The sequence below is a fragment of the Stegostoma tigrinum genome, chromosome 39 (assembly GCF_030684315.1).
Source record: "Stegostoma tigrinum isolate sSteTig4 chromosome 39, sSteTig4.hap1, whole genome shotgun sequence".
NCBI lineage: Eukaryota > Metazoa > Chordata > Chondrichthyes > Orectolobiformes > Stegostomatidae > Stegostoma > Stegostoma tigrinum.
This window is the reverse complement of record NC_081392.1, coordinates 18,927,599-18,989,215: the sequence shown is the minus strand read 5'-3', so window position 1 is coordinate 18,989,215 and position 61,617 is coordinate 18,927,599. Positions and strand designations below refer to the sequence as shown.

The 61,617-nt window shown below is 41.2% G+C and overlaps 2 protein-coding genes across 2 annotated transcripts; one reads left to right on the top strand and one right to left on the bottom strand.

Moving 5' to 3' along the window:
- The first annotated feature begins 1,064 nt into the window (after nucleotides 1–1,064).
- On the top strand, nucleotides 1,065–6,535 carry erh (ERH mRNA splicing and mitosis factor). The gene is made up of 3 exons (XM_048522340.2): nucleotides 1,065–1,074; nucleotides 3,522–3,642; nucleotides 5,824–6,535. The coding sequence occupies exons 1-3, from the start codon at nucleotides 1,065–1,067 to the stop codon at nucleotides 5,924–5,926; spliced, it is 234 nt and encodes a 77-aa protein (XP_048378297.2). The 3' UTR covers nucleotides 5,927–6,535.
- Nucleotides 6,536–6,866: 331 nt separating this feature from the next.
- Nucleotides 6,867–45,021, bottom strand: LOC125447712 (zinc finger protein 541-like). The gene is made up of 16 exons (XM_048522335.2): nucleotides 44,853–45,021; nucleotides 42,590–42,714; nucleotides 42,169–42,296; nucleotides 38,365–40,261; nucleotides 36,149–36,213; nucleotides 35,339–35,513; nucleotides 33,687–33,956; nucleotides 32,898–33,243; nucleotides 30,968–31,031; nucleotides 26,226–26,368; nucleotides 24,930–25,033; nucleotides 21,914–21,989; nucleotides 17,895–17,983; nucleotides 15,405–15,557; nucleotides 13,822–14,006; nucleotides 6,867–10,750 (listed from the first exon to the last, which is right to left on the bottom strand). Exons 1-16 carry the CDS (start codon nucleotides 45,013–45,015, stop codon nucleotides 10,567–10,569), a joined length of 4,167 nt encoding a protein of 1,388 aa, XP_048378292.2. The 5' UTR covers nucleotides 45,016–45,021; the 3' UTR covers nucleotides 6,867–10,566.
- Between the last annotated feature and the right edge of the window lie 16,596 nt (nucleotides 45,022–61,617).

The window sequence follows — 61,617 nt, the reverse complement described above, 5'->3', positions numbered from 1 at the left end:
CCTAGCCCCAACTCTCCTCTATCTCCCTCCAGGATAACTAACCCCTAGGATATTCAATTCATCCTTCATCCATCCCAAATCAAAATGAAAGCTATGAAAATTGCCCACTTATCCGTCAAAATCAATGCCAATTCCCAACACCATTTAAAAAAACACAAGCTTTGGGAGTGCTTTCCAGAAGTCCCAAAAAGACTCAATCTCCACACACTCATCTCCCCACCCCACCTCCAAACTGTTACAATTGACCAGTTTGCTGTCTTCAGTCTGTTAAAGCCTCAAAACTTTAAACATGTCATTCTTGTTTTAAATCCCTTTATGGTTTCAGCCTTCCATTTCTCTATCCTGGACCTGAAACATTTAATTGTTTTTTTTGGGTCTTTCTAGATGCTGCCAGACCTTCTGAGTTTCACTGGCAATTTGTTTTTGTTCTCAATTTTAGTTGTTCTGCCATTAGGCCAGAGCCCTAAGTTCAGGAATTCTGTCCGTGTCTGTCATGTCACAGTTTCTGGCTCTCTCGCTCCCTCCTCCTATATGCTCCTTAAAAAATTACCTCATGTTACCCGGTTTTTGGTCACCTGATTTAACAGCCTTTTGTGTGTCTGTTTAATAATTGCACACATGAAGCATTCTGTTAGTACTTTAAATTAAATTTCATGTAAATGCAGTTGTTGCAATTTAGCTAATGTGAGGTGGATTCTCTGAGCTCATCAGTGAAGTAGCATACCCAGACTAATAATGACTGTTTAACTTAAGTGACATGTAATCAGTTTTAAAAACCTATTGTGAAAGTGTATTACTCAAATTGTCTCAACAATGTGAAAAACATTGTCAAAGGAGGGTATCTGAAACGTTTGGGAAATTTGTGTTTCAGAGGAATGCAGAAAAGGATGGTGCATTTTGTCTGCCGATGATTGAGCATCTGTCACAGAACTTTGTGCTTTTCCTACAGCTTTTAGCTCATGTCACTTTCCTATTTACTCTGTTCTAGTCGCACACAATTCTCCTGGTACAACCTACTAAACGGCCAGAGGGAAGGACCTACGCAGATTATGAATCTGTCAATGATGTATGGAGGTATGACTCTTGGATCAGTCTTAATATAGTGCACAAGTGTTAAGACATTGAGATTAAACATTACAAACAGATGAGTAGATTTCTCCCATTTTCTAATTATAATAAAGCCATGGAGTTAGTAGGAACTGCCAATGCTGGAGAATCTGAGATAACACGGTGTGAAGCTGGAAGAACACAGCAGGCCAAGCAGCATCAGAGGAACAGGAAGGCTGACACTTCGGGTTGGGACCCTTCTTCAGAAGGATCCTGACCCGAAACGTCAGCTTTCCTGCTCCTCTGATGCTGCTTGGCTGCTGTGTTCATCCAGCTTCACACCGTGTTATCTCTATAATAAGGCCATGGCTTGGGTTTTTGCTGTCTTGCAAAAATAGTTTAGCCACCTTGCCTCCTCCGACACTTCCTCCATCTACAATATGACCCCACCACCCAAGACATTTTTCATCCCCACCCTTGTCTGCCTTCCGGAGAGACCACTCTCTCCGTGACCCCCTTATTTGCTCCACACTCCCTCCAACCCCACCACACCCGGCTCCTTCCCTGCAACCGCAGGAAATGCTACACTTGCCCCCACACCTCCTCCCTCACCCCTATCCCAGGCCCCAAGATGACTTTCCACATTAAGCAGAGGTTCACCTGCACATCTGCCAATGTGGTATACTGTATCCATTGTACCCAGTGTGGCTGCCTCTACATTGGGGAAACCAAGCGGAGGCTTGGGGACCGCTTTGCAGAACACCTCCGCTCGGTTCGCAATAAACAACTGCACCTCCCAGTCGCAAACCGTTTCACTCCCCCTCCCATTCTTTAGATGACATGTCCATCATGGGCCTCCTGCAGTGCCACAATGATGCCACCAGAAGGTTGCAGGAACAGCAACTCATATTCCGCCTGGGAACCCTGCAGCCCAATGTGTCAATGTGGACTTCACAAGCTTCAAAATCTCCCTCCCCCCACTGCATCCAAAACCAGCCCAGCTCATTGCCCCCCACCCACTGCATCCCAAAACCAGTCCCACCCTGTCTCTGCCTCCCTAACCTGTTCTTCCTCTCACCCATCCCTTCCTCCCACCTCAAGCTGCACCTCCTCCATTTCCTACCTACTAACTCATTCCCACCTCCTTGACCTGTCCGTCTTCCCTGGACTGACCTATCCCTCCCTACCTCCCACCTATACTCTCCTCTCCACCTATCTTCTTTTCTCCATCTTCGGTCCGCCTCCCCCTCTCTCCCTATTTATCCCAGAACCCTCTCCCCATCACCCTCTCTGATGAAGGGTCTAGGCCCGAAACGTCAGCTTTTGTGCTCCTGAGATGCTGCTGGGCCTGCTGTGTTCATCCAGCTCCACATTTCGTTACCTTAGCCACCTTGGATTTTGCTTTACTGCAGAGTGCTGTGCATTTGCAGTTTATTATCCAGCTTTCCTCTCTGGGCAGCTCTTGCTGTGGTTTACGTTTTCAATGGGCGCCATTCTTAATTTGAGTCAGCACATTTGAGCACAGACTGACCTACAGTCGAATCGCCTTTGCCCAGGCCCTTGTCCATAAATATTCCAATGGGACAGTTCTTTATTGAGAACCATAGGAACCTGGCTAAGGACATTAAAATTAAGAGCAGGAGGAGGCCCTTCAGCACCTTGAGTCTGCTCTGCTATCTGATATAATTGTGGCTGATTTCATCTCAGTCTCAACTCCACTTTCCTGCCTACTCCTAGTAACCCTTTAATCCATTACTAATTAAAAATCTGCCCATCTCCTCAAATTCATTGTCTTCAGGGGCATTCACCACACTCCTAGGGGAGTGAATTCCATAGGTTCACATCCCTTGAGAGAAATAATTCTCCACATCTCTGCCTAAAACTGAGCTTTTGTGCTATATAGCCCCCTTGAGAAAACATCTGCTGTACAGCCTGTTTCTTGTTTGTTTTCTTCCTGTCCCAGGGTTGCTGAGGCATTTCAATCCTTTGAATGTAATCAGTTTATATTGCAGTTGGAAACTGAGCAACTGATTTGACTGTGATACTCCTTAAAACCTACCCGTGACCAACACTTCGCTCACCTCCTGACAGTATGCTGTCAAATAATGCTCCTATGTTCCACCTTGGATTGTTTTACAATGTTAATTGCAAATTGATGTTGGTTTATCCAAATTTGATTCTTTCTTGTGCAGCAATTACCAACCACACTCATTTATTTTCTTGTGGCCTCCTTTCAGACTCCCCAATCACTTGCCTTTTCAGAAAGTTAGCAAATGCATTGTGGTAGTTCTGCTAATTCTGACGCACTGTGAAGTTCTGGGAGCAACGAGGAGGGTGGGAAAAGGCATGAATGCAGAGTACCCTGTCTTTTCCTTTTGAATATGTTGAGTTCATCAATGCCCAATACACAAGGTTTCAGACTAAAGTTAACATATTTTGAGGCTTAGACTGAGCTCTTGTTTGTTTCTTCTCAGGTGTCTGCAAAATGTTTGAAGAACATTTAAAGAGAATGAACCCAAACAGTCCGTCTATCACATATGACATAAGCCAACTCTTTGACTTCATCGATGACCTTGCTGACCTCAGCTGCCTTGTGTAAGTGCAATTGTTTTTACTTCACCTGACCTTGATAGCTTAACCTAAATCTATCAGTCTCCCATTTGGAACTTTTACAATGCCTGCCTCAACCTGAGCAGATTTTTTGACGGAGGATCCCAGATTTCCATTATTGTTTGTGTGAAGTTATTCCTGACATCATCTCTGATCATTCTAGTTCTAATTTGTGCACGTCGGCCAGTGTTCACAGCTCCCTGGCTGTTTGCCAGCATTGACACTAGCCGAGGAATTCTGTTCTAACTTGTTTTATGAACCTTAGAATGCAGGAGGAGACCACTTCGATTGTTGTGCTGGGTCAGCACTTTGAATGAGCTGTGCAATTAATAAGCACCCAAAGCACAATGGCATTATCATTACAAAAAATATTTTTATTTTAATTTAAAACAACAAATTATTTTCTCATAAACCAGCATTTTAATTGTGTGTGACATGGTGATCCAGTGTTTAGCACTGCTGCATCACAGTGCCAGGGATCTGTGTTTGATTCTACCCTTGGGTGACTGAATGTGTGGAGTTTGCTCATTCACCCTGTTTTCTCTGGGTGCTTCAGTTTCCAACCACAGTCCGAAGATGTGAGGGTTAGGGTGGATTGGCCAGAGAAAATATAGCGTTCAAGAAACAGGATAGAGTGGTGGGTCTGGGTGGGATGGTCTTTGCAGGCTCAGTGTAGACTCGATGTGTTGAAAGGCCTGCTTCAGTACTGTGGGGATTCTGTGGATTGTAAATTCAGATATACTTGAATCTGACTACCTTAGATGTCAGACCAGTTTTAAATATAAACCTGGTTCACATTTTTCAGTGTAATAATGAAGTGACACTGCAGTGGTCATGTCACTTGACAAGTTATCTACACTGCCTCTAAATATTTTCTCTACAGTCAAGATTTTAAAGATCTGTGCTGAGCTGCAGCTTCACAAGTAGAAGCCAGTGTGCTGGCCAATGTTGAGTGGCTGCACAGCTAGAGGGAATTCTGCTAGTAATGCAAAAGCCCTTGGGCGTGGGTTTAAAAACTCACCACAAGTTTATGGAATTTGAAATCAATTAATATATCTGGAATATAAAGCTAGTCTCAATACCTTCAGTTGTTGCAAAAACTCATCTGGTTTACTAGTGTACTTTAGCAAAGGGATTTTTATTCTCTTGTGGGATTGGGCATTGCTGTTGGCCCAGCATTTATTGCCCATCCTTAGTTTCCCATTGAGAAGATGGGGGTGAGCTTCTGCCTTGAACTGCAGCAGTACAATGTGCTCTAGGTTGACCCACAATGCCCTTAGGGAGGTAATTCCAAGATTTTGACCCAGTGACAGTGAAGGAACTGCGATGTATTTCCAGGTCGGATAGTCAGTGGCTTGGAGGCAAACTTGTAGATGGTGGTGTTCCTATGTATCTGCTGCCTTTATCCTTCTGGATGTAAGTGGTTGTGTGTTTGGAAGATGCCAAGGATCTTTGGTGAATTTCTGCATTCAGCTTTTAAGTAGCATACAGGTCACTACCATCCTTACCTGGTCTGGCCTACAATGTGTGACACTCAATCTAGTTGACTCTTCACTACCTTCTGAAATGGCTGAGCAAGTCACACTGCTCAAGGGCACCTAGAGATGGACAACAATAGCTTTACCAGTGATGTCCAAAACTCTAAGGAGTAAAGGAAAAATATCCTTTGCATAAACAAGGAGCAAAAATGCTTTTTTTAAAAAATTCATTCAGGATGTACGTGTCACTGGCTAGTCCAGCATTTTTATTGCCTAGAGGGCAGTTCAGTCAACCACATTGCTGTGGATCTGGAGTCAAGCTGTAAAGCTAGAATAGGAAATGATGGCAATTTTCCTTCCCTAAAGGGCATTCATGAGTCATATGGGTTTTTCCAGCAATTGACAATGGATTCATGGTCATCAATAGATTCTTAATTCCAGACGTTTTAACCGAATTCAAATTCATCCATCTGAATTCGAACCTGGGTCCCCAGAACTTAGCTGAGTTTCTGGGTTAATAGGTTTAGCGATAATACTGCTGGACCATCACCAGTGTTTGCAAAATGGGTGCTGCTGACTGTGGAGAAGATTGTAACATGCGTATCAAAACACTGGAGCCATTTGGTTGAAGTCTGTTTGATATTGAATGATCAAGTGATTAGACAATCCTGTTATTCTGTTTCTCCAGATACCGAGCAGACACACAGACTTACCAACCTTATAACAAGGATTGGCTCAAGGAGAAGATCTACATCCTGCTTCGCCGACAAGCCCAGCAGGCAGGAAAGTAACTGCTGTCCTGGATCAGCAGATCAGTGCTCTACAAGGAGAATGATTGATTGCACCAGTTTTTTTTTTAGCTCACAGATGTTCCTCTTCAGATCTTTGGAGCACTTGAGTGTGCTGCTTGTAGATCTCAGTATTTTTGTAGAAATAATTGATTCCCACCCCACCTCACCCCAAGCCCATTAGAAAGCTTGCTCCTTTTTATTAAATCATGCTTGGTGTTTTAAAACAGAAGCCACATTGAATGGAATGTAAGGACCAACCTTGCCCTTACACCCATCTTGCATTCAGACACTGATCGGGAACAAACCTGACTGCTTTTGTTATGCATAATACTGTCACTAGGCTCCTGTTCAAACCTAACATTGTCTTAGAAGAGTGGTTTTGTCAACACTCTTTGCAACCTGTACATTTTATAGAGCAGTGAGGACCGAACAGACTCTCTCAGAAGAAAAGCTTTTTTGGGTTAAACGCTTTTCTAGAAAGTTAATCTTCTTGTCTGATGTGTTGTTTCTACAGAGCTGTTTCTGTAGGACCAAAGTTCTGGTTACCCATAGGTTTTTTTTGCTTCAGGTTATGGTTTTGCAGATTAAATTTTTGTTTTAATATGAAAACTGTTTTGTTTATATATTCATTTACATATTTGCTGTTTGACTTTGCCTGTATCAATTGGCTGCTTTGTCAGAGCCAAAATAATCGACTTTGTTTTACAGGTTGGAAAAAATTGTACTTTCAGGTGTGCCTTCTGCACGCTTAAGGCAATCAACCTGTTAAATGTACTTGGTGATCCCTGGAGACAAAATCTGGTTGAGAAGTCAATTTTAGGGTGAAAAGAATGCTTTGCATTAGAAATGATACTCACTGGAGTAGGAGAATTAAGGAAGTTAATGAGTGATAGAGCATTATCATGTGTAAATCTGGCTGCTTTTTGGGAGCAGACTGTGACTGAAATTCAAGAAAATCTTGAGTACCACATTTGAGAATGTTCTGGATTGAGACTTCAACCTGCATCACAGCTATAAATGTGCTTAGGTATCAGCTAAGGGGAGGATCAAGTTCCTTTTTTCATTCACCTGCTTGCAGTCACTGCCAGGAGTCATAATTGAGTAAACTGCATGCTCTAAACTCTCCCAGAAAATATGAAATGGTCTTCAACTTTGTTACCTCCAAAACAACAGTAGGCAGTTAGTTATTACTTTGTCCTGCTCAAGTTAGCGATGTTACTGTTTTGGAGGTGTACCATTGTGGCAGCAAATTCAAGGGAATATAGAACTTTAATCAATAGCTTCAAACAACAAAGCTGTTCAAACCTCTCAGTCAATACATAACAGCCTGTTACTTCCTTTCACCTGCAATCTCAATACTGTCCTGTATAATATACCCTCTGACTATATATTCATGTTTTCTGGTTTTAGACATGGCTAATAAGGTTTGCATAGGTCAAGAAATTTGTGTTCCTTAGGGGTATTTAAAAAAGAGCAAGGTGCATACTTTCGTATCCCCTAAATGTTTATACATGCTGCTTATGCCCAAAGCCAAAACAGAACTCTCAACAGTCAACATTGCATTTATTGAAACAATCCTGCATATTTGTAAAGCAAGTTAACGCCACAGGACCTTGTGTTTACAGCATTGGTGGGTTTTCACTTAATTGTTTAACAGATTTCTATCCTGCACACACAGTCCCCAGTCAATGAAACTGAAATACTTCGTGCTGCTGAATTACAGGGGCAGCACACTGTTCTGAGGAGGATTTGAGGTAATTGGATCAAAGAGAATATCTCCATTCTGTTCCTCCTCCTACCAGCTTCTCCATCAGAAATGCATTAACACTTGCATATGCAGTGTTTGCAAAAATATCATATACAAATGAAACTGCATTTCAGGCAAAAGTAAAAATACATCCATTCCTACTAATCTATAAACTCCCTTTTGGATTTATATCATAAGGAAAATATACAGCAATGTACAATGAAAAACATAACTCATTTGTAAAGAAAAACCTATTCCATTTTATATCTTCCAGGTTATGATAAAGTGTGAAACAAAGTCTAAGTTTAGGCTTTTAATCCCCAAAAAAAGTTTGGAAAAATTTGTGAGGGATTACCACATTGCTCATCAAAAGTCAAACTAAAATAACGTTCTGAATCATTTTGGAGCCTGAGTCTATTTATTTCACGTTTGTTTTAAAAGACCGTCCACGTTATTATAAACTGAAAAAAGTGAAACAGAACAACTGAGGTAGTTGCTCTGCTGTTCAATGCATTTCTCTTCTCAATGTCCATTCAACAAGTAAAATCCACATATTAGTCTGGTGTAGACTAATGGGATACAAATCTATTGTGGCTGTAGGCATGTAACGTACATCTTGCCAAGATACAGAATGTTGTCAGGCCCTACAGTTGTACACACCAGTATTCAATTTGTCCCTTGGTATGAAGGCCATTATCTGCTGAATAGTTATGAAACACTGGTTCTATGTCAGCTTTTGTGTCTGGCATTCTAACTTTTTTTTTTGAATTGAATGGATTTTGGGACTGTTGAATTCTTAGGTTGCCAGGCTATGGCATAGAGCAATCTGAAAGATTCTGTAGCCTCACAGGTGACATGAACAGGGCTGAGGAAACACTAAGACAATTGCAGTAGCAGGCACTTGGAAGCTCAAACATGTATGTTACTTTCAATCTGAAGTACATGCTCCCTCCCATAAATTGAAAAAGAAATTCTCCTTGGAGAAAATTCTGTACCCACCTTGTTAAAATATTTCTTACAGTAATATGATTCCAAAGAAATTTATAATTTTGTTAACTGCAATCTTGCCCAAATGAAAATTAATGACACAGTGGTTTTCAGCAGGCTGAATGATGAGTCTTTCCTGCAGGTATACCCAATGCTAGCATATAAAGTTTGATGCCTTTCACGTCCAGCCACCTTAAAAAAAATAGTCCTTGTAAATACTACCTAGTTATTTGACAAAGACATCTGTGATTGTCCTCATTTTAAAAATCACTTGCTGTTCCTGCTTGAAGTGACTCATGCTGACCAGAATTTTGGGGCTAAGAGGGCATAGGCTCTCACTGGCCCAGCATTTCTGCTTAAAACAGCTAAAACATACTGCAAAAATCTTTCTTAATACAGTACAAAATATAAGACTGCAGCAATTATACTCACATTGCTACAGGCAGTGAAAAAAAATCGCCATTGTTAAAATGCAAAGCAGAGGATTAAAAGCATTAACCATTTCAGGGCAAGGCAACAACGGAAATTCTGTCCTTACCCTCGGCACCTCAGAGTGAGAGAATTAACAGTTTTGGCTGTTATGCATGCTCACTATTTAGTCATTCCTACTGGAACATATACTCTGAACACCTGACAGTGTTACAGCAATTAGATGAGTGTCTTTGAAGTAACATGATACAGCTTTCTTGTCCCGCACTGCTGAGAAGGTACCTGCCAAATGAAGCCCAGACTCTTTTCTCAAAAGGGAGACTTGCTCCTGAACAAACTTGTGTATCTCCTGGTGGCACTGGACACAGAGTTTAAGGTAGTTTCCACAGCCCTTCCTCTTGTGGTTGCCTTTATTGCACGTGTGCTGATGGAGACCAGAGAGGAGAAGCAAAGGGAACTTATCCTCAATTAAAAGGAGGGGAAAACAAGCTTCCTTGAGAGGCATGGTGCTTGAATGGAAGATCAGGTCCTTTTCCTCTAGCAGGGGCAAGGAGCTTAGGACAAAAAGAAAGGTCCCAGGCTGAGTCACTTGTTTTCTCTTTCAGCTGGTTACAAACACTGATCAAAACTTACCAGTAACTCAGCTACTCACCTTCTCTGTGCAGATCTCAACTCAAGGAAGACAGAGATAAGCCTTTTTATATCACATGGTTACAGCTTTGACACTGCACTGGGTATCAGTTAACATGCAGTTTACCTACTCTCCAAACTGATTTCCCTACTTGTCTTTCAGTTCCAATGGAATTTGAAGATGCAGATTGATTAAAATTACCTGTTTATCTGGAGTTAGTTTCTGCTGTAATGCACTATGTTAACATCACTTTAATCATTTTCCATTTCATTTTAGGAGAAGGAATTTCTTTCCTTTAACCTCCACTTTTGCCTGTTTTGATGTGCTCCAGGCCTCTACTGTTTTGCTGATTCTATTTCAGTGAATTTTACATTAGAATCCAACACATCCCCAGTTTCTAACTATCCATCAATTGGTTCATAGGGCAACACAGAACATCCTTTATCTTGACAAGGTTATAAATGAGATGTGGTTAACTGCAATTATTATAAGTACGATGGCATAGATCTGACACCACCCTATCTGCAAATCATATAGATTACCCTAAGAAATAAGTCAGGACCTGTTTTCGTTTTGAAGACTGCAGTCCAATGTAAAAATTTTAAAACAAAATCATCATCCTCATCTGCAGACTCCAGCATGTCTCTGTGCATCAGGCAGTTTAGACTAACAAGCTGTCCCACCTTTGGACAAACCAAATCAAAATACCTAGTATCAGATATTTACAGCATGAGTGTATGTGGCTCACTGTTGTGCCAGCTGTTCTGAACAATTGGAAACTCGGCCACTGTTCTCCCCCTATTCCCTTCTACTATTATTGCTAGTTGCTAGATGCTGGTAATGTCTTTATGATGTGGTAAAGTTTGAAATATTGTTGGAGGTGACGACCAGGACTGTCTCCTCTGGTTCCTGCTTTGGCTCAGCTTTCAAACGTATCCTGGACCGTTTCATCTCTGCCTGTCTCTCCTGCTCCTCCTGCTGCCTGTGACATTTCATGTGAGCATTTCGACTTTTCACTTTATCAAACACTCTGAAATATACATGTGCATGATACCGATCAATATCTGTGATACGATGGGCTAATTAGTTTGTACACTGCTTATTATGGTTACTTGTCACCATAAATGATAAAAGCTCTGCCATTCAGGTGTACCCCATAAATTTGTGGGAAGCTAAGGAAGTGATGCTGGGCCTCTCACAGATATAAATATCATCGACAACCACAGGTGAAGTGCCAGAAGTTGACTGACATGGTACCACTATTTAAGAAAGGTGGTAGGAAAAACCAGGGAACAACTGGCTGGTGAGCCTGACATCAGTGATGGGCAAGTTGTCAAGAGAGATTCTGAGAAACAGGATTTACATGTATTTGAAAAGGCAAAGACTGATTAGGAATAGTCAGTGTGGCTCTGTGCGTGGGAAATCGTGTCTCACTAATTTGAATGAGTTTTTTGAGGAAGTGACAAAGACGATTGATGAAGGTAGAGCAGTGGGCATAATCTGTATGGACTTCATAAGGCGATCGGCAAGGTCCTACATGATAGACTGGTTAGCAAGGTTAGATCACATAGAATTCAGGGAGAATTAGCCATTTGGATACAGAACTGCCTTGAAAGTAGGAAACAGAGGGTGGTCGTAGACAGTTGCTTTTCGGACTGGAGACCTGTGACCAGCGGTGTGCCACAAGGATCAGTGCTGGGCCCCACTGCTTTTTGTCATTCATATCGCTAATTTAGATGTGAATATAGGAGGTATGGTTAGTAAGTTTGCAGACGTCACCAAAATTGGTGGTATAGGGGACAGCCAAGAAGGTTACCTCAGAGTATAACGGGCCCTTGATCAGATGGGCCGAGGAGTGGCAGATGGAATTTAATTTAGATAAATGTGAGGTGCTGTATATTGGTAAGGCAAATCAGAGCAAATTATTTACACTTAATGGTAAGGGCCTGGGGAGTGCTGCCAAACCAAGAGACCTTGGAGTGCAGGTTCATAGTTCCTTGAAAGTGTAATCACAGGTAGACAGGATCGTGAACACAGTGATTGGTACACCAGTACAATTACAACATTTAAACGGCATCTCGACGGGTACATGAATAGGAAAAGTTTAGGGGGATATGGTCCAAATGCTGGCAAAAGGGACTAGATTAATTTAGGATATCTGGTCAGGATCAACAAGTCAACCAAAGGGTCTGTTTTCATACTGCACATCTCTGTGACTGATAAAAAGGGAAGCCGAAGTGGCATGACGCTACAAGATCCCATCACAGCCAGATGCTGATCACATAGCAATCTTCAAGAACATTCTTTCATAGACAGAAGTTATACCCAGTTCTAAAAAGAAATGCCTGCAGAAGAGTCAGTCATAGCTGAAAGCTGCAGTAGTTCTTCACTCTGTAAAACTTGTTGACTAAACATCTTCACAAAAGTCCCTCTGAACATCAACTCATAGCATGCAGAACCTAAAATCCTCTTGCTTTATTTCAAAGAGTAAGGTTACCAGAGTGGATATCCACAACCTCAAACAAGGTCATGTTCTCTCACTGTAGGAGACAGTGAATTGATGGCCATGTTGCCAAGAACACCCAAATCTTTCCTTAATTAGCCAAGGGTTTTTCATCTGTTTTATCCTTTTAGGAGAGTATGACTGTTGTTGGAGGGAAATGTGGGAGTCATGATTAGTTACATCATGACTAATTTTTTTTTGTCCAATCACTCTTACTGTGAAGACCCTGGGAAGGTTTTACTGCGTTAGAGGCACTCTTCAAGTCCAAGTTGTTGTTTCTGTCTTGAAAATATTCAAGCAATCAAGTTGGTGTCTTCCTGTCCAAGTTTTTGGACTTACTGTTTCACCACAAAAGGAGCAGAAAAGTGAGAAATGCACTTGAAGATTTACAGGCCAGGAAGGAGAGGGGCTGATTGGAAAAGTGGAGTCATATAAACTTCCTGAGAACATTCTAAACAGAAGGCTACCTACGGTTTTGGAGTCAAAAGGTGAACTCAAAACTCCTTGGTACTCATCTAAGAATGTAGAGGAACATTATATGGCTCAGATCTTCCAGCAGGACAACAGTCATTGCAGCAGTGCAGGTAGGAGTTGTACATTGGGACCTATTGGAAACTGAAACCTCTGATGCGCATCTGGAACTCTCACAAAAAAAATCTCCCTCCCAAGAGTCAGAGACTTCAGATGGTTTCAACATACCTAGCTTAATAGTGACCCAAGAAAGTTAGAGAGATTGAAATCTACTCTAACTGATCCCTGGAGCCCTTCCCAACACCCTCTGATCCAAATGTGGCCAGTCCTAAAAACTCCCTCCCCCACCAAAAGTTAACTCTCATCACCTAAATCTCTGACTCCTCCTGAAATTGATTCCTCTTTTCACTCCTCAGTTTTCATCCACATATCCACTGTTTTACCACAACCTGCCACCTGCATCTCACCCACACTTATTCTAATAGTTAATGTTATTGAATGATTTCTAAAATAAAGAATTGACTACATTCTGAATGATTAAATAAAAGATAGTAAATCTTTTGACACATATGGAAAATTCATTACACTTACAATTAATTTATATAAATAGCATTAATTGTTTAAAAGAAATAGAAAATATTGAAATCTACATAATTCCTACAAAGTTCCAATACACTTACCTTACAATGTTTACTGCTGTCCTTAAGCGTGTTCCCAGAAACTCTGCAACAAGGCGACCATTGCTTTACTGCCCTTGTGCTGTGTCAAGGTTTTAACAGCAAGCTATGATCGAATCATCTGAGAACTGAAGATAATAAGGGGGCATCTTTTGCTGTGATTACTGCCAGATGGGTGGATCTGTTCTGACAGTAATTGGAAAATTCCTGTTAAGTATCTCATTACTTTTGTGGGAATTTGCTGCACAGAGATCAGTTGCCCTACATCGCAGCAGTCACTCTAATTCGAAAGCAATAGTGAAGTGTTTTGTGTCAGCGACGTGGAAGCAGGCTTTATATAAACAGAAGTTACTTCTTGTGCAGCTCAATAGTGTTTAACCAGAAAAATCATAACATTGCAAAAGGAGACTGAAATTTCTCCCAAACCCCACCATTCACAATTCAACCTACTTTGTGCATTCTCTACATGGAAAATTTCCCACGGTAAACTTTTTCTCATTCTTGTCTTGGGCTCCTGTCTGACAGTGAACTGACGGAGAGGGGCTAGGCTTAGACCGTACGATTTTCTTCTTTAATTTTTCTCTGTTCATGCTTGTCTGGGAAGGAATGCTCATACTCTGAGAGGCTAAGAATGACTGAGGGGTAGAAAGGAAAAAGCAGAATTGAAAATATTTACCCACAGCTGTCTCTGAAAATATTACAACCAAAGATTATATTTGTAGCTGCTGTTACTAAATGACCAAGCTGCATAGAAAATGAGTACAAGGATGCTGCAGTCCACCTAGTCAGTCTTAGAAACAAATTCCTTTCACCTGCCTAATACCTAAAGTAACTTTCAGATTCTCTCAGTATTCTCACTTTACTTGCCCACTGTGTTTCTTGTGTTAGTGGTCCCTATCACTTTTTCATCATGCTCTGCCTAAAGTAGATTCATCAACTGTTTGGTCACATTCCCTCTCCTAACATACTCTTGAACAGATTGCAAACACCCTGCGTGCGGCATATTATTCAAGGGACGGGGAGATCTAACAATGGCAGATGCCATCAGTATAGACAGAAGTCTCCACCTTTTGTTCATAAACTCCAACTCTGATGCAAAGCTTGAAAATCTATAGACGAGTGGCTAGGCTGGGATGTAGAAACACTCAAATAATTCACCATCTTTCTGTTAACTCTACTGTCTTTCTTTTTGCTTGTTTCCCAACTATTAACTATATTGCCCCTGTAGATTACAAAGAACAAAGAAACCTACAGCACAGGAACAGGCCCTTCGGCCCTCCAAGCCTGCGCCGATCAAGATCCTCTGTCTAACCTGTCATCTATTTTTTAACGGTCTGTGTGCATTTGCTCCCTGCCCATCCATGTTCTATTACAGTTCTATTGACCATCCTATTTATCCTTTCCAGTAGGATGATGGTTTCGGCCCAGTTCCTGTATAGCCTGCCCAAAGAATACAACCGTTCATTCTGCTAGTACTTCATGAAACGGAGCTCCTCTTTGCAACTCCACTACTTTAGCCATTCATCTTCCTATTTATCTCAATACCAAATTATACATCGCTAGGGCAAAGCTAAGATACGCTAGATGAAGGTTCCTTTCTCTGCTTTAGCTCCTGGCTACTGTTGGAGTTCCTAGCTCTTACCTAGGTACTCATATGAGACCCTTGCTTACACAACCCTATGTAGTTATGCCACTATTTCTCCCTCTCCTTTTCCAGCCACAATGATGTGTCCTCAACCTTGGCACTGGGCAGGCAACACAACCTTCAGAACACCTGGTCACAACAAACGGAAAAAGTACCTCTTCCCCCAACTGGACTGTCTCCTCATACAACCTCATTCCTTTTCACTGCTCCCACTTCGATGGCCTCATGTACCATAGTTCTATGGTAAGCTTGTCATCCACTCTGCAAACTGCCTCAACCACACAGGAAGCAAAGGCCAAGTCACCTGTAGTACTGCTGTTGGGTTCTATCTTACCTGTCTGTATCTTGTCCCCTCACTAGCCTGAGCATAAATAGCAGCATTTCTAACCAGCTTTTTTATTTCTTTTCCATCACCGGAACTGTCTGCCTCATGTTTTATCTTCTCTTCGTCAAGCAAGTGTGTTCGCTTCCACTCAAACTTTAGCTGTTTCTTCCAGGTGTAGTAATATTCGACACACTGTGCCACGGTCTTGTGTTTTATCTGTAAAACAGCAGGTCCCATGAACGCAATAATCCTGTTCTGTCAGGGTTGATTTTCTGAGTGTGTACTAATAGTAGGGAGTCTCATTTGGAGCAATAAACATACACACATTTTGTATCCAGAGCTCTAGAATTTCTTTCAAGTACACAGTGAGGTGTCATTTGTAAAATCTGCCCTGTAACCTTTAGCAAGGGTGCATCCTATTACTCAGTGTTTAAATTATCCCTCTAAAAGGGGATCCCTCAGCAGGTTGAGTAGTCTTACACTTGAATGAACATGAACACCTGTAGGGTTTTAAACTGACCTGGTGGTTTTTTAATACGGAACAGTTGTAACAATGTCACAATGCATTGTCTGTCCTACACTGACCAGCTTATCTGTCTCAACATTCACCGATGCTCCCAAATAGCAACATCTAATAGTTCAATTGATATGAATGGGGAGGCAATGGTCAAGTGGTAATATTACTAGATTATTAATCCAGAGACTGAGCTAATGTTCGGGGACCTACGCTTAAGTCAAAGGAGATGGTGGAATTTGAATTAAAAGTCTAATGATGACCATTGTTGAGTGTCAGAAAATAAACCATCTGGTTCACTAATGTCCTTCAGGGAAGGCAACAGCAGTCATTAGCCCGTCTGGCCTACGTGTGACTCAAGACCCATGGCAATGACTGACTTGCAAATTAGGGACAGGATATAAATACTGCCCTGGCCAGTGATGTCCACATCTCATGAATGAAAAACACTAATCACTCCTTGCAGTGGCCTCTTTGTGAAATGTCTGCTGTGATATCAGAGGTGGTCACAGTCTCCTTCCTAACTCATTTCATTCAAGTTCCTTCAGGATAGTAAGCCAGAAAAGACTGATTTATGAAAAAGTTACAGCTTGGAATGGGAATATGGAAAGATGAGCTGGAAGGACTTTTGAGTCCAAATCTTTTTTTTTGAATACAGACTTTCATTCTCTGCGAAGGACTCAAATCCAAGTTGCACAAATATAGAGCAACTCTTTGGATCGCATTGGCCAACTATCATTTTGAAACTTCACTTAAAATCCTAAAAGCTGCAGTCTTTTTCTCTTATCACTAGGTGGTAGCAGCAAACTGCAGAATATAGCAGGGAATTCTATCTGGAATCGACAATCTAAAATTACAGTGGAACTTAATAATGCAATATTATTAATAATTCACAGAACTGTAATTGATTAAATAATTGTGTATGTTTTATCAAGGGTTCCTGAGATGCCTGACTACAAAAACATTCCTACGCGGAGTTATAATATTTTTTACATTGCAGCCACTACATGCTGCTAACCAAAATATACAGTTTTGGCTGCATCATCTACCAATAAACTCCTGTAAATTCCACAGTGATGTTATAAATAGATCAAACACTAGTAATATACTGTCAGCGCTGGCTGATTAAATGCTTTCAAGTACTGGATAATGCAATGCAGTCAAAGTAGGATTTGCTGCAAGTCCTGGAGTGTCTACCCGTCCAGGTCAACAGGATGAAAACTTCCTCAGGGTAGGCATTCTTAGAAGAGGCTTTGCAGTGGGGTTAAAATTGTATCAGAGATAATAGGAACTGCAGATGCTGCAGAATTCGAGATAACAAGGTGTAGAGCTGGATGAACACAGCAGGCAAAGCAGCATCTTAGGAAAGCTGACATTTTGGGCCTAGACCCTTCATCAGAAATGGGGGATGGGAACAGGGTTCTGAAATAAATAGGGAGAGAGGAGAAGATAGGTGGAGAGGAGACAGACAAGTCAAAGAGACTTCAGGATGTGGTCGAGCAGTTTCAAGGCCAAAGAGATTATGAGAGAATTGCAGTGGGAGAGAGATCCCCTGAGGTTTGTCCAGAGGGAGGAGGGTATCTTCTTCAGGGTAGGCATCCTTAGAAGAGGCTTCACAGTGGGGTTAAAATTGTATCAGAGATAATAGGAACTGCAGATGCCAGAGAATCCGAGATAACAAGGTGTAGGGCTGGATGAACACAGCAGGCCAAGCAGCATCTTAGGAGCAAGAAAGCTGACCCAACTTCATCTGTATATCAACTTCCCAGATCAAGACTACTTTGGACAGCACCCCAGTATTCTGTACTAATGAGGTCAAGATGGAAGCGTAATCTAGAAAACAAACAGGCGGATGGCATAGGCAATGTAAAACAAGCAGCATCCAGAACAGGGAGGCACCCTGCTCCATCAATTTACTGCCCAAAGTGAAGGTACAAATTGCTCACCACAAATTAAATATACTATATTTCGCACAGATTGAAGAATGGTACATCTTAATTGACTTCACATACTGGTTTTGTCATTTAATTATCTCTTACCAACTTCTGCATGAGAAAGAAATCCTTGTTGTAAAGGCAAATAGCTTTGTTGAATAACTTTTTATCTGCAGTAGTCCACTTCTCAGTACCTAAATTCAAAAGAACACACTGAAGAATTAACAACGTATTAGATGAAACGAAAAACAGCAAGTGTCAGAAGTCTGAAAAAAGTACAGAATGTGCTGGAATTACATCCCAGGCCATTCGGCACATGAAAGAGAAAACTCATTAAATTTCAGTAAAATATTCCATCAAGAAATGTTTACATGGAACAGTCTCTTTCAAATACTGACTGACCTGTTCTTTGCATCATTTTCTGGTCTCACCACATATCTCTTAAAGTCACTTTCATTTTTAGCTGTTTATTTCTGAAACATTCAAGATATATCTATTTCATCTTTGTAATAGCTTGGCTATTATTAATGACATTAGTGCTGAACTATGTCACTTGGCGGGATGGAAGAACATCTCAACAAATGCAAGTAGAAAGCTCTCCCACTCACTCTGTCAGTCAAAAGAGGTGTATGGTTTCTAGATAACATGGTATAGAGGTGGGTGAACACAGCAGGCCAAGCAGGATCAGAGGAGCAGGAAGGCTGACATTTCAGGCCTAGACCCTTCTTCAGAAGAAGGGTCTTTTCTGAAGAAGAGTCTAGACCTGAAACGTCAGCCTTCCTGCTCCTCTGATGCTGCTTCGCCTGCTGTGTTCATCCAGCTCTACACTGTGCTATCTCAGATTGTCTAGCATCTGCAGTTCCTACTATCTCTGTATGTTTCTGGGTTCATTTATTTATTGATGATTGCCATAAGTTGCCACACTGCTATGGAGTAACAGGATAACAGAGTTCTAAAACAAGGTGCTGAAGAGTGGTCATAAAACACCTGTCCAGAGTGACAAGTCGTGGTAAAATAACTTGCATTTCTATGGCTCCTTTCGGGACTGCAGGATGTCCCAAAGCATATTACAGCCAATGAAGTACTTCTAGTTTTCAAGTGAAGTCACTGTTGAAATGCAAACAACGAAGCAGCAAACATGCATCAAACAAGTCCCCACTATTCCCAATTCCTCCGCCTCCGCCGCATCTGCTCCCACGATAAGACATTCCACTCCCGCACATCCCAGATGTCCAAGTTCTTTAAGGACCGCAACTTCCCCCCCACGGTGATTGAGAACGCCCTTGACCGCGTCTCCCGCATTTCCCGCGACACATCCCTCACACCCCGCCCCCGCCACAACCGCCCCAAGAGGATCCCCCTCGTTCTCACACACCACCCTACCAACCTCCGGATACAACGCATTATCCTCCGACACTTCCGCCATTTACAATCCGACCCCACCACCCAAGACATTTTTCCATCCCCACCCCTGTCTGCTTTCCGGAGAGACCACTCTCTCCGTGACTCCCTTGTTCGCTCCACACTGCCCTCCAACCCCACCACACCCGGCACCTTCCCCTGCAACCGCAGGAAATGCTACACTTGTCCCCACACCTCCTCCCTCACCCCCATCCCAGGCCCCAAGATGACATTCCACATTAAGCAGAGGTTCACCTGCACATCTGCCAATGTGGTATACTGCATCCACTGTACCCGGTGCGGCTTTCTCTACATTGGGGAAACCAAGCGGAGGCTTGGGGACCGCTTTGCAGAACACCTCCGCTCAGTTCGCAACAAACAACTGCACCTCCCAGTCGCAAACCATTTCCACTCCCCCTCCCATTCTCTTGATGACATGTCCATCATGGGCCTCCTGCACTGCCACAATGATGCCACCCGAAGGTTGCAGGAACAGCAACTCATATTCCGCCTGGGAACCCTGCAGCCATATGGTATCAATGTGGACTTCACCAGTTTCAAAATCTCCCCTTCCCCCACTGCATCCCTAAACCAGCCCAGTTCATCCCCTCCCCCCACTGCACCACACAACCAGCCCAGCTCTTCCCCCCCCACCCACTGCATCCCAAAACCAGTCCAACCTGTCTCTGCCTCCCTAACCGGTTCTTCCTCTCACCCATCCCTTCCTCCCACCCCCAGCCGCACCCCCAGCTACCTACTAACCTCATCCCACCTCCTTGACCTGTCCGTCTTCCCTGGACTGACCTATCCCCTCCCTACCTCCCCACCTACACCCTCTCCACCTATCTTCTTTGCTCTCCATCTTCGGTCCGCCTCCCCCTCTCTCCCTATTTATTCCAGTTCCCTCCCCCCATCCCCCTCTCTGATGAAGGGTCTAGGCCCGAAACGTCAGCTTTTGTGCTCCTGAGATGCTGCTTGGCCTGCTGTGTTCATCCAGCCTCACATTTTATTATCCCACAATAATCTGTTTTGTGATATTGACAGAATGATCAATATTGGCCTAAACATTGTAATTCCAGCACCCAGTGATATGGAACTCCAGCCCAAGTGTTCTTGAAACAGTCTGTTTGCCATTTCCAGGGAATGTTTAAAGTTACAAATTGAGGCTATAAATGAAGGAAGAGGAAACTGCTTCGAAACAAAGATAGGGAGAGCAGAGGTGCTGCTCAGATTGAAATGGTCTCTTCCAATATAAAACAGGATGCTTGCTGGCAGATAGTAAGCTTAGTTACTTTCCATTCTTATCCTTGCTATATTAAAAGTGGAAGATCCGTGACTAAACCCACTCAGTGGCAAATTAGCCAGTAAAAAAATAACAGAAAAGCCTGAGTTTTAATGCTCAATTTGTGTTGAAGGCTAGAGATGGAGAGAGAAAGAAAAAAAAAAATCAGGCAATATTCCTACTTCTAGCTACCCAACTGCATAGTACATGTGGAGTATATGGATGTAGGGCAAGGTCAGATCTGAACTCAACCCATTACCATCACTCAACCACTTAGATGTGATAGCTAATTATGCCTGTGCATTGTACACCAACATGGAGAAGACATGTAAAGAAGACTGAATCAGATTAAATTGAAATGGTTTATGATATTTTTAATCTTGGATGAATTAGTCTTGCACCCAACATTTAAACAGCTGACACTAAAACTATCATTACAGTAATTACAGGTGGAACTCTTCTTCAACACTGCCCTTCTCACTATTCAAGGCTCCAAACAAACCTCTCTGGTGAAGTAGCAATTAACTTGTAGTTCTTTCAATCTACTGTTTTCGTTGCTCACAACGTGACCCCCTCTACAGTAGCAAGAACAAACGCAGACTGGGTTTCTCGTAATTTCAATAAATGATCTTGCTGTCATGCTAACATTTCTGTCCTCTGCCTGTTGCACTGTTCAAGCAAAGCTCAACACAAATTTCAGGAACAGCACCTCATTTTCTGTTAAGGTACTTTACAAATTTCAGGACTTAACATGGTCTCACATTCTTGATTCAATGAACTCTGTCCTCCATTTTGATTCTTTCATACTCCAAATCCCCAATCAAGTGTTTTGTTTGCATGGATTTGCTCTCAACAGAGCTGACCCATTTTCAGTTCTTAACATCTATCATTAATATCTACTTTATATCTTTTTTTGACTACCATTATATTCCTCTTTGCCTTTTGATCTGGGGCACCCATCCCATTTTTTCCACTATTTCAAAGGTGTTGCCAGATCTACTGAGGTTCTCCAGCACATTCTCTTTTTAAGTCTGTTGAAATGCTTCCCTTTCAATTATAAGCAGTCCAGAGGGAGACAAATTCTAGCCGGGTGCGGAGCTGAACATCAGAAAACTCAAAAGTGAGAAATGAAAACTTAAGCAATGAAGACAGCTCTTTTGTCCATGTATGGACTCTATTCCCAATCATAAGACCTGCTGACACATTTACAAATACTTTTCCTTCCAACAAGTACTTATTTAATTTATTAACTGACACTGGCTTTCTGAAGTCAAGATTTAAAGGCTTGCTCTTGCCATACGGCAGCACAAACTAGCTTGTCCAACCAGATGAGAATGGTTTTGACACCGACCATGGCAGAGAGTTCAGTGCTGTAAACAAGGGCGCCACTGAACCACCTGAACATTCAATCTATCTTGCATGTAAGTGGCTGCGCTCTTACCAGTGTAGTGGTAATCTCCCAAGGGGTGACAAGCGTCTCGCCTTACACCTTTCATTAGTAACATATCCAGTGCGCCCTACAAAAACAAACATTCAGTGGAGCTGGAAATAAGATCAATCTGGATTAACACATTTGAATAAACTTGTTCTGAAGCTATTCTAAGAAGGTTAATGCACTTAAAATATCAGGTGAAGAAATTTGATATAAAAGTCTGACGTTACTTCCAAGCTGTCATTCCTGATTGTAACAGAATTCTAAATCCACACATTTTGTCGTGTAACACAAAGCAGGGGCTTTATTGTGATTTTAAGCAAACTGCAATAGGAATTAGTCTCAGCCAACTGTAGTCCAGAATGTCTGAGTCCACCTAACCTGCACATTTTTGGACTGTTGAAGGCACCACAGCATCCAGCAAAAAATACATGCAGACACGGTGAGAACATGCCTAAAGACACACAGTCCCCAGCCAAAAAGCGAGAGGGGATAAGTGGGTGCTGAGAGGTTGCTGTGGACTCAGTAAGCAATCCAGGGAGAAAGAGGCATCTGGAACTAGCTGTTGTGTGATTTCTGACTTCGTCCACCCCAGTCCAGCACCGGCACTTACACGTCGCCAGCAGTGGCAAGTAGCAATATCAGTGTATAACATTTGTGCCCCGTTACAATGTACCTAGATCGATTATTTCTAATGGATATTTCCATTGTACCTCCTTTATCTCTTAGTTGTCCTAACTCTATTTTGACTGACCACAAACTATTAAAACGCGCTTATGAGAAAGTAATATCATGTGATATGTTTCCTCCTCTACCTGCCAGACTTCCAGGAACACAGGAAATAGGAGTAAGCCATTTAGCCCATCAAACTCTCTCCGCTATTCAAACAGATAATGGCTGATCATCCATCTCTATCACATTCTTCCCCCACCATTGTCAAATCACTTGATGGTATTAGTATCCATGAATCTAGAGACTTCAACTCTAAATACGCTCAATTATTGCATTTCCATAATTCTCGAGAGATAGCAGTAAGGTGACAAAGTTGTTACTGCTGCTGCCTCATGGACCTGACTTCAACTCCAGCCACAGGTGACTGTCTGTGTGGAGTTTGAACATTCTCCCCATGCCTGCACAGGTTTCCACTAGGTGCTCCAGTTTCCTTCCACAGTCCAAAGATGTGCAGCTTAGGTGGACTGGCCATGTAAATTGCCCTATAGTGCCCTGGGATGTGTGGGCTAGGTGGATCAGGGAGAGATGTGAGCATAGTTGGAATATTCTTTGGTGGGTTATTGCAGACTTAATGGGCCGAATAGCCTTTATCTGCACTGTACAGATTCCTTGAGAATTTCAAATATTCAAACACCCTCAGTCTTTAATGCCGTGTCTCTTACTCTGAGATTGCCCGCAACCCCTCTCCAGCTAAAGAAAGTATCCCACCTATTACATCCACTGTCATACCTTGCAAGAATTCTCCTAGCTTTAATAACATTACCATTTGTTCTTTGAAACTCTAGAGAATACAGATCCAAAGATCTTCAGTATTTTGCTGTAAATCAGGTTACGTTTGTGCCACAGAAGTGCCATACAATGACCATATCCAACAAGAAAGAACTGTAACCATTCCCCAAAAGTCATCCCTTGACATTCAGTGGCATTACTGCCTCAGAATGCCCCAATGTGTCTTATCATTGAATACTTCCCAATTGCCTGGAAAAGTGAGCTCCAACACAAAGCAGTCCACTTGATACAGACCGCATCCACATTCACTCCCTCCTTCCACAATCGACATTCAGTAGCAGCAGAGTATACCATCTACATGGTGCACTGCAGAAATTCCCCAAAGCTCCTTAGCACCTTCCAAACCCACAACAATCACTATCTAGATGGACAAAGGCAGCAGATATGTAGGAACACCATCTGCATGTTCCCTTCCAAGACTCTTGCCATCCTGACTTGAAAATATATCACCATTCCTTCTGTAATGCTGGGTGAAAATCTTGGAATTCCCTTCCTAACAACACTGTAGGTCTATCTACAACGCATGCACTCCAATGATTCAGGAAGGCAGCTTACTGCCATCTTCAAGGGCAACTGAGGATAGGCAATAAATACGGGCACAACCAGTGATGTCCACATCCCATGTCATATACCAGTGAGTAGTCTGGTGAATCTCTGTTGCATTCCCTCTATCACAAGTACACCCTCCGTCAGTTAAGGAGATGAAATCTGTACATAATAATCCAGATGCAGCCTCACCAAAGTTCCACACAATTTCGGCAAAACATCTTTACTCCTCTATTTAATTCTGAATAAACACCAGCATACTATCTGGGTCCGTAGCTGCTTGCTGCTGCTGTTGCATGCTTGCTTTCAGTGACCCATGCTATGGACACCCAAGTCTCTTTGGATACAACCACTTCCCAATTTCACACCATTCATAAATACCTTAGTGTATAACGTATCACTCATTCACACAATATTCCACCTGCCCTGTCCACAACCATACACGTCCTGTCCAAATCCCCTTGCAGCCTCCTTGGATCCACCTCACAACTCCAATTTCCATTTAGTTTTGTGTCATCAGCCAACTTGAAAATACAACATATGGTACTCACATCCAAATCATTAATATAGATTACTTACAGTTGTGATGCAATCACTCATCTTTATAGTACCTCCATGACTAACAGCCTGCCATTTTCAGAGTACTCATTTTTTTCCTGTTTGTTAACCAATTTATAATCTATAGCGGTATTTACTCCCCAGTCCCATCTGCTTGAATTTTGTTTACTAATGTCCTGTATGGGATTTACAGAAAATCTTCTGAAAATCCCAACTCATCCCTGATTCTCCTTTACTTACAAGTAAAACCTTCATAATTTCTACTATATTCAAGTAAGCTTTTCAACAGGGTGATGATTAGTGGTGAATGTGGTTAGTACAGAGCAAGGAACAAGCTTCCAATTATGATAGTTCAGAACAAGCACTACGCATTTCCAAAGAAATAAACATGACTGATTACCAAAATGTCTCCCCGAGTGTCATGTAGGCAATGCAGAGCTAATTCAAAATTGGTACCTCCTCCAGGCAGCACACTCGAACAAGCTAAATTCAACAGGTCTGTCACTGCAGGAAAGTTGGTTGGAGAAGAATCACTGCAACGAACTGAGCAATTTGAGCAGCATAGTAAAACAGCACGGTCTGTAATTTCTTCCCTCTCCACCATCTACCAAAAGATGCCAACTTCAACATCTATGAATATATTTACACCCTTTAATGAATGATAACCAGGAATGAGAATTGATTTTCCAGTCCTCTCAAATCCAGCATACACAAAGGTATCCTTTGTGTAAACAAAACGGGCAGGACTGAAAACATTTTTTGGGTGTTGTGTGGCCTGTTGTGTGGAAACAGTTATCTGGCCATCAATGTGAAAAGGCATCAGATGAACCTTCCCACACCTTTTCCATTCCTGCGACTAGTCGCATTTTACATGCTCCCCAAAATCATATGAATGGGATGCAACGTTAAAATTCAGCCCATGGTTTTAAAAATCGAAATACCCTAGAACATCTTTGAACAGGGGTGGGCAGAGGGAATAGAATTCAGTTTTATAAAAATCCAGATATCTGAAGCAACTCAGAATTCACATTTCAAATCTTTAACCAGATGGACAAAAGGTAAGTGAAGAACAAACAACAAACAGCATGTTTTTTTTAAACACCTTATTCTCTGCTGTGGTTATGATGAGAGAAATTCGCACCGTCCGAAAAGTTAAAAATTGCAAGAAAATTCTATAAGATGTTCCTTGGCATAAATTTACTAACTTTCAGTTTATCATTTGGGAACACAGAACCTGAATATTGCTAAAACAAAATTGGTCAAAGCTTTTCATTTTATACTCATCACGACAATTCATAAGAATATCAAATGTTCCCCTGTACATTGGTATTTCTTACAAACTGTACTGACAAGTGCAAGATAAAAGTTTTATAAAAAATGTGACTTTTTCAGAAATAATTTGCTAAGTCATGATGTACTTACAGTTTGAGCTCCTTACATGACTACTTATTCGCAAAAGAATAACTGATGGTTAAAAATAAATCAAAACTTTCTGACATACAGCAATACAGGATAGAGTTTGCATACTTGAATCAAATAAGCTAACCACACCCAGCAGTGATTTAACAAATTAAAGCGCTAGCCAGAAATATATGATCACATTTACTTATTCCAGAACTCTAGCTTCCTCAACAAATTTTAAGAAAATACAAAACAATAATTTTCCATAAGATAAAAGCCTCATAAACAAACTTACCCCTCGCCTGAGTGATTTTATTAGTTTCAATGTCATCCCATGGTTTCCATACTAAATCTGCTGGGTGAACGCTATCATCAAGTAATGACTTGTCCTGCAGTAATGGAATCTCTGCCTGGAACCGTGTTCCAATGTTAATATGCCTAAAGAAAGTTACACATCAATAAATGACAATTATGCTGGATTTTAGAGGAGAGGAAAGTTGCTAATGTGACACCCCTGTTTAAAAAGGGCGCAAGGTAAAAGATTGAAAATTACAGGTCATGGGTAAGATTTTAGGGTCTATTGTAAGAGATGAGATTTTTGGATACTTGGAAGTGCACAGTAAAGTAAGGCAAAGTCGGCATGGCTTCATCAAGGGAAGGTCATGCCTGACAAATATGTTAGAATTCTTTGAGGAGGTAACAAGCAGGTTAGACTAAGGAGAGCCAATGGATGTTATCTCCCTGAACTTCAAGACAACCTTTGGACAAGGTGCTGTACAGGAGGCTGCTGAGTAAGATAACGGCCCATGATGTTAGAAACAAGATGCTAGCATGGAGAGAAGACTGGCTGTCTGGCAGAAAGCAGAGAGTGGGGTTAAAAGGGTCTTTCTCAGGATGGCAACCGGTGACAAGTGGTGTTCTACAAGGGTCAGTGTTGGGACCACAACTTTTCATTTTACACATTAATGATCTAGATGATGGAACGGAGGGCATTCTGGCTACTTTTGCAGATGATACATAGAGAGATAGGGGGACAGGTAGAATTGAGGATGCCGGGAGACTGCAGAAGGATTTGGACAGGTTAGGAGAGTGGGCAAAGAAGTAGCAGATGGAGTACAATGTGGCAAAGTTTGAGGTCATACACTTTGGTAAGAAGAATAAAAGCATGGACTATTTTCTAAATGGGGAGAAAATTCAGAAATCTGAAGTGCAAAGAGACTTGGGCATTCTAATCCAGGATTCTCTCCAGGTAAACTTGCAGGTTGAATCTGTAGTCAGGAAAGCAAATGCAACTTGGCAATTGAGAGGACTTGAATACAATAGCAGGGATGTACTTCTGAGGCTCTAAAAGGCTCTGGTCAGGCGCATTTGGAGTACAGAGTGCAGTTTTGGGCTCCGTATCTCAGGAAAGATGTACTGGTCCTGGAGCAGGTTCTGAGGAGGTTCACAAGAATGTTCCCAGGAATGAAAAGTTTAACAATATGAGAGACATTTGAGAGTTCTGGGTCTATACTTTATGGGGTTTCGAAGGATGAGGGCGATCTAACTGAAACTTACAGAGTACTGAATGGCAGAATGGATGTTAGGAAGATGTTTCTATTAGTAAGAGAGATTAGGACCCATGGGCACAGCCTTAGAGTAAAGGGAAGACCTTTTAGAACAGAGATAAAGAGAAACTTCTTCAGCCAGAGAGAGTGGTGAATCTACAGAATCACTGCCACAGAAGGCTGTGGAGGCCAGGTCATTGAGCCTATTTAAGACGGAGATAGACAGGTTCTTGATTGTCAAGGGGATCAAAGGCTCGGAGACAAAGCGGGAGAACGGGGTTGAGATACTTATCAGCCGTGATTGAATGGCAGAGCAGGCTGAATGGCCTAATTTCTGCTCCTATGTCTTACAGTCTTATGATCATAAGGGAATGAAATGGCCAATTTATGAGAATGGGAAACTCTCAATCCTTCATGCACAAAGATCCTAAACTCAACTAGATTGCCTTTGAGAAGCAGGCAAATGAATCTCAGGACACATTACTAAGATTATATTTTGTTTTCCTCTACCACTAATTAAAGGGCATGGCAATGGGTGTGGTAGTAAGGTGGCCGTGTTAGTAGATTTATTGTCTAGAGGCCTCAATTAATGATCTGCTAAAACAAATTTAAATCCCACATGGCTGTTGAGGAATTTAACTTCTGTTATGAAATTAATCTGCAATAAAGGCTGATGTGAAACTATTGATCTTTCATAAAAATCCATCACCAATGTCTACTGAAAAGGAAGTCTGCCATCCGGATCCTAACTGGCTTAGGTCCAACTCTACACTTACAGATTTGCATTTGACTCTGATGTGGACTTGCCAGCCATTTAGTTGCACTAGCATAGGAGATATTAACCGTTGAGCATGTTCTGCCATTCAATGAGATCATGCTTGGTCTGCCACCTAATTTTCCATATTCATTTTGTCCAAATCCTTACTGATCTAGCATCAGTTGTCATCGTGGAAACAGTGCAAAATTTGTTGTAGAAGACTATGTTGCCATTTTAAAGGGAACTTACTGGAACTCATTGTAACTTGTGCGTATAATCTTGCTTCGTTAGGGGCAATTTTTATCCAGTGACAGACTTCTTACTGGCTTTTCAGCCAGGGACAATTGTGACTATTCAGAAGCGTTCACCACAGCAACAATTTCTCGAATGGTTAAATAATTGCATTATATATTAATGATTTAGATGACGGCACTATCTCCAAGTTTGCAGGCAACACAAAGGTGGGTGGGAGGGTGAGCTGTGAGGAGGACGCAAAGATGACTCAATCTGATTTGGACAAGTTGAGTGAGTGGACAGATGACGTATAATGTGGATAAATGTGAGGTTATTTACTTTGGCAACAAAAAAACACAAAAGCAGGTTATCATCATGGTGACAGATTAGAAAAGAGACAGGTGCAACAAAAACTGGATGCCCCTGTCCACCAGGTGCTGAAATCAAGCATGTAAGCAGTGAAGGTGGCAAATGGAATGTTGGCCTTTACAGAAGAGGATTTAAGTACAGGAGCAGGGTTGTCTTACTGCAATTGTACAGGACCTTGTTGAGGCCTCCAGGAGTAGTGTGTAATTTTGGTCTCCTTATCTGAGGAAGGATGTTCTAGCTCTGGATTGAGTGTAATGAAGTTTGCCAGACTGATCCCTGGCATTGCAGAACTGACAAATGGAGAGAGACTGGTTTGGTTAGGATTATAATCACTGGAATTTAGAAGAATGAGGGGCAATCTCAGAAACCTATAAAATTATAACCTATATACTAGACAGGGTAAATGTAGGCAGGATGTTCCCAATGACTGGGGGTTAGACCAGGGGTCACAGTCTAAGGATATGGGGGAAACCATTAAGGACTGAGGTGAGAAGAAAACTTCTTCACCCAAAAGGTGGTGATGCTGTGGAATTCTCTGCCATAGAAAGCAGCGAGGCTGAAACACTGACTGTTTTCACGAAGGAGCCAAATATAGTTTGCAGGACAAAAGGGATCAAAGGGTATGGTGAGAAAGCAGAACCAAGGAACAGAGTTGAATGATCAGCAATGAGGGAGCAGACTCAAAAAGACTGAAGGGTCTACTCTTGCTCCTACTTACTGTGTTTCCTGGGTGAGTAGCTACAGATATGTGTTTGGATAACACAGCAGAAATATCCAGCCTAGTGAAGAAGAAACCCCGCTTCTATAGGTGGAAAACAAATATGTAAAGTAAGTAGCTACACTTCCTGCAAATTCCCTTCCTTAAAGGAAAAGTGAAAACCACCTCAGAGACGGTGAAAAGGCAAGTTCTCAAATGGTTGAAAATTAGAATGTCTGCAGCCTCAAGTACTACTTAAAGAGTTCAAAGGAATCAGAAGGAATCTGACAAAACATATCTCATCAATATCCGTAATCTGGACTGGTGCCAGATTAATGCTTCATTGATTTGTCTCTGTTCCTTCTTCACTTGTGATATTTGTGTCTTGTCTTGTGTCTATGTCTGTTTGTTTCTGAGAGTGTGGGAATTTTTAAGAAAGGGCTAAAGAAATTGAGTTACAGAGTTAAATAGTAGTCACCTTTTTCAAGCATTGAGGAAAATCAACTGCTTCCAATAAAACAAAGTGTGGAGCTGGATGAACACAGCAGGCCAAGCAGCATCTCAGGAGCACAAAAGCTGACGTTTCGGGCCTAGACCCTTCATCACAGCTCTCTGATGAAGGGTCTAGGCCCGAAACGTCAGCTTTTGTGCTCCTGAGATGCTGCTTGGCCTGCTGTGTTCATCCAGCTCCACACTTTGTTATCTTGGATTCTCCAGCATCTGCAGTTCCCATTATCACTGCTTCCAATAAACATCTGTTTTCTTACTAAGTACAAAAACCTGATGAGTGTTTTAACCTGGGTTTTCTGAGTGAGACAAATTGGGGACTTTGGGTAGGCTGATTACATCTTTTCACAATTGTGATGATCCTGGGAATAGGGGGCTTGATTTCCAATGCGCTATCCCTGTGAGTTGTGACACGAACTGTCCATGTTTCTTAATTTCGCTGCTGGAGAGCCAGCCCTAATTTTAAAACTATGTCCTCTTGATCCTAGCCTGCTGATTTTGCATCACCTCCAGAAGGAAAATTCAGGAGGAACAGTAAATTCTGATATCAATGATGCCAATATCTGATAAATGAATAACAAAATGACTATTTATCTGTGCAAATTAGGGTAGCGTATGTTCATGATGAACTGAGCACAGGTAGTAGGAAATCACTCCTGAGCTTCATCATCCAGTGAATGCAAACACCCTTACCCACTGTGTACAAACACATTGTCTAACCAAGGTCAATATACTGTATAATCAATTGATGGAAGTTGGAACACTTTATGATTGGAGCCAATATTTTACAATATCTCTGCTAGTGTTTAACAATAAGCCAAAAAAAAAGCCTTCACTCCAAAGATACAAATCAAAATAAGGTTGCCAGTTCATCTTCTGGATAGCCAACGCTGATAAAGCAGTCTGGAATTGAATAACTAACTTACGGTTCTATAGTGACAATAGAGTCATCCTTAACCACAGAGATACCACAAATTCCATCTACGCCATCTGTAAAGGACAGAATTATTTCTAAAAAAAATCACAGCAAGTTTAGATGTATACACAGACACACACACACACTTACTCATCACTATTATCCAAAAATGTAAAACATCTGGGCCCCGTCTTTTGCTACCTAGATGGAGGTAGTTTGGATATGGGAAATTACTTGGCTTACAAGGCCAGCCTTAGGAAAAAAAAAGGTTCAATTGTTGCAATTTTTGTTTTGACATGGGAGAATCAAGTCTACAAGAAGTAGAAGCAAAAGTATGCCATTCAGCACATTGAGTCAGCCGTCATTGCACTTAATGACACTCCCTCGCAAAGCTTTCTGCGGAAAAGAATTCCACAGATTCACTATCCTTAGAAAAGAAACTCCTCCTTATCTGCCTATGACCTCATACTCTAAGATTATGCCCAGTGGTCCTAGAATCTCCCTCAAGAGGAAACTGCACCTATCCTATCCTATCAAGCCCCCGAAGAATCTTTCATATTTCAATAAGGTCACCTCTCATTTTTCTAAAGTCCAATGAGCACAAGCCCCTCATAAGAAAATCTTTTCAAATCCAGAATCAATATAGTGAACCTTCTCTTGACTGCCTGTTATGCCAGTATATCTATCTTTAGATGAGGGGACCAAAAATGTTCACGGTATTCCAGCTGTGGTCTAACTAGTGGCTTGTACAGTTTTAGTAAGACCTCCCTATTTTTATATTCCATTCCCTGTGAATTAAAGGCCAACAGTCTATCTGCCCTTCCCATTACTACCAAATATGGATGCTAGATTTTTATGATTCACGTACAAGGAAAGCTAAATTTGTTTTTCTGACATCTTTCCCTATTTAAGCAATATATAACTACACCAAACATAACCGTACACTTCTCATATTATATTTGCCCTTTCATTAAATCTGCCTATACCTTCTTACCCTCTGTAGACTACGTCATCTTCACTAGTTGCCTTCCCACCTATTCTCGTTTCATCTGTAAAATTAGGCAGGTAAATTCATTGCCCTCATCCAAGTTATTAACATATATTGTAAATAATTGTAGCCCCAGCACTGATCCTTGTGCAACTCTGCCAGTTACAGTGTGAAGCAAAGTAAAGTTCCCTCCATCTTGCCCCAAAAGTGACTCAGCCCTAACATTATTAAACATCCACCTCCTCACCCAGAACCATCACTACCAGTGCAACATTAGTTCATTTCTTACACAGGACATCATGTAGCTTCTTGGAGGGACAGCTGACCTCCGTTAGTCCTACATCTGACTAGGCTTAGTAGGAATCGAAGTGAGCGTGCAAAGATTAATTCCATTTAGTGCACTTAATTAACATCAATATAAAATCAGCGATATGACATGGCACAAAGCTGCTTGTAATCTGTTGATAATTAACAGAAAATTGTACTCATAAATTATGGATAATGATAATGTCCCACTGAGGGCAGTAGGGGGTGTTGTCCTGTTGCGCTAAAATTACCGACTGATAAAACAGAGGGCATTATACGCAGTCCTTAACCTGTCCTACACGTAACATGAAATGTTACAAGTGGACCATGGAGACCTGATGTGTTCCATTCCCAGTACACTCTCTCTTACATAATGTTTCTAAAATGAACTTGAAAGGTGTAACTTTTTTTACATTAATACTTTGGACGGTTTTTATTTTCATCGATGGGTTAATAGCATATCTGAAACCACGTTATGTAAAAGTAATTTGTGCCTTATATTAAAATGGTTAACACTTAAGACATTTCTCATTAATTACAACAAATTAACTCAATTAAAACTATATAAATTAATTTTACACACAAGTCATAATAACACATGATCAACAAAACCTCTGTAAAGACATAATTGAAAAAGAACGTTTACCTACAACACTGCCCAGAATTCCTTTAGGAGCATATGTATTGTGTGGTACCTTGCTCCCAATCAAAGAACAAATCCTGTTGAAGTAAAGTCCTGAGCCATGGCGGATGGGACTCAACATCGGGGGAGGTGTGTATGGTGGAGGTTGAAAGTTTTTCTCTAGAAGGTGATCTGCTAAGCAAACAGGGGAACGCATATGGCTCTGGTACAGCACCATCCCTGGCAGTACCCCAGTCTGATTTGATGCTGGTGATGGGATAAAGAGAGGCTCTGGACGAGATCGCTTCCTTCGTTGCTTTTTGGAGTGGCCCCTACAATTTACATTTGCCTGTTTGCCTGTTTCAGTGACCTGCAAGATAGAATTCTTGAAAAAGTAACAGGCATTTGAAATTATGAATCTCTGAAGTATTCGTGTCAGTGCAACTGTCAGGAATGCTGACTGATGTCACTATAAAAACCTTACTGCAGCACAAGATAATTTCCTGTCTCATAAGAGAAGAGAAATCAAGGGTTTTGCAGTGATAGAACACCTGTTTCATAGACGTTGTAATAGGTACAATCCTAAGCCACTGAGAAAAACTACAAATACTGGCAAACTGAAACCAAAGCATAACCTCCATCAACAGTTCCCATGAAAGGGCTACATTTCAGAAAGGACTTATAAATCAATGACTTGCTACTCATGCCCAGCTTCTTCCAAATTCTCTTGAATTAAGTGCTGCTTGGGCAGACACTCAAATCAATTAGTATGGCTACAGCATCGACAATCAGACATTACAAGACCATTCTCACCTGGGCAGAGGTGTCATTTGAGGACACCATTAAATCAGTCAATCTTGTTGTGACTGATTTCCTTGGCGTAACTGGTGAATTTTCATATCTAACGGGTTTGCCATCTTTCTTGGAACCAGCAGATTTTACAGGCACTGACACTGGAATCACTAAAGGCATGGCCACATTTTCCTCAAGTGGCTTCTTCAGCAGAAGAGCACTGAGTTTATCCTCCAGATACTGAAAGAACAATCCACCATGCTCCATTTTCTCAATTCCATTATCAGTCACCTAAAATTAAAATTACACAACAGCGTCGTCAAATTTCTTAGAAGTAACCCACTAAAATATTCCAAGTTGTGTGTGCGTGTCTCTTGTGTGCATACACACACATTTGTTTGAACAATTTTCTAAAAGATTGATTCACAAGAGTCAAGAGGTGCTTGTCAGCTACTTTCTTGAACTGCTGCAGTGTTCAGATGACTTTTTAACAATGATCTGAAAATACTCAGGAGGCTTACCAGCCCATTTCAGAGGCCAGGCAAAAGTCAATCACACAGCAGAGTATCCAGTGAAACAGGGGCCAGCTCACTAAGAACAGCAGATTTCCATTCCCAAAGGATACAGTAAACCAGATTTTTTATTTAATGATAATCCAGTAAATACAGGGGCGCCATTACTAATTAAGGAGACGGGATTCTTATTCTGGCTTTTCTATTAAAATATCCCAGATCTTTGGTTAGATTTCAAGTGTTTCAAAAATACAAGCTTGCTCCGGGCCCCTAAGTACCCGTTCAGTAACATATGCGCTATGCTACTATATTCCCAATATATCTAATACACATAATATTTCATATTAGTATACTAATACAACAGGCCAAAAATTCCTCAGCAGTTTCCCACCTTAATTTGTGGAATCAAATAATTGCACAGATCTTCAAAAGATCAAAAGCATTGTAAAGGGTTAAACCTCAAGCCAGAGAATCCATAAAACTCAGATCACTGAGTGAGGGAACTCCACTAGCTTCAAGTTCCTCGCCAGGCGACTTGGCATCCCAACTTGGAAATAAATCACCACTCCTTCTCCGGTTGCTGGGTCAAAATAGCATTGTCAGTCAAACCACAGAACATGACTTCAACGTTCAAGAAGGCAGCTCACCACTACCTTCTCAAGGCCAACAAGGCAGTAAATGCTGGCTAGCCAGCAATGCCTACATCCAAGAAATAAACAGAAAGAAGCTCAGCTGCTCAAGCTTCCCAGAGGGGAAAAGTGGACCCCAGTAACAAAAGTCAAAGTGTTTTTATTTGCACAGGGTGGGGGTGAGATCCACTAACCAGTTGGGTTTTTAAAATGACAATCTGGTAAACATTCTTGGGCATGTTTTCTTGTTACAAAGTTTTCCCTTGGTGAAACTTTCAATCATCTCTAACCAGTATCTATTATACTATCATATCAATGTATTGTGCTTCTTGTGACTAACTGACGCCAGCCATTGCTCATTCAACAGTATTTCTGTGACACAATCACAACTGCACTCTCTCTCTTCTAAAATCAAGAAATCTTCAGAATTTTCAGTAGGTACAGCTGTACATATTTATACCTACAGCAACATTTATGCACACAGGGCAATTTGCTTCAGCGTGACTTTACAAAGGTGTATAATTTTCCTAACCTTTTGTGTCTTAACGCCGTCTTCCAAAGAAAGCTGTTTTCCCATTCCTTCTCGTGGACAAGTGTGACAGTTTAATCCTTTTAGAAAATGGAAAACACCTTGACATCTCTCACACCTGAAATTTTCTTCATTTTCATCCAAATTATGGGAAGTGCTGCTACTCATCAAGTCCCTGCTGTCAAATGAAGATTAAAGTCAAATCAAGTTTAAACAAACTCTTTAACATTGGAAGCCCCGAATACAAAGTTTGAAACGCACAAATCAATCAGCATTTATACTTAGTTACCTTACTTTCCATATTTTAGATCTAGATTTTCTCAGTCTGTTTGTCAACTTTGTTGCTTTCTATACAAATTCTGAGGGTTAGAACAAATGGAAGAGTGCTGGGATCTTTCCGAACCAGTGCCTTTAAATGTTGTTGCTACATTCAAGGCACATGTTTAAAAATCCTGAGTTTGCAGCATGTAATGCATCCCACACATGTTGAATTTTTTACATTCTTCGCTGCATTCCTTTATGCTCCATTTTCACCACATAACATTTCTGACTACAGGACAAGAGGATAATTTTCTTCCAAGTCCCTGTCTATATGTCTGACTGAAAATCCCTTGGAGAATCAACTGCATTTCACTCATAAACATCAGGGTGATCACAGTAAAATGAACAATCCATTATCTAGGGACATGGGTGGAAACTTGCATCCACTACTATGTACTACTAAACTCTCCCTCGCCCAAAATTAATGGAACCTAGATCAAAAGAAGATGTTCAGCCTCTCTATATGTCTTTTGCAAAAGGAAAAGTTCATACCACAGAACTGATGATGATCCATCTCCCTCTTGTGGCATGCTGGAAAAACTGTAAATATCTTCACCCTGCAAAGTCAAAGGTCATTACAAACAAGACAACAAGGGGGTTATAAAAGCTCTATAGACTGGAATGTCTCAGATCTAGGTTATGCAGGAAGTATGAAAAAAGAAGTTTACTTTGCTGGACCTCAAATGCTGCTCTGATATGTTATGTTATATGAATAAATATTTAAGATTTCAAGATACTGTTTATGATCCCATAAAAAATGAGAGATTAGCACATTTCTGCCCATCTAGAGCCAGCTGTACTATACCCAGCACAGAATATCTTGAGAATTCTATATTTTTTCACTTTTTGTATGGTTGACTTCAAAGCACACTGTGTCCCTGCATGGTTTCCCTTCAGACAGCTGACAATCTTTTGGCGTTGGAGCTATGGATGGCTGAAAACATGGCAAAATTTAAAGGAAGCCCCTGTGAGCATGTTAATATTTTAATAGGCTCCCTAAAGGCTTCAAAACTGTTAGAAAACATATTCTGCACTTCAGATTTAAACAAAATGGAATGCATTTTATAATGTAATTTTAAGCATGAACACATTATAGATTTGCTCTGACAGCGTCTGTCTGTTGTCAGTTTTCACACAGGAGAATATTCAACTTGCCTGAAAGGGACGAGTCAAAGGGCAATCATTGCATGCCCTTTTAGGATGGTCTGAGTATTAGTTTCTACACATCCTAGTCAAAGACTCCAAACTACAAAAGTTATTACAAATTTTCTTTGGAAACACAATCTGGTTAGAACCCAAGACCTGCAAGTTAATTTGTGGTCCAGATTCAGAGCAGATTTGGCTCTGTTTGCTCAGCTTCACTTGCCCTTGCATTTTACAAGTCTTAACTTGAAACTTCTCATGGACATGAACTGGAGCTGCTTTTGTCTGGCCATTTGTATGTGCCCTGGCTATTCTGCAATTGCAATGTGTTGTCTCATGGGCAGGAAGTTGCTGCAGTGTGCTTTTGAAAGCTGGAACAAAGCATATTCATAGTGGCACACATCCACCAGTAGCAGTTGTAAAACTACCTAGCTGGGGAGATCAGCTTTTATTTTTGTGTTAGCATTTTTTCAGTACCATTATTCCTTCCTTTGGTTCAGATGAATTTGCTTCTTTTTCTCTGTACTGGTGCCATTCAAGACACTTCACCTAAGAAAGGCTGCCCTATTGACCCCGCCACAGAAAAATAACGGAAAATGTCCTATTCCAAACTCTGTCACCACAGCAGTGCCTATATGTTTTTGCTCTCACCCAGGATACACAACTCCCAGACCTGTGTACTCACAAAAGCTGAAGAAAGTTGTACTGGAACCTGCAAACATGAAGCAGAAGAAGGGATAGTGGAAAGTGCCTTCGAGTGCATCAACATTGCAGAGGTACCTCATAACAGCACTGTGCCCATAAGCAACCAGTGCCAGCATTTTCCCATGGGTGACAGTCAACATTCGCCTCAAATGCTACAAAATCCCCCTGTGCCATGTTGAGTTCATACATTGTTCGGGTGGGGGCAGGGGTCGGTACTAAACTAGATATTAAGTCTACTTACTTCCTACTCATTAAATCAGATTAGATTCCCTACAGTGTGGAAACAGGCCCTTCGGCCCAAAAAGTCCACACCGCCCCTTGAATCATCCCACCCAGACCCATTCCCCTATAACCCAGACACCTCTGAACACTATGGGCAATTTAGCACGGCCAATCCACCTAGCCTGCACATCTTTGGACTGTGGGAGGAAACCGGAGCACCCGGAGGAAACCCATGCAGACACAGGGAGAACGTGCAAACTCCACACAGACAGTCGCCCAAGGGTGGAATAGAACCTGGGTCCCTGGCGCTGTGAGGCTGCAGTACTGACCACTGAGCCACCGTTCATGTGGGGAAACATTGGAGTACTGCAATTGTCCTGGATTAGGAAGAGAAAATATCTGCCTAAATTCCTGTTCTTGTCCAGGAGAAAAGAAAGACAGGCTCAAATGTGATGATATCACAATTAAACTGCCTGTCAATATTCTGTGTTAAGAATTACTCAGAAACCTGAACACTTGTGACTGGGCAGCTACAACCAAATGTAGAACAGCACTGTAACAACTGCAACTGTGCTTTTAGAGACATGAAAAGAAGATGTGGAGAAATGGAAAGCCTGAAGAGAAATTAAGGTAATTACCTGCACACTAGCATGAAAAGATGCTTTCTGAAGACAGTCTTCCACATTCCTCGTCATAGAATTCTGAACAGAAAAGGAGTTCATAGCCACCTGACTAGGAGGAGCAGTGCAGTTGGGATCTAACTTCTGTCGTTCCTTTCGAGAAACTGACACACACTTACTGGATTTACCTGCAATATTGTAATGCTTTACACATACATCTTTATTAGAGATTCTGCATCTTTTGTTGCTACAGGGTGGAAGTGACCAACCTTCCAACTGCTCTGACTGTAACTGAAGCTGATTCTGAACAACTTCTTCTTCACACACTGACTGAAGAGGATGTTGTCCTTTGAATGGACTCTTCTTGGATTTCTTGTGACATTCTGAGATTCCCCTTAATGCAGGCTGTAAATCAGTCCCTGTCTGCTGCTCTGTACATTCTGTTTCTTGTGGACAGCAAGACAGAATGTTCTTGGAGAGTTGGCACTGTTTCGTTGCTTGAAACTGTAGAAATGGAGAAGTGGTTTCCTGTCTCAAGGAATGCTGGAAGTCTTGTACTAGTTCCGAGGGATGATGAGATTGAGTTCCATTATTCTGGATCTGGGATGGAATTTTCTGGGCAATTACATGTTGGGACTGGGTAACTAGCACTTGTGACTGGCTTACCGAACTTTGAGATTGAGACAGATTATATTGAGTATCAGAGATCAGCTGGAGCATATGGTTTTGAAATTGGTCTTGGTTTTGCATTGGGGAGGCCTCCTGATCTCCCATGTAGACCTGTGTAAACAGTGAAGTTGCTATCTGCTGTTGATGTTGCTGGTGCAGAGAATACTGTTCCTGCAGTATTTGACGTTTCTGTTCAGGAAAGGCCTGCCACTGATTCAAATTCGTTTTGTAACTCAAAAGTTGTCTGAAGACATTTCCACAAGCATCAAATTCAGATAGTGCTGGGTTTTCACTCTGATTCTTCGCAACAGAGGAATTTGACTGAATATCCAAATTCTGTCGTGTAAAGGCTTGGGCAAATGAGTCCAGCTTATGCAAAGCACCACTTGAAAAGGTGGCAGGAACTTCTTCAGGAGGCTGGGAATTGGGGACAATATAAGAATAGCTTCCTTTGCTGCCGCTGTAAGTTGCCAAGTTGTTGGTCCACACAAGATCTTGACTTGATTGTTGTCTGCTGGATCCAGTTTCATTTCTTGATAATGTGTGATTTGTGCTCACATCTTGAGGCCAACTTGCTGGTCTTGATGACTCCAAAGTGTACTGTGCAGGTTGTGAAGCTCTACCAGGAATCACTGAATCTAAAACATAAGAGTCTAGACTTTCTACACAAGAGACACTGGGATCTGCTACAGAAAAATGAGAAGGATTTACTCTGTTGTATGGGTCAGTTATGTTACAGTTTAAACCAGAAGAATGCTCTCTTTGCAATATGCCAAATTTGGCCTGTCTAACAGTGCCTGACCTTTCTGACAAACAAATATTTGGACTAGTAAGCACACTTGCTGTAGCATGGCTTTGTGTAGGATAGTGCAATGTAATTTTGCTTCCACTGGCACCAGTTTCACAAGGCACTTTTTGGCTTACACTGCTCATAAGGGGCCTTAGCATTTCTCGGTTAGGCAGACAGGATCTTTGAGAAAGAGACTCAACCTGTGTTGTCGGCCTCTGTGCCATTCCCACTTCACATTGAAGGGTCTGAGTTTGTCCACCCTGGGAGTACAGCATGCCCTCTGTTGAGTCCACTTCTTTGCTGCTGTTGTCAGCAAAGGGCTCTCTCTGACAATACAAGCCATGCTGGACTTCATAGTGACGTCGCAAGGACCGGGAGTCACAATAGCTCTTGTCGCATCCATGTTCCATACAAACATAAGGTTTGTTTTTTTGGTGAGTTAACAAATGCCCAGATCTAAGGAAAGAATGCAGAATAAAATGCTTCATTAAGTTCATCTAATAAAGTTTTGTTCCTAACATTTATTAAATAATAGGATATTGCTCTATAATGTCATCATCAATCGTCATGGAACTGCGCTGTATTAATTATAAATAATAATCTGACAGATGATTGGAAAACAATCACATGTATCTACTTAACTCTTCCAGCTTTTTGTATTCTTTGATTAAATTAGCATAAACCTGCATCTAGTTTCTCACCGACCTTGCCTCACTCATTCACCAAGCTCAGCTATGAGAAAACCTTGCAGCATTTTTGACCCCATTCTTGAAAAATTCTTATAATCTGTGGATTTCAAATATGGGCCTCACCAACGAGTGTAAGCGATTATGTATTTTTCTTTTTTGAATCTGAAGCCAAAGTGGAAGTCAGACGCTGCTGTACTGTTGAAATACCAGGAGAGTTTTAAAATTTATCTGTGCAAGACAATGTTGCTCTTGGATGCAGTGAGATTATTATTTGAGACTGAGTGGTACCAAATGTCTGTATTTACTCTGTCTACACATTTTTATTCCCACTCACAAAACCTGTCACACTATTTCTTTTGTCTGCCTTGGTTGTGATTGTGGGTGTCTTATTTGCAGTTTTAAAAAGGGTGCAGTTTAAATTATATAGTCACAAATTAGGAATCTTTTCTCCATCATTTGTTAAAGTGAAGTGTGTTACAGTAAATAGTTATTTCATGTTTCTGACAAAACCCATGTCAATTGTCTTCATCCTGAATAGCAGTCAGTTAGACATGTTGATTATCTTGATGGTTTAATTGGGATTATATACATTTGCCATGTGGAACAATCTGGAACCATTATCAGTGCTCTCTCCCCAGTTAAGTTGTGACATAAGCATCTGTAACCAGAAAGTATCAAACAAATCTCAGGCAAAATCCTTTATAGCCACTAGGACAAGGGCTGTAATCCTTTCAATGTGACCTAAAATTATGCACAGATTCCAGAGGTTAAACGCATTGCTAACCTCATGTGCAGCTAATAACTGCAGCAGCAGTCACAGGAATCAGTATGTATAGAAAGCAATCAATTTGTCCAGTCTCCACTGAGAATATAGAGTCTTAGCTTATGATTGAGTAACTTAAAACAAAGAATTCAAAACTAATAAACTTTAAGAAATATTCGATCAGTAAATGCTTGCTGCTTGATACCAACAATTTAATTATCAGCTCTCATAACTATAATTAACACTAAATAATTTTAAAGAATCAAATCTATCTGAGTAACATTTTCTTCCAGGCAATTTGATATTTCAACACACATCAATAGATTTAACTTTGACTCATAGAAGAATGCAGCACAGATGGATACCACCTGGCCTATCATGTTTGTATCAGCTCTCTAAAAGAGCTTCCTAATTAGTCGCCCTGCTCTTTGCTCATCTTTTGATGTATTTATTCAATTCCTTCTTGCAAATTACTATTGAAAACCTGGCACTCAAATATTAAGGAAACACTTCAGGTACGGGTAACGTCACTTTTAAATCTGGCTCCTAGTAGCCTGTAAAAAACCTGGTAGGTTTTGGTACAATGCCTTTCAGTCACTTTTGTTCTGTTTTTCAAGCCAATAACCCTCTTTCAACCAAGACCCGTAAATGCAAATTAGCTGATTGCTTATCTCATGCAGTAGTTTGTGGGATGATGCTGGACAGGCACTGTTACCTTTACAGGACTTGACGCATGTTAATTACATGAATACTGGGAATGCCTAATTTAATCACAAATATCGAACTTGCGTCTGATTTGTAATGAATAAAACAAAACCTGGCATTTCGTTTCATTCCAGGTAGACAAAGCAAATCTGCTGTGCGTGAAAAATAACTAATAGAAATTCCTGAGTTACATAATGTTCACACACAAGTGGTCCTGTCTCTTAAAGGCCTTATTGCAGATCCTGCAGACATGCCGACGTTCATGACTATGCGTCAGGTAGTGTTTGCTCAGAGCACTGGCACTGCTGAATGATTTTCCACATTGGCTACATTCCTAGAAAATAGAATATACAAACTAATTATCTATTTTTGCCTCAAATGGGTTTCAACATAAAGATAAAACAACTGTAACAGTTAATATTTACATTCCTATTGGTCTCCCTAATATATCCTACTCTTACAGAACAAATCAGAACTTATTATTTTTGACAAAACTGGTTTGTGTTCTCCAGCTTTCTAAAAAAAAACTAAGTCAAATATAATGTAGATTAAAAACTTCTTGGCACAGATTTCTTTTTAGGGCCCTAAAACCAGACGAACCAGAAGAACAACAGTTGCAGTGCTAACCTGAAATGCTTGCTGCGGAGAATGCCTCGCGGAGAGACGCCTTCTCTTCTGCAGCCCTCCATATTTCACTTCACTTTTACCTCCACTTTTCTCAGGACTATTTTTTTGAGGGAGTGGACTAATACCTGTAACAAAAAAGTCAATAGGAAAAACCAGCAATATTTCAGCCTTACAAACCTCTGAGATCTCTCTTCCCTTCCAATTCTAGCCATTGGAGTATCTCTGATTTTAAACACCATGACTGGAAGGCATATCTTCAGCTGCAATACCCTATTTTCTGTAATGTCCTCCTTTAACCCCTCTGCTTTACTCTCCTAAGGCTTTCCTTAAACTCTACCTCTTTGACCAAGACTTTGGTCATTTGTCCTAAATAACGGCGTGCAGTGGCATCAAATTCTGCTTTTCGTTATGCTCCCATGAAGTGCTTTTGGGTATGTCACTACACAGATGCTATCAAATTATAAATTGTTGTGTAGACATCAGTTGGGGGTGGGGGGAACAGAATGGGGCTCAGTTACACTGCTGACCAGAAAAAAAGCTGCTGACAACCACTAGATAGGATTTGTACAGCTGTGGTATCACAAGGTAACTTCCACTACTGCAAATGAATCTTAAAACATTCAAAAAGACACACTGAGGCAAATAAAGAGTATATACAGGAAAAACATTGGCACTCTAAATACAAAAACAAAATCCATATGCACAGCATTCGATTATTCTCTAACAAAACTGATTTCCATGAAGCATTTAGCAGTCTTGGTACAAGCGCATCACAAGATCCTTGTTAGCAGCTTTTATAACAAAAACACATAAATCAAAAAGGTAACCTTTACAGCATTACCATTCAGATAATAAAACAAATGAATAAATATCAGCATAGTGGAAGCCAGACAGAAAGCTGACCTACCCATGCTAAAGGTCTACTTGAATATTTGGGAGTAACAGGCTCTCTTACCTACCGTGAATAAAAACAAAGTTGCTGGAAAAGCTCAGCAGGTCTGGCAGCATCTATGAAGGCGAAAACAGAGTTAACATTTCAGGTCTGGTGACCCTTCCTCAGAAGTCAGTTAATGAAATGTTAACTCTGTTTTCTCCTTCACAGATGCTGCGAGACCTGCTGAGCTTTTCCAGCAACTTTGTTTTTGTTCCTGATTTACAGCATCCGCAGTTCTTTTGGTTCTCTTACCTATCACACTAATTTTTGATTTCTGGTCTACAATTCTGACAGCCACAATTGTGAGTGTCTTTCTGAGCAAGACTATATAAGGACAGAAAAATGATTCAATACAGTAGATAGCACACAAAGTTGTTTCTTCTAGGTAGTAGATACTACAGTGTATTTATAATGGAATAAGTCAGTTGGAATGCCTTCCCAGATGGGAAAATATAAAACTGGTGAATGTGACATATTGATCCAACTCATCTGTATACTTTAAAATGGAGGACCAATATGTACATTTCCAAGCATTCCTGAGCTTTGTTTCAGAGTCAGAGTCAAAGAACAAACTGGCCTTCTTTGGGTATATATCCACGCTTAAAAAATAACTATTCAACATCTACAACATAAAACTTATCCGCTTTCCTCAAAGATTATCTAATTTCCTGTCACAATCTCAGCAGAAACCCTGCAAATTAGCTTCCAAGGCTGTTTCTACCATTTCTCAGTAGCTTCTGCCAACAGTGTGAGAGGGAGATGGCTCAGAAAATACACAGATTAAGATTCCTTTTTATTTCCTAGCAGTCTTGTCTGCTCTTCTGAAAGATAAGATTTATAGTGAAATACATACAAATGGTTGTAGCCCTCTGTTATTGTGTGTGTGTAAGACTAAGCACAAAAGTAATCAAGCTATTCAAGTGAGGAGGGAATGACATGCACATTCTGATCCTCCTTGCACGCACCATTCATAATTTCTTTTTCTAACCGGTAGGATTTGTTAAATCAGAACTAAGAACACTGGAAGATTTTCTATTTCCTAGCCAGGGAGGCTTAGGCCAACTGTAGTGCCCACTGTTGCTCTGCCTATCCTAGCACAAACAACTGTGGATCTGAACAGCCTGACATGTTATTAGGCAGTTTCATAAACAGGCCATTAGGAAAGTTAATACAAATTTTAATAAAATCTTATCGGAGCCGTTAAAAGTTCGGTGTTAGTAAGTAATTTTGACTGGGCATTTATTTTGAACAAGCAGGAAATCAAGTTTATCCCAGCAGCAAATACTTATAAGAGCACTGCTGTGCTTAGAAAAATGCACATTCAAGTACCTAGCAACATGGGTGGAGAATCTGTGTCCGTGGAGTCACTGGGAATCTTTGGGGAGTCACATCCCTTATCTACAGTACACAGGGATAGATCTACATTGTCAGCAAATGGATCGCCAGGAATTTCTGCAGTCTCCAGGTTAGAATCAAGGTCTATACTTGTCATTCCTGCATAAATAATATCATCAGGGTCTGGGATGAATTCTTGTCTCTGGATATTACTTGCAATGGGCAACTCACTGTCTGATAGCAAAGGCAGATGCATTTCGGTTTGGAGAGAGCTCTCATCGGTGAAACTGTAGCAATCCATAGCTCCTGATTTGGGAATATCCTTCTGTAGAATTAAACAGCAGTCAACTAATTTTCACAGCATGAACCTATGCAAAAGCATCCTCTTCTTTACTCTGTGTATTGCTGCAGCTTTAATAAAATAGAAACAAAAATAGTTTAGAGACAGATTCAATTTACAAAAAATTGGTAGCCAGTAAAGGTGTAATTATACAGAATTAATTTTCTAGTTTTTTTTATTACAATCTTCTATTTAAGTTTCTCCAGACCATGAATTATTCTCCAACAGAAACTATTGCAAAAGGTCAGAAAGGAGTAGGTTTTTTTAGTCGAAAGTGTTAGGAAAGGGAAGCAGTTGGTTTGCCCTCCATTTTCTTTTTCCCTGTCCAAGCAGAAAACTGCCATACCTTCATTCGGCAACTCCTTTAAACAGGTGAAATCAGCAAACAAAAAACTGGGTGAAGAATTGCAACTACAACTTCACACCCTGAAATACAGCAGAGAAAACCCTAAACTCAAGATTAAAAAAAACTACTAAAATATATGCTACTATTAGAGACATGAATTAAAATGACAATTTCAGCCAGTCATTTATTGTTTATATTTTTGATTAAAATGCACAATCGAACACATATTTTGACAAAAATAAAAGTCCGTAACCCATAACATATCAATACTGTCCCAATGATGAATTTCTGCTGTTGGCTCTGCCTGTAGGATGCTCAACAAAGGTCAGGGAATGGCACAAAGTGAGGGATTCTAGAAGAATCAATTGAATTTCACATTTCATACAGAGAAACGTTCACAGTTACATCACAAATAAACACTGAATCAGTTGGGGGGGTGGAATGCCTAGTCAAAAAGATGAGTTTTAAGAGTTCTCAAGAATGGAAAGCATTATTCAAAAGTTCAAGAAAGGAGTTCAGAGAAGAAAGGAAGATGACTTCAAGGCTCTGTGAGCAGGAGGAGCAAGAAAAGGAGCAAAGAAATGTGAAGTCAAGACAGCCAGCTGAAATTCTTGGTTTCTCTTTCGCCTATTCTAGATAACAGCAGCGCACCAGGGGAAAAGAAATCAAGTAAATTCCCAGAAGCATGGAAGTTTTGTCTCAGAGAAATAAATATGAGCACACAACAACAAACATCGTCAATAAACAGAGCAATTATCTGGTCATTATCTCATTGCTCTGTGGGCATTTGGTATATGCAAATTGGCTGCCAGTTTCTCTAAACTACAACAGTGACTAGTGGTCAAAAGTTATCAATTATCTGTAAAATATGCAGCATTATATAAATGCAACTTTTTTCAACAATCTATTAAGCATAGATGTTAGTTTCAGTAAATATAACTAATTTTCAAAATATATCTTTGCAAGGAAATCATAGAAGAAACTGACAAGCTTTAAAACAATACACTATCCTTCCTCGCTTACTTGAGGTGTACTTTTACATCATCTCCATAACTTTAAATGTTTTTACTGAGCTATTTTTGCATGCTAAGTGGTAATGAACTTACGCTAGAGGGTGCTCTCGCCTTCAATCCATAACAATACCTTGCTTTAATTAACGGTTATGCTCTTGGAAATCGCTACTTAAAACAAAGCAAGGTTTCCCATTTGACAACACAGTGTGGAGCTGGAGGAACACAGCAGGCCAGGCACTATCAGAGGAGCAGGAAAGAAGGGTCCTGACCCAAAACATCAACTGTTCGGCTCCTCTGATGCTGCCTGGCCTGCTGTGTTCCTCCAGCTCCGCACTGTGCTGTCTCTGACTTAAGCATCTGCAGTTCTTGCTATCTCCATTTAATTTACCATTAATTTAATCCCATTTAATTGTGTGCAAAAAATTGGACATGCATTCCCAAGTAAACATTTTTAGCCCCAACATGTAACCTAAATACGAAATGCACGTCACTTGCTAATAACAAACACGTTTATACATGGAGATTGAAGTGAAAAATGGCACAATGGTACATGATCAGCCATGCTGTTTGAATGGCACAGCAGACTCGATATGCTGGATGGCCTAATCCTACTTCTATTACCTATCTTCTACAACACAATTCACAAGAACAGTTAATAGTGACAATTAGTAAGGTGGATTTTCTTCTGTCTCACTTTGATGTTTGTAGAATGCTTGAATGAATGGTCATACCTTGGGGTCTTCTTGATAAAGGTCAGTGCAGCAAGTGGTAAAACTTTCATTCTCCCTGCTGAACTTAAAAATGATCCCTCTTTGGAATGAAGTTTATCTTTGCAAAGTTTTAGCTCTCCAGTTAGCTTGAAAACCTCGGACAGGTGTTACAATGTTAGTTGCTTTTGATTTTTCCTCCTGTTTTTCATTTTCTGTGATCAATACAATTCTTGCTGAAGCGGCATCAGTTTGTTACTTGTCAGGAGGTTCTGGCACATTTTCCAACATTACCTGGGTCTACTTTAGAAAATTCCACCTTGATGGCCAGTTACCCCCTGGACTGGTGGAGTGTAGATGTGCATATATATCCAGCAGGTATTGTACTGGGCTCAGCACTCCATGGCAGCCACCAACCAGTCCATGCAGTGAGCCACTCGCATGCAGAAGCAGCAGGGTTCCAATGCCACTGCTGCAGTCCTGCAACCTAACCACCAGGGTTATCCAGTGCCGCTGACAACTTGCCTACTGCTCCTGCATCTGCCTGTGTATCTCAATTAAGTCACAAATGGCCTGGGACTGCACAGCAGCTTGGTCACCAAACAGTCCCTAGAGTGCCAGACACATGGTGCATTTCTTCCTTAGCTATGTGAAGATTTGACCGTGATATGCTCGTTACCACGTGCACCTGACTGCAATCTAGTTAACATTACCACGAAAGTGTCAGTATCTGAGCTGTTCTGTTTTATTCTGGGGTTGGGGGAGGGGTAGTGGTAATTGGGGGCAACCTTGCCAGGACATTCTTGGAGACATCATGCTCTCTTCCTCAGAGGTACAGCAGGTGATGTCTTGCACAGCAGGTCTGTTAACAGCAGAGACTATGATGATGTTGTTCATGCCTGCAGAAGACAAAAGGAACAAAAACTGTCGGAAACAAATTCTGGTGTATTAAGAATGCATTCCTACTGGCAGCAATGAAGATGAACAATGAACAAAGGTTTCAGTACCTCTATAGGACTGGTCTCGGACATTGCTGGAATGGGCCTGGCTCCAATGATAGCTGGGGATGAGGAATCACTTGCCAACATTCCACCATCTGTCTTGGTTCTTTCTGCCCTTTTATGGTCCTTTTTCTCCTAGAATGAGAGAAAGGGAAGAATTGCAAGTGATGGAAGTGACTGGCACAGCTATTAGTGCTGGTGCAGGTCAGGATAGGTGGAGCAGTGCCTCAAGTGAATAAGTAGACAGTGCTGTGGCCATGCATGTTTAGAAGGACTGAGTGGCTGAGGGCAAGAAGAGAAGATAATGCATGCAATGGTATGAATGGTGGACCATGAGTTTGGTGGGAGACAGGTGCAACAGCAGAGATAGAGCAAGTGTGAGGCAGCAGGGAGGAGATGGAGACACTTTCCCTGGCTGAGCAAGGAAGCTTCTCACTATTATGCGTTTCCTTGATAGTTGAGACAGCACTGACCCAAGTGGCTAACTCTGATGAGAACAATGGGGGCTATTATAGTCAGGTCCACCCTTCATTGCATTTCTCTTACAGTTGCTGGACTGAGCAATTTTGTCAACTGTGGATCTCCCAGTTCTGAAGCCACAAGATTCAAGATAGATGTGCTCATCCAGGATCTCTAATCTAAGAAGAGCAACACGGGCAAATACCTTTTCCCCCATGGCATATTCTAAGGCACTTCTCGTCCCTCCAGCAGACACATATTTGTGCAACTGTTGCAGGAACACCAATTTTCTGTGCATGATTGTTTCAGGTAGTATGGCATCCATGTCTTGCGCTTTGCCTATGGCAACAAATCAGTGACTCTACCTAGTTCCTCCAAAAGCCATTCATTATCTAGCTCTTCAATGTTAGGCAAGCTCTAAGTAGCATGCAAACCTGCCTCACTAACCATATTCACAATTCAAGGTAGTGTTCCACCCATCTCTCCAAATGTTTATTGTACTCAGGGACAATCTCCTTTCCTTTGTTTTGAGTGCAACTTATTGGTTGATGGATCTATCATCTTTTTGATCCCATCATTCATGCTCTTAGTATTCCTTGTGTCAAATGATATCGGATATTTTGGTATAGCAATTGACAGTCTGTTGGATTTTAATTCGAACCACTCATAGTACATGAATAACTCATCTCTTCTGGAACTCTTTTATAATAAAAAGTGAGAGCAGATCATTTAACTTTGTTATTCTATTTTAGTGATATGAAGAAAGTAGTGCAAATACAGGTAAATTGGGGAAAAAACCAAGTGCTGAAAACATTCATCTGATCAGACAGCATCTATGGAGAAAAAGAATGAACTTGTCAGGTCACAATATTCCTTCTTCAGTTCCGAATGTGAAATAAATGCACAGAGGCCTGCAGCCCATCACCACATCACCCTTTATTTACTTGTGCACAGCACAGTGACTACGGCCAGCCAGGTCAGGGTCAGGCCCTCTGTTAATATTGGTCACCCAGGACCTCCTGATTGGCCCAGGTTAACAAACATGACTATAACTGCCACTGTTTTCTCAGCAGAGTTAGCCACTTAAGTCAGTGCAGTCTCAACTATCGAAGAAGTGCATAACAGTGAGAAGCTTCCTTGATCAACCAAGGTAAGTCATGCAGTACTTCCTGACTGGCCCAGGGTAACAACCGCAATCAAGAAACTTGTAGTCAAAGAAGTCCACATGGTTCCAATCACTTCAGAATTTCATCTCCATTACAGAGATGATACCTCAAACCTGTCAACAATTTTCAGCTCTTGCTTCTCCTGTTCTGATGTAATGGTATTATAAATAATGTCTCAAAGTATGTTCCCCTTTAAATCTAAATGCTGCAATGCGGGGGTATACATATCACGGCTATACTTTATTTACGGTGTAAATACTCAGATATCACGGTAGATTGTGGCTTTCGAGATTTTCCATTTTTCCTAGTTTATCAAGACTGCCAGTTGAAACAAAAGTTTGTTGTAAATATGTTCTAACTTAGTAATTCTGTCGATAGCAGTGTCAAGCTTGTTGTAGAACTTAGCAGCAAGCCCACACCCTGCTCATACATTTTCTCTGTTCGGTCAAAGTGCAGAATTATCAGTTCTTTTCTAGATTGGTAATAAGGCTGAAGCTGATCGGAGAATGGACCTTCTGCATTGAATGAAACAGCCTCGATGATTGCATTCCAACTCTGGTACCAAGAGTGATCTTTTTCATAATGCTATGGTATCTTTATTAAGAATGCTGTTGAAAGTTATATCTGGTGATGAGCTGGCTAAGTTGGTACCAATGTCCTGATTGTGGATGTCTTCAGGGCACCTTGCAGCGTGGACTGTTCTAAAAGGCAGTGGTGGCTACACACACGGCACCAGTAAAGATCAAGTAGTATCTAACAATACTCAGTTATCCTCCTTAAGCCATGTAAAATTCAAAGCAGGAGGATTATGCCTCATGGTAAACATTCACTCGTGTTTCAATTCCCAAGTAAATACAGCAAACTTTTTAATAACCAACACCTCTAGGACCTGGAGTGTGCCAGTTGATCAAATATTCTGCATAGTCAAGAGGTACACACAACCACGGTAAAACCTGGTCGAGTGAAATTTCAAGACATCCCTCAAAAAGTCTATGTAGAAACATCAACACACCTCCTAAAATCAATGTAAAAACACAACGGGGGTATACATAACAATGCGGGGGTATACATATCACGGCTATACTTTATTTACGGTGTAAATACTCAGATATCACGGTAGATTGTGGCTTTCGAGATTTTCCATTTTTCCCAGTTTATCAAGACTGCCAGTTGAAACAAAAGTTTGTTGTAAATATGTTCTAACTTAGTAATTCTGTCGATAGCAGTGTCAAGCTTGTTGTAGAACTTAGCAGCAAGCCCACACCCTGCTCATACATTTTCTCTGACTCTTTCCCAGCCAGATGAATAGAATCCACTTTCAGTGAATTTATTTTCTTGTAGGAAAGATGTCAACATTCAGCCTATCAAGCTTAGTTGTCTACAAGCATCACTGACCATTGTTAAGTCAGCCGTTATTTTTATGAACATTGTCCTAATGTTCCAGATTGCAAATCGCAGCATGAGCATATTCTTTCTTTCTGTTCATCTTATTTACCTGGTGCAAAGGATTTAATCAGATTAAGTAGAGACCTAAAATTTTATCGTCCGACTAGGAAGTGGGTAGATTATGGCAGGTGAGCATTTACTATTTGGGGCTGTCTGACTGGAGGTGGCTTTATGGGTCTAGCTACAGCATATGGCCTGCAGTTCAAGAAGACAGCTCACCACCATCTTCTCATAGGAAATGAGAGATGGGTTATTAATGCTGTCTAGCACACATGAATTAACAAAATGCCAGTGAGTGGTCAGCTGGATGCCTGGTACCTCCCAGAGTCAACAAGTGGCATCTATTTTCAATCAATAAGTGGAATTTAATCGCCCATGACTGCCATCGCTTGAAAAACTGGCGTATCTTCTCCAGATTGCAAGTCTCAGCAAAATTTATGGGGACTTCAGTCTCTTCAAATGTTACGGTCCTGCTCTCAACGTTCCTGCTTGGAATTGAAGGGTTGGTTGTAGGGTTGCAGTGCAGTAACATATTTAGACACTACATTCTTTGAACTCCACTACCAATTTTGTTTCAGAGTTTCCTTCCTCATCCTTCAATTTTACACTGCATCACAAGGCAGTGGGCACATTAATCTGTAAAGTCCCAAATGCTTTATGGATTTGTCACCTAATCTTAATCCGATTAAGAAGAAAACAAAGACTACTTTTCTTGTGGAAAGCCCTATTTCTTAAGTAGACTCTATCAAAAAATTCTCCAATGGTTAAAATTCATTAATTCTGAAACCACTGAATCCATCATTTTAATATTCTTCAGGTAACCATTTGACAGCAGATGATGATATGACTATATTCAAAATCAAAGTGACAGCTTTGTAAAGTGTAAAGTATGACACACATGCACATCACAGTATGTATAACAGATAACTATTGAAGGTATTTAACAGGACAAGAGCAGCTTTTCGCTTATGAAACAGAGGAATATGGCATAACTGGTTTAATTTATAATTAATTCCTGTAATATTTTGTCTTATTTTCACTAGCATACATTGCTCAAGTAGAAGTTTAACACAGTGCGGACTTTTTTACCAAACCTGATCAACAAGTGCTAATAATAACAACCCGGTACTATCAAAAGAAAATCAGTGAGTAAGCACAGGTGTGGCGACAACTACGCCTTTTATAGAAGTTCTAATTTTAGTAGAAATCAAACATACCTGCAATCCAGACAAATGTTTTTCATGTGTTATTTATTTCAAATATCCATCACTAATAAAGGGATGCCCCAATTAACAAAGAAAACGCTTTTCCATTTTCCAATCTCACAAAACACTGCAAATGTGTACTGAAATCATACACTAAATTACAATGTCTATTACTAATTTTTTAATTTAGAATAATCATCGCAGTTCCTCATGATTCTCTTGCACCTCAGGGCAAGTCCGTACATGGCTGTGTTACACTTGGGGCACGTGAAGGTCACAGGAAGGGGTGGATGGGGCATTGGTGAGGCAATGCACTCCTTTGGCTTCCATTTTTTCCCCTGATGGCAAGTCTCAAGGTGCTTGACATCTTCTCTGATGTTCCTTCTCCACTTTAGAAGGTCTTGGGCCAGCAATTTCCAGGTGTCTGTGGGAATGTCAGTGAGGCCTTGAGGGTATCACTGAAATAATTCCTCTGTCCGCCTAGGACTTGCCTGCCGTCTTGAAGCTGGGAGTACAGCACATGCTTGAGGAGTCTCTCATCAGTCATGCAGGCAGTATGCCAAGCCCATCATAGTCGATCAAGAGTAGTCAACACTTCAAAGCAGGGAATGTTGGCCTGGTTAAGGATGCTGGCGTTGGTGTGTCTTTCTTCCCAGTGAATTCACAGACGCTTGCACAAGCAGCACTGGTGGTACTGCTCCAGGGCCTTGAGGTGTCTGCTGTAGGCAGTCCACATCTCAGAGCCATATAGGACGGCAGGAACCACCACAGCTCTGTAAAACATGATCATGGTGTCAGGTCTGATGTTGTTGTTCTCGAACACTTTTCCTCAGGCGGCTGAAGGATGCACTAGCACACTGAAGGCCATGCTGTATCTCTTTAATAGTTGCTTTGGCTGACAGGTCACTTCTGAGATATTGGAAATGATCAACCTTCTCTAAGGCCTCCGTGAGCCTTGAATTATTAGGGGTTTGCTCAACAATGCCAGGTCAGGTTGAAGAAAGGCCTTCATCTTGCATATGTTCAGGGTGAGACCCATGTTAGCGTATGCCTCCATAAAGGTGCTGACAATAGTCTGGAGTAAGTCCTTGGACGTTGCGCATACACAAGCATCATCTGCATATTGCTGCTCGATAACACTGGTTGGGGTGACTTTGGTTTTGGCTTGAAGGCGGGAAGTATTAAATAATTTCCCACAGGTTGTGTAATTTAGCTCAACTCCAGCAGGGTGTTTATTGGCAGGGAGGTAAACCATTGCAGCAAGGTGGATTGAGAACAGTGTTGTGGCAATGACACAGCCCTGTTTGACACGGATGCAAATGAAGAATGGGTTGGTGGTGGAGCCATTTGTCATTACTACAAGTGCCATGTTGTCACAGTGCAGGTGAAACATGGTGACTAATTTTATGGTGTAACCAAAGTGAAGAAAAACACTCCATAATGCTTCCCCATTGACGGTGTCAAAGGCCTTTGCAAGGTCGAAGGCCATGCATAGGGGAAGGTTCTTTTCTCTGTATTTCTACTGCAGCTATTGCAGTGAAAATCATGTCCACTGTGGCCCTCCATGGCTGAAAGCCACGCACTGCGACTCCGGGAGGAGTTCCTTAGCCACAGGGTAAGTTAAGAAGGACCTTGGCAATGGCTTTTCCAACATTCAATAGCAGGGAGATTCCCCTGTAGTTACCACTGTAGCACTTGTTTCCTTCATTAGAATCATAGAATGCTTAAAGGACACAGTTTGTTCAATGGTCATAACCCCTATCACAATTGCTTTTCCTATCTTTTAGCTCTAACCCTGTACATTTGAGCCACCTTTGGTGCCATGAACCTGGTTCTGGGTGCACTCACCAAAGAGACCATCACTTTCACTGGTATACAGAAATGAAACTGGTTAGAAAATGAGATGAACTCAAAAAGGTGCCCTGTATTATCTGCCTGTTCGTACTGAGCAGTCATCCAAAACTTAACTGTTTGCACACCAGTCCCGGGGGGGGGGGGGGGGGGGGGGGGGGCACCTCTGAGAATGTAAACTCAAAATTCGGTCTCATGGATTCATCACTGGACTCTAGCTGCTGACAATTCTTGCATATATTTTTGTCCAGAACTCAATAAGCATGCTGGAGTTCACAAATGAAACAGATACGCATTCTACAAAACTGAGATGCCCTGTTATTCCTGTTTTTAGAATCAACAGCCAAACTTCTTCATTCAACTTCTCCCAGTTTATTCTGGTTTGCCAAGGTGCTGGTGATCACCCTTTTCCAGTTCTTGTCAGTCACCCATTCTTCTATCATCTCTAGATAATCTGTTTAGGTCTCAAGAACTCACGGGAGTGTAGAGTGGCTAAAGTCTTTTCTCCTTCTTCCTCGCAGTGCCATATCTAACAATCATCTCACCATGTCCTCTCTCTCCACACAACAGAATTTCTTCTTGGCTGCTTTCTTGAATATTCCATTATTTTCTCTGACCACCTGATATACTAGTTCAAAATCTTAATCTTTCTTCAGGTTATATTACAATAGGTTCATTTGAAATCATAAGCTTTCGGAGTGCTGCTCCTTCATCAGGTGAAACGAACTACTTCACCTGACAAAGGAGCAGCGCTCCTAAAGCTTGTGATTTCAAACAAACCTGTTGGAATATAACCTGGTGTCGTGTGACTTCTGACTTCGTCCATCCCAGTCCAACACTGGATTCTCCACGTCTTGTTCTTTCTTGTCACCTGCACATCAATCTGAGCATCCACATCTCTTAAGTATCCAGGCAATTCCCTCTTCTTCATGTTGGCCAAGTTTCTGCACCATATAACAAGGTCAGTCTCAAGTGTCTTCCAGATTGTTCCTTTTATCTTTTGGTGGTACTTTTCTAGCACACACACTTTAGTGCAGTCTTCAAAATACTCCCAGAGTTAAACTATTAACTGATTCCCATATTTTAATCTTCTGCAACCAGGTATTTTTCTTACTCTTCGGATTATTTTTACACTTTCACTCTAATTTTCTTCCCTAGGTTCAAACTGATAGTCCATACACTGACTTTTTGACTGACTGATTTTCATATTTCTGACCTGCAAAACTTTCCTCCAGATAGTGTCACATTTTCATCTCCACCATATAACTCATTGTCAACTGCAAACACTGATTATGACCGTTCCTTTCCCATTTGCTTGGTCAGAAATTCCACGAGAATCAAGGGGCTCAATGTCAATCCTTGGTACAATTCAACAGTGACTCTAAAATTCAAACAATGGTTGATATGCTAACTTACACACGTTAACTAAACTTGTCAGAAATTGAACTCGACATTTAAAATAAAAGTGATATAATTCTAGTCTGTTTTAAAACCTTAGATCCTTCCCTTGGTGCTTACCCCTCTACCAAGCATTAGTTCCCTCTAGTTTTGCAGTTTCTTCCTCTCTGCAGTGACTTGGACATAGGAGCAATTTGGTAACTCTGTTCAATCTGGGCACAACCTTCTCTTTTGCTGTATCTTTTACCTTACTTCACATTTGCTCAATTCCTACTCCTCCTGATTTATTGGTAAGAAATGCCACGGGGCAGCATGGTGGCACAGTGGTTAGCACAGCACCAGGGACCTGGGTTCAATTCCAGCCTCGGGCGACTGTCTGTGGGGAGTTTGCACATTCTCCCCGTATCTGTGTGGGTTTCCTCCGGTTTCATCCAAAAATGTGCAGGTTAGGTGGATCGGCCATGCTAAATTGCCCGTGGTGTTCAGGGGTGTGTGGGTTATAGGGGAATGGGTCTGGGTGGGATGCTTCAAGGGGCAGTTTGGACTTGTTGGGTCGAAGGGCCTGTTTCCATAATGCAGGGAATCTAATCTAAGAAAATGTAATTAGCTACATCAGATTCCCAATTAGTCACATATTCAATGTGCTATTTACAAATGCTTAAATCTTTGGTTGGACCAGCTATTAACTCAACCTTGTGTCCCCAGATCTGAAGATACAGAATTTGAGCTTCTCTTCAGGTATTCCTTGTGATTGAAGCCAAGACGTCAAGCTTGAAATTCACTTCAACAGCATGTGCAATTCCACCAATCATACTGCCTATGAGAGCCTGTAAAACCTCTTGCTACACAGAACCAACTATTAAGATAGTTATAGCAGCAGGAATAAGGGTTGGAGGAGATAGATGGAGAGGGGCTGCACAATCTTCTACTGCTTCACCATCCATGGGAAAAATGTAAAGTATAAAACTAGCCATCACTTTGCTACATATCTTATTCTGCAACTTTAGTGTATCGAGACTCACCTAGATAGAGATTGCTTTTAAATTAATAAAATAAGTTGGCCTTGCACTGCAACACAATGACAGGTGTACCTGTTACCTGTGCTTGCAATGTATAGGGTGCCATTACTGGTACTAGAGGACCCTACATTTGGTTCCAATTTGACTTATTTCTGACATACTTCCAGCATGGATAGGTATTGAGAAAAGACAGATACTTTGGGCTGATCACTCAAAACGAAATGGTTACACTAATGCAATTTTCTTGCTCCTAAAAATGTTTAAACTCATCTTTCAGATACTCTTATTTGTGGAGAACACAAAAATCAAATGAAACCTTTTCTGATTTTAAAAATAGTCTGTGATATACCTTCCTTAAATAGCAATGGTCATCAACTATCTTCAAAATAGACCATCTTATGGACATGTCCTTTTTTTTCTGAAGAAGGGTCCAGACCTGAAACGTCAGTTTTCCTGCTCCTCTGATGCTGCTTGGCCCCGCTGTGTTCATCCAGCTGTACACCTTGCAATCATATGGATAGAACCTTTTTTCTCCAACTCAAATTCTTCCTCTAGCCTCCATGAACCAGCTGCTGAGAAGACACATTTCTGAACCGCACCTAACTTGTAGAAATGCAGCTTTCAACCAGCTGTCAAGAAATGTATACACAATTTTTCAAAAACCTAAGAGCTAGGAAAACAAAATGCCACTTGAGAAAAAAAGGTCCTGATTCACAGATGTAAAATAGCTCTTTTTTCCTATCAAAGATTGAGTCATTTATGATCATAAGTGCTGGAGGAAGCTCAAGAATTATGCATCTACAGTCCATAGAAATATCGCTATGGTTAGAAGTAGTTAAAATTAAAATAATTATTGTACTATAAATATCGTGTGTAAATTATGGCACTTCTTAAAACAGTAGAGCTGTAACTAGAACAATCACTAAATTAATGGCTATAATGATCAATTTCCAAAAAAAATTGAAATACTTAATAACAGTCAATGTAAAACAAGAACTCAAACTCTCATTTAAACACTAGCATAACCAATAGCAAAACCAGTATGTTGAATAATATTCTCACTGAAAAGAAAAAGTTTGCATTCCGGAAGAAAGACATATAATTCAAGAAATTGATTGATATCTTCTGTTTTTCTTCAGATACGATTTCCAATTAGTTTTGCACGAGCATTAACAATTCTGCTACAAGAACTTCAGTCAGAAACGATCTGTGCTTTTACTTCATACCAGAAAATAGCAGCCACATGTACATAGATTATGTGAACATCTATATCAGATGAACTCTTACACAGAACGTGGAACAGTACAGCACAGTACAGGCCCTTCGACCCTTTTTGGAGCTTGTCACTTGGCAGAATATTCCACAGTGAATTTCCGACCCAAGGCTGTTTCAACAGTAGTGAAATATGCCATGCACTTTCTTAAAAAAAAATCACTCGTGGGTGTCACTGAACGACCCAGCATTTTTCACCCATCCCTAGTTGGCGGTGAGGTAGTGGTGAGCTGCCTTTTTGAACTGCTGCTGTCCATGTCCTGTAGGAAGACTGCACATCCTCCAGTCAGACAGCTCCAATTAGAAAATGCTGACTGCAGTCATCCACACACCTGCTTGATTGGATATTCCAGGCTTCTGATTCAATAATATTGAAAGAATAACAATTTATTCCCAATTCAGGATGATGAGTGGCTTGGAAGGTAGTGTTCTGCCGCCACTGTCCTTCTAGATGGAAGTGATCCTTAATGTGAAAGATGGCTAAGGAGTCTTGGTAACATTTTTCCGCACATCTTGAGATGATACACACTGGTGCTGCTGCTGGATATCAGTGGAGGAGGGACTGCATATTTGTGGATGCGATGCCAAACAAGTGGTCTACTTTGTCCTGGATGGTGTTGCTGGAGCATCATTCTCCCAGTCAAGGGACGAGTATTCCATCACATTTGTACTTTGTACACAGAGGAGAAGTTTTGGGGAGTCAGGAGATGAGTTACTCACTGCAGGATTCCAAGTCTCTGACCTGCTTTTGTAGCCACTGTATTTATATGGCCAGTCCAGTTCAGTTTCTGGTAACCATCAGGACATTGACAATGGGGAAAATTGTATGATGGTGATGCCACTGAATTTCAAATGTCAATGGTTACATGCTCTTTTCTTGGAGACAGTCATTACCTGGCATATGTGGAGCATTTGTTACTTGGCACTCCTCACCTCAAACCTGGGCAACGTCCAAGTCTTCCTCCATTTGGACCATGGGCCGCTTCAACATCTGAAGAGTCATGAAAGGTGCTGAAAATTGTGCAAATATCAACAAACATCCCCACTTATAGCCTTATGATGGTGGGAAGATCATTGATTAAACAGCTGAAGATGATTGGGCCAAAGTCAGTCCCCAGAGGAACTCTTGCAGTGATATCCTGGAGCTCGGATAACTGACATTCATCTTCCTTTACGCTAAATGTGACTTCAACCAATGGAGAACTTTCTCCTGGAGTCTCAGTGGTTTCAGTTTTGCGAGGACTCCTTGATGCCACACAAGGTCAACTACTGTTGTGAGTCAAGGCTGTTACTCTCACTTCACCTTTACAATTCAGCTCCTGTTTCAATGTTTGAAACAGCCAGCAGATACTGCATGATAGTACAGTTGATGACATCTTCTATCACTTTACTAATGACCACGAGTAGACTGATGGTGTGGTAACTGGCTAGGCTGATTTTTAAAATTTTTTTGCTTTTTGTGTACAAGACATTCCTGAGCAATTATCCACAATGATGCCAATGTTGCAGCTGTATTGGAACAGCTCAATGAGGGGTGCAGCAAGGTCTGAAGGACAGGTCTCCAGACTTCACAGAAAGCTCAGTCCTACACATCACTGTCAAAGTATTTTTCCTCATTCGTCTTCCACCCTCATCTCAATGAACAACATTACTTTTAAGGTGGTTCTGTAGCAGCTGTTATTTATCTATACCCTAAAAATGATCCAAGTATGACATCTCAGATGGTATTAGTATTATGAGCCATGAAACCTCAAGCCATACATGTAAAATTAAAATTATCTTGGAGCTTGATGCTTAAGTTTTCAGGTCTCACTTGTTACTGTGCTGTCATTCCTCTCTCAACATCACTGCTCCCTGGTGGCACAATCCAAGCAAAATATTTTCTGTTGATCCACTTGTTTAATTTACATTTATGACATTTCAGTGGTTTCTACAAGATAAATGTACATATAAAAATACCACAGTCTTAACCAACAGAAAAGCTAGAGTACAGACGCATGCTGACCATTTTGCAACAAAGCTTCTTTTGATATTGTTAATTCTTTGTCAGCAAGAAACCCCTAGCCCCCACTCAGATTTCCGGATACAGGCCAGTGAGAGCAATTTTATTAATATCAGATGCGGGCATTATTAAGATATTATTAATATCATGACAAGCCAGTTAATTGTCCAAGAAATAGAACCATTAAGAAATGAGGAAAGAAAATGGAGAAGGGGTTGGAGGTGAAGAGGTGTGGTAATTTGAGTGGGGGAGGAGAAAAAAAGAAAACTGAGGAGAAAGATGGAGAAGGTCAATGTAAGAGGCAAAAGCAAAGGATTAACAATGCAAGCAAGAAATCAAAAATGAATCAAGCCAGTTGCAATTGTCAGACAACTGAATTCATAAATTACAGGTCCAAATCAAATTTCACAGTCTGAGAATATCTACTCAGTCTTTCCTTTAAAAATGTAAACTGGAAATAAAATGCTGATAAATGGTGAAAATTCACAAAGTTAAAGGTTGTTGTAAAAATCTAAGATGTTAACTTTAATAGAGAGAGGGGGGTGGGGCTAGGGAAGGTAGACGGGAGGGGGATAGGCGACTGTAGTGGAAAGGGCGGCGTGGGAAAGAAGATCGACAGGTTGTGTCAGGTCAAGGAGTTGGAATGAGAGGGAGGTTGGAAATGGGATGAGGCCTGAGGTGGGGAGATTTTAGAACTGGTGTATTCTTTGTTTAGGCCAAGCAGGAATATGAGGAGTTGCTCCTCCAGTTTGCACTGGTATCATTTTGAAACAGGAGGCGGCACAGGATGGACATGTCATCCAGGGAGTGGGAGGGAGAGTTAAACAGTTGGCGACCAGAAGGTGTTGTTGTTTGTTGCATACAGAGCATATACTCTACAAACGGTCTTTGAGTCTACGCTTGGTCTCACCGATGTAGAGGAGGCCACATCGAGAGCAACGGCTACATTAGACCAAGTTGGCAGATGTACAAATGAATCCCTGATATGAAAGATTAGGGTCTTGAATGAATAGGTGAGGGGGAAGGTGTAGGGGCAGGTGTAGCATTTCCTGCGGTTGCAGTCGCGGAGTGAGAGGTCCCCACGAAAGACAAAAAAGGGTTGGGAGGGAAATATCTCTTTGGTTATGGGTTCGGATTGTAGGTGGCGGAAAATATGGGTGAAACATGAGGGCGAGGGGAATTCTGTCTTTTTGATTGGGGGGGAAGAGGTGGTTTGAGGACAGATGTGCAGGAAATGCAAAAGGTGTGGTCGAGGGCATTTTTGATCACCGGAGGGGGATGTCTTGAAATAGGAATTCATTTGGAAGTCTGGGAGTGGAATGTTCTATCTAGGGAGCATGTGGCAGAGGAATTGAGAGTAGGGGACTGCATTCTTGCAGGAGGGTGGGTGAGAGGAGGTGTAGTCCATGTAGCTATGAAGTCAGTGGGTTTGAAATAAATGTCAGTGTTGAGGCAGTTACCAGAGATGGAGATAGAGAGGTTCAGGAAGGGGAGGGAGGTATTAGAGACAGTCCACATGAATTTCAAGCTGGGG

Excerpts from the sequence above, each read along its gene's own strand:
- LOC125447712 (XM_048522335.2), bottom strand. The coding sequence starts at position 45,015 with ATGACAAGTATAGACCTTGATTCTAACCTGGAGACTGCAGAAATTCCT. Across the intron at positions 33,957-35,338 it reads ACGGCGTTAAGACACAAAAG|GTGACTGATAATGGAATTGA; the intron begins GTTAGGAAAATT and ends TTTTAATTTTAG. Across the intron at positions 14,007-15,404 it reads GAAAAGAAATAAAAAAGCTG|TCATTCTTAGCCTCTCAGAG; the intron begins GTTAGAAATGCT and ends TCTACCCCTCAG.
- erh (XM_048522340.2), top strand. Across the intron at positions 3,643-5,823 it reads GCTGACCTCAGCTGCCTTGT|ATACCGAGCAGACACACAGA; the intron begins GTAAGTGCAATT and ends CTGTTTCTCCAG.